This window comes from Lycium barbarum, chromosome 9 (assembly GCF_019175385.1).
Source record: "Lycium barbarum isolate Lr01 chromosome 9, ASM1917538v2, whole genome shotgun sequence".
Taxonomy (NCBI): Eukaryota; Viridiplantae; Streptophyta; class Magnoliopsida; order Solanales; family Solanaceae; genus Lycium; species Lycium barbarum.
The window spans coordinates 18873497-18945585 of NC_083345.1; the positions used below are offsets into that span (position 1 = coordinate 18873497).

General features: G+C 34.7%; 3 protein-coding genes and 1 pseudogene across 3 annotated transcripts; 1 reads left to right on the top strand and 3 right to left on the bottom strand.

Annotated features, from left to right (window-relative positions):
- The first annotated feature begins 26693 nt into the window (after positions 1-26693).
- LOC132610576 (probable indole-3-pyruvate monooxygenase YUCCA10) lies at positions 26694-29823 on the top strand. Its single transcript, XM_060324895.1, has 4 exons — positions 26694-27396; positions 28084-28323; positions 28522-28644; positions 29451-29823. The coding sequence occupies exons 1-4, from the start codon at positions 26761-26763 to the stop codon at positions 29613-29615; spliced, it is 1164 nt and encodes a 387-aa protein (XP_060180878.1). The 5' UTR covers positions 26694-26760; the 3' UTR covers positions 29616-29823.
- Positions 29824-37854: 8031 nt separating this feature from the next.
- On the bottom strand, positions 37855-52616 carry LOC132609259 (protease Do-like 2, chloroplastic). Its single transcript, XM_060323154.1, has 21 exons — positions 52396-52616; positions 51759-51938; positions 51486-51536; positions 50959-51032; positions 50525-50588; positions 49121-49165; positions 47139-47246; positions 46455-46532; positions 45631-45697; positions 45352-45410; positions 44613-44712; positions 42661-42740; positions 41635-41691; positions 40257-40360; positions 39732-39819; positions 39429-39514; positions 39288-39312; positions 39131-39202; positions 38807-38857; positions 38602-38662; positions 37855-38518 (listed from the first exon to the last, which is right to left on the bottom strand). The coding sequence occupies exons 1-21, from the start codon at positions 52546-52548 to the stop codon at positions 38271-38273; spliced, it is 1851 nt and encodes a 616-aa protein (XP_060179137.1). The 5' UTR covers positions 52549-52616; the 3' UTR covers positions 37855-38270.
- Positions 52617-58519: 5903 nt separating this feature from the next.
- On the bottom strand, positions 58520-63461 carry LOC132610955 ((+)-borneol dehydrogenase 1-like). The gene is made up of 4 exons (XM_060325362.1): positions 63087-63461; positions 62340-62414; positions 59642-59901; positions 58520-59163 (listed from the first exon to the last, which is right to left on the bottom strand). Exons 1-4 carry the CDS (start codon positions 63104-63106, stop codon positions 58622-58624), a joined length of 897 nt encoding a protein of 298 aa, XP_060181345.1. The 5' UTR covers positions 63107-63461; the 3' UTR covers positions 58520-58621.
- Positions 63462-70700: 7239 nt separating this feature from the next.
- The window catches only part of LOC132610206 ((+)-borneol dehydrogenase 1-like), an 11230-nt pseudogene continuing 9841 nt past the window's right edge, over positions 70701-72089 (bottom strand).

The window sequence follows — 72089 nt, forward strand, 5'->3', positions numbered from 1 at the left end:
CTTCCTGGTTATAAATGTGGCGGGCAACACACCCTTGAGTAGGACTCTACTAGGCACGACGTAAATTCTTCAAAGATGCCCCAGTGTTGAGTTATGGAGACACTGGGGTGTAGAAAGGAATACGAGATTGTGAAAGGAGTAGATTCAGTAGAGTTTTAGTGGAGGATGTGAAAAGAGAATTTGAACTACGTATCACGTGTTTGTGGACATAGGCGGAATTGAGTTCGAGAGTAGATCTGTGACCTTTGCTTGTGAGTTTGGTATTCCTCTTCAGCAAATTTGCCCCAGTTCACTGCGTAAGATAAAGTTCCACGTTGTGTTGCGTCCCTGCAGGTTGTATTTTCTGCCAAAACTGAACTTCATGTCAAAATTAGTAATAAAGTTGAAAGTATAAAATTATAAAGAGTGTAAAATGATAGTAAATATGAGTGTGGGAGTGAAAATGAAGCCGTGTGGCTAATGTTGTCTCTGGTTGTCTTCAGGGACTTGAATGAATGCGTGATGCGTATGCTGAGGATGTGATAATGTCTCTAGTTGCATTCGAAGATGATAGTGATAAGGTCTCCGGCTGTCTTCCGGGACTCGATGATAAATGATATCTGTGAATTTTAAGGTAAATTCATTAAAGTGGTAAGGTAGATGATGAAATAAAGGAATGAAGTAAGGAGTAAAATAAGTGTATAGCCGTTTGGCTTATGCAGGTGAGGCCGTGTAGCCATGCGATGTCTCCGGTTGTCTTCGGGGACTTGACGATATGTCTCCGGTTGTCTTCGGGGACTTGATGCTATGTCTCCGGTTGTTTTCGGGGACTTGATGCTATGTCTCCGGTTGTTTTCGGAGATTTGATGATGATTCCCGTAAAGTCCAGGATAAAGTTGTAAAGTGGATGATGTCTCCGGTTGTTTTCGGAGGCTCAATGATAATTCCTGTAAAGTTCAGGGTAAAGTTGTTAAAATCAGTAAACTAAATGATGAAGTATGAGGTAAAGTCGTAGTGTAGCCGTCCGGCTCATGCATGTGAGGTTGTATAGCCGAATGATGTCTCCGGTTGTCTTCGGAGACTTGATGCTATGTCTCCGGTTGTTTTCGGGGACTTAATGCTAGGTCTCCGGTTGTCTTCGGGGACTTAATGCTAATTCCTGTAAAGTTCAGGATAAAATAGAGGGTAAAGTCATAGTGTAGCCGTCCGGCTTATGCATGTGAGGCTGTATAGCCATGCAATGTCTCCGGTTGTCTTCGGGACTTGATGTCGTGTCTCCGGTTGTTTTCGGGGACTTGATGCTATGTCTCCGGTTGTTTTCGGAGATTTGATGATGATTCCCGTAAAGTCCAAGATAAAGTTGTAAAGTGGATGATGTCTCCGGTTGTTTTCGGAGGCTCAATGATAATTCCTGTAAAGTTCAGGGTAAAGTTGTTAAAATCGGTAAAGTAAATGATAAAGTATGAGGTAAAGTTGTAGTGTAGCCGTCCGGCTTATGCATGTGAGGCTGTATAGCCGAATGATGTCTCTGGTTGTCTTCGGAGACTTGATGCTATGTCTCTCCGGTTGTCTTCGGAGACTTAATGTTGATTCCTGTAAGGTTCAATGTAAAATCGTTAGCATTGGTAAAGTGAATGAGAAGTAGAGAGTAGATTCATAGTGTAGCCGTATGGCTTATGCATATGAGACTGTATAGCCGAATGATGCCCCCGGTTGTCTTCAGAGACTCGACGCCAATCCTGTAAAATTTAAGATAAATATGTGAATTCTTATTTTAGGGTAGAATGACCCAATATGTCCTATTTTAGGGTGGACGAACCCAAGAGTCCTATTTTAGGGTGGAAGAACCCGATATCCTATTTTAGGGTGGAAAAACCCAATATGTCTTATTTTAGGGTGAACGAACTCAATGTATCCTATTTTAGGGTGGAAGAACCCGATATCCTATTTTAGGGTGGAAGAACCCAATATGTCCTATTTTAGGGCGGACGAACCCAATGTATCCTATTTTAGGGTGGACGAACCCAAGTATCCTATTTTAGGGTGGAAGAACCCGATATGTCCTATTTTAGGGTGGACGAACCCAAGTATCCTATTTTAGGGTGGAAGAACCCGATATGTCCTATTTTAGGGTGGACGAACCCAAGTATGTTATTTTAGGGTGGAAGAACCCGATATGTCCTATTTTAGGGTGGACGAACCCAAGTATGTCTTCGGTTGTTTTCGAGGACATGATGCATATGCCGTGTGAGGTATTTAAAGAAATGATATCCTATTAAAGGCGGACGAGCCTAAAATGTCCTATTTTAGGGTGGACGAACCCAAGCATGTCTCCGGTTGTTTTCGAGGACATGATGCATATGTCGTGTGAGGCATTTAAAGAAATTATATCCTATTAAAGACGGACGAGCCTAAAACGTCCTATTTTAGGGTGGACGAACCCAAGCATGTCTCCGGTTGTTTTCGAGGACATGATGCATATGCCGTGTGAGGCATTTAAAGAAATGATATGCTATTAAAGGCGGACGAGCCTAAAGTGTCCTATTAAAGGCGGACAATCCTAAAGTGTCCTATTAAAGACGGACGAGCCTAAAGTGTCCTATTAAAGGCGGACGAGCCTAAATGTTGTGCGTTTGCGAACAATGATGTTGTACCTTTGTCGGGCATTTGAAAGTAATAATGGAATGCGATGCTTTTGAAGAAATGATGTCCTATTAAAGGCGGACGAGCCTAAAATGTATAGTTATCCTCGGGGTGTGATATTGATGCCTTCAGCGGTCTTGGGAGATGCCTTCAGCTGTCTTTGGAAACTTAACAATGATTCCTGCAAAGTTCAGAGTAAAATGGTTAAAGCTGGTAAAGTATATGATAAAATAATTGATAAAGTATGGAGTAAAGTGGTGGAATAGCCGTCTGGCTCATGATGTTGATGGTATCGTGACAGGCCAAATTTAGGACACGTAATCCTGATTTAATTCGCCTTCAATCTCGTCAACCTACAAAAACAGGTGTGTAAAGTCATAAAATTATTGTGATAAAAAATAAATTAAAAGATAAGGTTGGAAGTAAAGCCGTATGACTTTTTGAGGCGAGGCCACAATGGCCTGATTGATAGACTTGACTGTTGATCTCGCGATTTTAAGTTCCTGCACTCAAAGAAAGATTCTTAGTTTGGGAGGGGGAATTTGATTCGTGTTGACTCGAAGCTTGACGTTGTTGGCTGCTCCATTCGTCTTATTTGTTTTGGATCTTGTGACCTCCGTTCAAACCTCGGTAGATGAACAGTAGTGAAAATGATTGAAAGAAAGTGTTTCAATTAAAAAGTGTATATGTAAGTGTATATATAAGGAAAGATATATATGTAAGTATATGTATATAAAGAAATATATATATGTGTAAATATATGTATGTAAGTTGTAAAATATTTCTGCCAACTTCAGATTGTGACACTTCTAAAGTAATTGGTTTATAATACTTCCTATCTGGTAGCCTCAATCTTGTCGATGTCCAACCGTTCTTTTGTCTATATATTTTCAAAATATGCCCCAGTTTCGGGTTCAGAAGGGTATGTTAAATTTATGTTGTGGTGTGACCGAACCTTGTATAGGTTGCCTACGTATCCCTCCAAGGGAATCAGGTCGGAACGTAGTTCGTAAGGTACATAGAAATGGTTTGAAATTTTCTGATAAAGGGACCGAACCCGATATGGATTGCCTACGTATCCCACCAAGGGAATCAGGTCGGCGTAGTTCTGCTATATCTATGGTAAAGGGTTTGTTGGATTTTATCTGGGTGTGACGGATCTGTATGTTGATAGTCTACGAATCCCGCCGAGGGAATCAGGCCCTATGTAGTTTTCTTTGTACAAAGATTTTTGGATTTTCTGTTATAGCGCAACCGAACCCTAGTTCCAACCACAAACAAAGATACTGAAATAATTTGAAAAAGTGGCCGAACCCGATGTAGGCTGCCTACGTATCCAACAGGAAGTCAGGCCAAACGTAGTTCCAACCACAAACAAAGATACTGAAATAATTTGAAAAGAGTGGCCGAACCCGATGTGGGCTGCCTACGTAACCAACAGGAAGTCAGGCCAAACGTAGTTCGTTAATAAGATATTTTGGATTTTTTTGTTCTAAATGCAACCGTACCCTATGTGGGCTGCCTACGTATCTCACCATGAGAATCAGGTCAGAACGTAGTTCGTACAGTTGTTAAAGGAAAGGTTACAAATTAGGTTGTCTTACCTAATGTCGTCTTTTGATTTCTTCTTGGATTGCTAGCTCTCAGGCTTATGTCATCACCTATTGGATATTCGAGTTCTTTTGAGTGAAATCTTGTCTTGTTCCCTAGTTTCTTTGTATGTCGTCTTATTCGTACATTTTATGTCACAATCGTAGAGTTGACAGTCTTGATAAATAAAGTAGAAAATAGATGATTAAGGAAAATCAGAAATGCATTCATGGTTTTTGCAATTCAAGCTTCCACAAGATGAAGCAAAACAAACAAACTTTGGGTACGGTTCAAACATCAATAAAAGAAAACAAGTTCACTACATGTTCATGCTACCAAGACTCCCGGCGAATCGAGGACGGAGTACAAATCCAATTCTTCAGAATTTCCCTGGTTTGGCACTTCATGCGATAAGTGTCTCGGCGTTGTGAGTAGCTGTAGCAGGAATCTTCATGTGTGTTTGTCTTTGGATTGTTTATGGGAACGACAAAAATTGATGTCATGTCTCTTTTCCACCCTCCAATCGACATACTGGATTCATTTAAATCTTGGTATCTTCGTGAGTAGGCAAAGGATTGTTGACCACATTGGGCTTAGCTTCAGCGAGCTGGATTACTCCTTCTTTAATCAGGGCTTCGATTTTGTTTTTAAACCCATAGCAATCTTCAATGGCGTGCCCAGCAACTCCAGAATGGTATGCACAGCGCTTGGAACCATCAAACCATTTTGGGATAGGATCGGGAATTTTTCCTTCAATCGGTTGTATTATGCCCGCTGCTTTCATTCTTTCAAACAATTGAGCCAAGGGTTCAGCGATCGGAGTGCAGTTACGGGTGTTTTTGGTATCAAGGTTTGGACGAGCTCTAGGTGCAGCATGTGGTCGACTTTGGTAAGTTGGAGCTTGGACGGGTTGATATGGACGTGAGTTCTGATGTGGAGGTGCTCGGGGTTGGTAGTAGTTAGCTTGGGTGTTGTAGACAGGGTGAGGAGATAGTGGAGCTTGGTAGGGTTCGGGGTAGAGGTAAGGGTAGAAAGGTTGTTGTGGGTGGTTAAAGTATGGAATGGCTTGGCTCGGCTCATGTCTTTGGGCGTTCATGACTGCAGCAACATCTTCCTTCTTCTTTTTAATCCCGTTGATAGAACCAGATTGTATAGCTCTGTTCATTGCTTGTAAAGCAATAAGATCCTGAATTTTCCCCGATTTGATTCCTTCTTCCAAGGCTTCTCCCATTCGAACAACTTCTGTGAATTTTTGTCCCATCATACCTATCATTTTTTCGTAAAATATTCCAGCCTGGCATTCAATGAAGGTAGCAGTCATTTCCCTATCATTCATCGGAGGTTGAACCCTGGCCGCCTCTGACCTCCAACGTAACGCATATTCGCGGAATGTCTCAGTTGACTTCCTGGTTAACTTAGTCATGTAAACTCTATCTGGCGTGATATCAGTGTTAAAACTGAACCTGTCCATAAAGTCTTGTGCCATGTCACTCCAACCACGCCATTTACGGACATCCTGTTGTGTATACCAAGTAAGTGCTTCGCCAGATAAGCTTCTTATGAAGAGCTTCATCCTTATGCTCTGGTCTCTGCCCACTCCAACCAGTTTGTTACAATAAGCCCTTAAGTGTGTATGAGGGTCGCCTGTTCCATTGAATGTATCAAATTTTGGCGGTTTGTAGCCTACGGGTAAATCGACGTCAGGTTGAACACAGAGATCTTCATACTCTACACTCTTAGTTCCCCCTAGTAACTTGAAGGTTTCTCATTGCTTCTTTGAGACTGTGGATCTCTTTTAGCAACATGTTATCTGCCCCTGCCTTTGCATCCTTTTTCATTTCTTCGTACTGATCTACTTCGGGTTGGAACCTGACCGTTACTGGATTGGTAAAGGCTTGTGTTTCTGCGGCATATACTGGAGGAACATATTGTGCATTAGGGGTGACAAAGTGTGCCTCGTGTATATGCCGGGTTGGATAAGTTTGGGCGATGGGGGTGTTCTGGACCGGAGGTGGTGTGTTATAAGTAGTGTTTATAGGTGGTTGATTTGGTGGGTTTAGATGAATGGTTGTGGGTAGTGGATTGGCGTTGGTGGGTAAAGGAGCATAGGGAGTGCGAACTGGCGATTGACTTGGTGGGTTGACGGGTGGTGGATTATGAGTAGCATAGGTAGTGTAGGTGGGTGGTTGATTTTGTGGAGGAGTATAGCTAGTGTAAGTGGGTGGTTGACTTTGTGCGAGAGTATAGTTAGTGTAAGTGGGCGGTTGAATTTGCGGGGGAGTATAGGCGGATGATGGATTTGGTGGATTTGCGGGGGTGATCGGAGGTAAGTTGTTGTTGGTAGGTGCATTGTTTTGGGGAGGAAAATGCTCAGGAACTGGGGATTCGAGTGATGGGAAACGAGGTGGTTCTGGTGCAGTATTTGTAGGTTCAGAGGGTGGACTTTGGAGTGTGATGGATAAATTGGTCAAGTCTCTAACCCGATTTAGTTCTCCACGTAGATTCTCAATTTCTTGAGTCAGGCGGGCGATATGTTCATCCCGTTGAATAGTAGTTCCGTGTTCGGAAGTCTCGGGCGGATCGCTTGAGATCACGATGTTTCTACACCAGTTGGAATTGATGAGGCCGGATCAAACATGGTAATTTCATTTCCTTGAACAACCCAACTACGTTCAGGTAACGATGACGTCTTTGACCTTGTGATGTAAGGATGGTCGGCCATCGAGTGTCAACACGAATCAACTCTCTTTTGGGAATAAGATAAAAGAAACATATAGTATAAACGATGTTAGTCTCATGAACATATCTAGGTAAAGTCATGATCACGTAGAGTCAAATAAGTCATGTAGCAAATAATTCATCAAATAAAGTCAAACAAGTTGTCAAACAAATGTAAATGATGCGTCCTAGTATGCATATGACCTCTTTGTGCCAGAGGTAGGCCTAACGTTTGTTTGAAGGGTAAAGTGTGCCATAATACGACATCCCGTTGCTTTGATTAATTAAACAAATTCTATTTCCCCAAAATAAAGTACAAAAGTAGTGTAATATTTTTTTATTTTTTTTACATGTCAAATGAATACAACATGGAGTGTTTCCTAATCTAAATAAAGTAAATACAGTTTCCTATGTCTAAATATCAGCTCCGTTTTGTGATGTCATTGATCTTCGCCATTCATTGTACTCCAATGCAAATCCATACCTGTCATAGAAACGTTAGTTATTCCCTCCCTCCTAAAGTTTAATTAATTAGAGCAAATAGTCAATATTTAGGCACAACTATCCTTCAAACATGCATATAAAGTATGATTGGTGTCACTCAGGGTCGTGAACCCGCTTGGACGTTTGGGTAAAGTCTGTTGACACCCAATTTTGTCCCTCCTTTATTTCATTTTTTTATTCACTCGGGCGTCTAAATTCATTGACGAGCTAAACACTTTATTTTTTTACAATATTTTATTGCTACTACTATTAATATCGCTACTTTTATTTTTAACATTACAAGTATTACTTTACTACAAATTTTAGATGATTCGTCATCATTTCATTTTTTTGGATTTGGATTCGTTAAATTAATTACAAGACAACACTTTTCAAAATATTTATTTTTTACAAATTAATTATTTATTGTCTTTACATAATATATATTACATACCAGTTATTAAATTAGAAGCCCAAAAAATAATTAAATAGCGGAGGAAGGAACAACAATTTATAGCCAAATTCATGGCCCAAAATACCAATACAATATTATTTTCCTACCCAAATAAACAACCCACATTTTCAGCCCAATTAAAATACCCAACAGACCAGCCCAATCCCCATTACCCGTGACCCGACCCGGTCCACTATAATCCCTAAATCCCTAATCCTTTCCCTTTCTTTCCTTTTTCTCCTTCATTCGTTTCTTTTCCCCTTTCCGCCGCTCATCTCCCTCGTCTCTCTCTTCCTCCTCTCCCTTCTCTCCTCCCTCACCTCTCACGCCTCTGCCACCTTCCACTTCCCTTTGTCCCCCACGCCATACGTTCCCTGCCATCTCCGTTCGCCTCTGCCCCCCCACGCTTCACGTTCTCTGTCACCCCAGCATCGCCATCCCTGCCACCTCCACTCACTACTGTCTCCTCACGCTCCCTGCCACCTCCACTCATCACTGTCCCCCCACGCTTGTCCCCCACTCCTAAACTCTATCATACGCTCCTCTCTTTTCTTAAACCAAACGAAGCCCTATAAATTGGGTGAATTGTTCTGTTAAAAAGGGGAATCCGGGATCAGAAGAGGATTTGGAACCCAGAAAATCCCTTACAAAACATCAATTTTGATCAATGATATAGCCACATATTACTCTATTTTTTTACTTTCGAACCCGAAGCCTTAATTACTTTAATCGTTTTTCGAGTTCGAGTAGATTCGACGACATCGACGCCTCAGTTCATTGCGCACAAAACAGGTGAACTTCGACACACTTATTGTTTTAGTCTTTAGTTTTTTTTTTGTTTTAGTTGAAATCTTCGCCTATTCTGCTCTATTTTTTGGTGGCAGTTATGTAGTTTGCTTATCGTCATGTTATTTATTTGATGTTTGAGAGCTGTTTAGGATAGAATACTAATTGCTAAAACGAATTTGAAGGATGTATATTGTAACTTGGAGGTTCAGACTAAATTTCCAAGACTTAGAATCTAGATGAAGTCGAATATACATATGATATACAGTGGATTATCACGATAAGAAAAGATATACATTCGATATACATCCGATATACATCTGATGGTGTGTATAGCTTAGGTATATTACGTATATGATTAGAACAGGCCGACACTGAATCATCCATGCAATTGTCTTCCATCTGCAAGTTCGAGTTTTCTGTTTGTAAATGCTAGTACAAAATAGCAGCAGTGACATTGTTACTGTTAAGGGAGTGCTTAATATGACCAAATCCAGTTCTGTTTTAAGTCGATTAGTCCGCTAGTTGGATCTGAATATGTCTTTAGTTTATGGAGTGTGAGATTAGTATGTCCATTAGTTCATCCTCAGTCAAGTATATGTCTGTCTGTCGCTTGAACACTAGGCTTAGTATTTGAATACCTGTTATATGGTCTAAATAAGATTGAGATGCAGCCTATAATAAAACTTATGCACGAGTTACAGCCCTGCTTTTTTTTTTAAGTTATCTGGATTTATCCGCATGTTTGATTAATCCTAGTAATGTTAATGAACTAAAACATACACAGCTGTTAAGTGTGTGGATTTGTATGTGTACAAGCTCAGAAATGTGTGATTAGCTATCCTAACTGAAATTCTTTCACTGCCTTCATTTAAAACATGTCCCTATGTTCCTTACTTGAATCTGCATTTTGGCTACATTGTTATGTAATTGTAGCTTAAAGAAATCATGGGTTGTCTGTGCAAACTCTGTAAAACTGTGATACATCTTAATGAACCCACTAGTTTTGTGTTTACAGTCCCATGTTTGCTTAAGCTATTACTGCCCTTTGTATGCCCAGTTCTGGAAAAGGTGTATTATTAATGAGACCTCTTTATTTACTAAGCTTAAAACTGCACCTTTTGAGACTAAAAGACCTATCAGTTGGTTTAAAAGTGATAGAGACCTTATATGTTCCCTGTATGCATTTGTTTTCCTAAGTATGAAACTTGTGCTATTGGTTTACTGTTAGTTCAGATGAATCTGAACCCCCCAGAAAATGCTTAGAAGAACTCTAAAAGAATTCTAAGTCCAGTTTCAGTGTCTGAAAACTCTTGTCAGTGTTCTGCTAAACTGGGAAGGCTACTTAATGTGCTTTGTTTGATAAAAATGCAAGTTTTATGCCCCACGATCATTTTCTTGTTGAACTTAATTTTGCTTGTGCATTCAAGGACTTTGTATGAGTTAGAAGGTTATGTAATCTCGCATGATATTCTGCCTTGGTCTTGTGAAGGTTAAGATCATTAGGTCTCACTAGTGTGACTAAAAAAGAATATCAAAGAATGCTGATATGGTTTATTTGCTGTATACTGATCTGGTAGTTTGATCTATTTTTCATTTTTTCTTTATCCTTTGGCAATACCTACATAGGATTCTTTACGTGTCAAATGACTTTTGAAACCTTGTTCTGAACTGCTGTCTATCCACAGTCAGTTGGCATTGTCAAAATTGCTCATTGTTGTACCTTTGTGACCCCGTTGTATCTTTCTGTACACCTGACATATATAAACTTGTATATTCAGTATATACATGAATACCACTCGTAAGGACTCAGAATTTTAAACCTCTATACTGTAAAATCCTTTGATCTGGGCATTATCTCCTCTTTTTTTTTTGCCGTATTGGGCTCCCTTTGCATCTATGTTTCAATTGACTTTATTTGGTTTGTGGTTGGCCATCTGGTACTTCGCCTGGGCATATTTTATTCTCTTTTTACCGCTGTAACATGCTTGGGTTTGGATATGTTTCTATCCTTATAAAGTTTGTTGTTTTAGATGAGCCTTAATAGGGATTTGTCTCATTCCACAAATACACTTAGGTGTACATAACATATATATACAATCTATGGAGTTGCTTTGAAATTTTGTATCTTTATACGTTTAATCTAATTGATCGTATATTAATCCTTTTCCTTTCATTTTATGCATGACCTTCGCATACGAGTCCGAGAGATTCGCCTTCCGCATTTGATGTTGGGCCAAGGCCCAACGAAGCAATCTTCTCCCTCTGTCCAGCCCCTTGTCTGCATCAAAATAGAAAGACATAAATTTTCTGGGCCAAAGCCCAATAAGCAGCAGCAGCCCACAGCAGCAACATATAAAATTTATTGGGCCTTAAGATGGACCAAATCCATTGCATCTTTTCTTTCTCTCTCTTCCTTATTTTTATTATCGTATTTTTATTTGCTTTGTATGACTAACCTTATCTCATTTTTATTAACTTTAGATGATTCCTAATGAATTAATAGATTAGTTTTAGTAACGGGTAATTAGTTTAAGAAAGATTAATAATCAACTCCATAAATTTTATTATCTTCTTTTATGTTAAAACTATTTATAACGTTTAATATTTATATTTATTCGGAATGATTGATTCGCAAAATGGCATGACTATATATTTTAAGTGAAAGGAATCATACTTTCATCATAAACGTTTCCAAACGTCACTAATACGCAAATATAAACTCAAGTATATTTTATAAACATTGTTTTCAAGATTCATCCAATTACACATATTTTAGCCGAAATTGGTTAAACAAAGAGTTATAAAAAATAGAAAGAAACTTATGGACTTTTTCATCTTATTTAAGAATATAAGTCTAGGCATTTTTACATCATAATATTCATATAACATCATTTTTATCTAAAGATCACATTTGACAAATCATTTTTTTTTTTAAAAAGGGCTATTAATCATAAGCAAACCACTCTATTTTTTATGAATCTTATTTTTGGGATAATATTACTATATTTTCATTTTAGGCTTTAGCAATATCTTTAAGGTTCATTTAACATTTAGAATCTTCTATTATACAAATTATTATGTTTTCTACAAGTATTATTTTAAAACAACATTATTATACTTTCGTTTAAAATCTTAATAACATTTATAAAGTCGTATTTCAAAATAGCATTAAAAGTACTCTTTTATACAAATTGTTATTATTTTACAAGTTCTATTTTAAATAGCATTCTTACATATTTATCTATAACTTTAGCCATACTTACAAAATTACTTTCTTTTTCTATAATACTATATTTACACCTAGCCTAATTAAATTTTAGTCCGGTCGGTTAACCATTGTTAATGGGTCTTAAAGGATGCCTAATACCTTCCCTTTAGACTAATTGAACCCTTACCTGGAATCTTAAGTTTCGCAGACCTTAAACAAAGTTAACTTTAAACATAACTTTAATAAACTTTAGGTGTCCTAATTCACCATAAATAATTAGGTGGCGACTCCTTAACAACAAACAAAACAGGAATCTCCAATATGTCGTACTTCTACTTTAATCCCGGTTAAAAAGGGGTATGACAAAGTCGTCTAATGGATTTAATACACCAAGGGTATTAAACCTCCTAGGTCGTAAAATGTATGCTCTTAATAAAGAGTGTTGGTTTAGCTCTATCTTAAGCTGACTAAGAGTTGGCTTCCTATGACACAAGGTTCCCCCAAGCGGACAACTTGGGAGTGGAAAGTCCGTGGCCGTCGACTGCACCGCTGATCGACTAAATCCACAAGATCAATCCAACTAAAGGGGTAATTTAGTAGTGAACGGGCGCGAACCGCGAAACCGTTTTAAGTGTGTGAATACGTGTGAGTTTTCCAGAAGTGGAGGAAATATGAACGGAATGACAGTTTTATCAAAGCAAGTAACACATAAGCAGTTTATATCAAACAAACAGTTTATATCAAACAAACAATTAATAGCATGTAAAAACAGTTAACAAACAAATAAAGTAATTAAAATAAGCACACAAAGCCTATTTAAACTAAGTCCGTTATGGTTAGAACCTAGGTAGAGTTCCCCAGCGGAGTCGCCAAGCTGTCACACCCCATTTTAACCGGGATTAAAATAGAAGTATGACGTATTGGAGATTCCTAAATTGCTTATTTGTTTAAGGAGTCGCCACCTAATTATTTATGGTGAATTAGGACACCTAAAGTTTATTAATGTAGTTATCTAAAGTTGATATTACTGTAAAGTCTATGAAACCAAAAGATTCTAGGTAAGGGTTCAATTAGTCTAAAGAGAAGGTATTAGGCACCCTTTAAGACCCATTAACAATGGTTAACCGACCGGACTTATGATTAGTTAGGCTAAGTGTAAATATTGTATTAGAAGAAAGAAAATAGATTTGTAAATATGACTAAAGTTGTAGATAACCATGTGAGAATGCTATTTAAAATAGAACTTGTATAAAAATAATAATTTGTATAAAAAAAAAAGAGTTTAGTTATGAACTGAAGGAGCATGAGATATGTAGCGTTTTAAAACATAATTGAAAATAACTCTGGGAGGCCTTAACTAATTTTTTGTTTTAAGATCACAGACGAGGTGGAATCTTTCTTCTCCCTTTTTTTTATCATGTTTATTAACTATAGCTAAAAATGTGTGTGTTTGATTTAAACCCGAAGAGTTGTTTATAAAATGTATTCAGGTTCATATTTGTATATCAGTAATACCTTAAGATTCCCAATATAGTAGGAGTATAATTAAAAATACGCGTTCATGGCTTTTCGCTCTTGAAGATCAATTGTTTTGATATAGATAAATATTATAAGTACTATAGATAATTTAATATAAAAGGAGAAAATGACATTATGGAATTAAATATTAGTTCTTCCTACCCATTTACTAAAATCAAACCCATTAATTTCGCTAACTTCCCTACGGTTCATCTAATCTAGTAAGACAAAATAAAATGTTAGTCATACAAAGCAAATAAAATACACAACAAAAAATAAGGAAAACAGTAAAGAGTGAATGGGTTAGGCCCATTTTCTTGGACTGCTGTTGCGGTCTGTTTTGCTATTGGGCTTTGGCCCAGCGAATTTAGTATATTGCTGCGGATTCCATGTGGTAGCGGTGTCGTTGAGTCTCAAAAAATGAAACTCTTCGGCTCCGGTGTTCATGCAAAGGAAAAGAAAAGAAGCTTGTCAGAAAAGACGTATTGGTTTCTTATCTATAAGCAACAATGAAGACCAAACTAACTTGTGAATGAAGTGTACAAATACACCACATGTAGGTACTAACAGTGAGCAAAATAACTGTAAAAAACATTCCTAAAATATCACAGTCTAATTAAAAGGTGTTGCTAGGAAAGTTATCTCCACTACTTGTATATTATCTTTACCAGAGATAGGTTAAACGAGACTCTCTTTTCTTTTTTAGGAATGGGTATTTACGATATATGACTCTTAGCATCCATTTTTCTAAAGGGTATCAGGATTCTTACATCATGGCATCTAGTGGAAATTTATGAGCCACACATAGAGATTTGAATTCAAAACGAGAAAACGAAAATACACAAAGTCATGTTTTTGGGCGCATACAATACTTGAACACAAAAAAAACTAAGAGTGAATTCAGCAACATTCTCCAAATTAAAAAAAAATATTAGACGCAAGTTAACCATTAACCTACAATAAAACAGAAAACCCGAAAGAACACATTCATATGAATACTTGACCGGATATTCGTCATTCTAGCTTGAGAAATACATTATAGACCAACTGAATTTAGAAAAGTAAACGACATGACACAACAAGAGAAAGAGATGCAAACATGCTAGCAAACTCAACATTTTCTCCACGCAGCAACCCGAAGAAGGAAACAGAATTTGGAGAGGGAGGGATGGTAGTTCATGTCCTACACATAAGGACTAAGAGGGAAAAGATTAACCGAGTAATCCAAACAAAACTTGAATCACGTAAAAGTCGAAAACAGGACATAAGTGAGCGTTTAAAGAGAAAGGAGGCTTGTAATTTTTAACAGAAACTTCAGCCAAAGTACTTATCATTTATCGAAGAAAACTCATCCTTAGTTTAATTCATATAGAAGGGAAGAGAAAACAAACTGGGAAACATCTCACTAAACAAACTTAGCTTATATTTCTCGAAAGATAGACAGATTTAGACATTTCAAAATATGGCATGCTGTGGGGCATTGTATTTCTACAAAACTCATCGAACACTTAAAAGGGCATCGCTTTAAGTGGATCTCGTGGTTGTTATGTTTGATCAAAAGAGTAAGGGACATCTGATTTTAAAGCAGTCGAGTCACTGATCAAATTAGATTCTTGATACAAAACCATACATGATTAGAGGGACTGTATATACAAACGTTGTTCAAGCACATTCGAATTACAGTTCTGTTTGAAAAGTAATACTAAATGCCTATGCATTTTAATCACTATTTTTGAAAGTAGCTGCATCACAAGTGACCAACGAATTCCCCAAACACATGGCATACAGGATTAGAAGTACTGCATTCATGGATAAAGCCAAACAGACTTCTAACGATATCATGCTAAAATGAGGATGAATAACTAATGGTGCATATACGGACACATGATTTCATTCAGATGAAGGGTGCACAATATAGTCAAGCAAGATGTAAAGCTGAACATGATTAGTAAATTATTGAATTATAGACTAATCACACATATTAACTGAACATGAGTGAAGATCTCGCATAATCAGACGACACAACAATCAGTCACATGGAAATAAAAAATAAAAAAAAATAAAAAAATAAAAACTGGAATTAAACTACTAAACTAAGACATAAACACACAGATGATATCAACTATTTAACTGCAAAGACAACCAAACTAAACTAGAACATGAACCGGTAAATGTCATTATAGCCGAAACTACATTAATCAATCAGGGGCATGCATAACACTACTAAATTGCCAGCTGAGACTCAACCAACTGAACACCAAACCTTGGTGTACACCTAAACACTTATTGAATTACTAAAACGAAATTAAACTTAATTAAAGAAGGATTGTTTACTTTCTTCGAATACACTAACATCGTAGACTGCCTAAATCAACGAAATTACTACTAAATCAACTCACACAAAAACTGATAAAACAAACTAAACTACTAGAATGAAAATAAACTAAGACGAGGAAGAAATTACCTTTTGTGATACAGTGAACGGGGCTCGGGTCTCGGATCTACGTTCGGAGACGACGAACAGAGGGTGCTCCGATTAAACCCGAAATTTCGATTTTATGAAAATATGGTGATTTAGAGTAACATCCGGATAAAGTTCACCGGAAAAAGTGAAAATCACGGTCGGGAGACGATGAGTGTCTCTAAACAACTGAATCAATTCCCAAAATCTGAAAAATTCCCCTCTCTCAAACCCATTTTTTTTTTCTTCCTCGATTTGTTTTATCTTGTTTCTTGCTAAAAAAAAAGGAATGGGGTGTTTTCGTTTCAGAAATCCCCCTCAGGTCCTCCCCCCTCTCTTCAATTGAGTAATTCTTCATTATTTATAGAATGGGGATGAAGGGGAGTATGAGAGAGACGAAGCGGGGAACAGGGATGAGTGGGTGACAGAGAACGCGGGGGACAGGGGTGAGTGGGAGAGAGCGTGGAAGAAGAGAGAAGAGAGGAGAGGAGAAAGAGAAGGAGCGGCGGCGATGAGGGAAAGAGGGAAAGGGAAAGAGGAAAAGAAGAGAAAGAGAAAGAGGCGGAGAAAAGAAAAGAAAGAGGAAGAGATTTAGGGTAAAAAAAAAAAGTGGGCTGGACTGAAATTAAAATGGTAGTGGACTGGTCCGTTTGGGCTGAAAAAATGTGGGTTGGATATTAAAAATGTGGGTTTTTTTATTTGGGTAGGGAAATAATATTGTGTTCGTATTTCGGGTCATTAATTTGGCTGAAAATTGTTGATCCTTCCTCTGCTATTTAATTATTTTTTGAGATTCTAATTTAATAACTAGTATAATATATATTGTGTAAAGACAATAAATAATAAATATTTAGCAAAGTGTTGTCCTGTAATTAATTTAACGAGTCAAAACCCGAAAAAATGAAATGATGACGAATCATCTAAAATTTGTAGTAAAATAATACTCATAATGTCAAAAATATAAGTAATGATATTAATAGTAGTAGCAAAATAAAATATTGCGAAAATAAAGTATTTAGCTTGTCAATAAATTTAGAAACCCGAGTAAATTAAATAAAGGAGGGACAAAAATTGGGTGTCAACACCGTATACTGAAATAAGGTCACTGTTCATGGGCGTAAACCCCCATCTTACAACTGAACAGGGAAATTTCAATTCCCACATTCTTTATCTGATTTTCTAAGTGTAGGATCATGGTCAAAGCTTAGGTTAAAGGTACGGGGTGTTACAGGGACCGTCGAACAAGTGCCTTAACGCGCCGCAGCTCTCTCTTTTATGGCAGAGATCTCTCCATACCAAGGAAGCGAATCACAATGGATCGAAGCCCTTCGTTTCCTTCCAATTAGTGAGATTCTCTTTCTTACTTGGGAAAAAGTTCAAATCCACTCCTCAAACAGAAAGTGTACACGATCGTCACAATATAAGTTACTCAGCTATAAGTCGGGGTCGAATCCACAGGGAATAATATAAAGACGATTGAGAAAGTAAATGATTTATCACCAACTAAGCTAAGCCAAACACTTTTTCAATATTTAATTTTTGATTTAAAAATTAACAAAGATCAAACTAACCTAGAAAACAAGTAAAATGATCAATGGCCACAAGCATGGATACAAGGTACTCTCAAGTAACGATCCAATATATTTTATGATTTTACAACTAAGAGCGGGTTTATGTTAATAGATAATGATTTCTAAAATCTCGTTGAAAGTCTTCCAACCAAATCAATGAATTTCACTCTAAGATTTTCCAAGCCTTAGAATATGATATTAGACACAATCAATTAAACCGCAAGTAACTATCCTATTCATAGCTCAAGTTATTTGATGGGGTTTAAAGTCCCAAATCCTTGTTAATTATTCTTTCCCAACCTCAATTCTCCTCTTCCAAGCTCAAATCAAAGTAAATGGGGGAGTCTTAGAGTTAGTTAATCCCTTAAAAAACATTAAAGAACAAGATTAATTAAAGAAACAAAGATCCACTCCATTAGAAATAAAAATCATTCAATACATAAGCATAACAAGAGTTTCAATCCAAAAAAATTTCCATAAACAATATTCAAGTAAATGAATGAAATACTACACACTTAAACATTCAATACAAAGCAAGTAGTTGAAGAAAGGACTAAGAAATTTCTCATTAAAGTTCTCCAATCTTCTCCTCCAATGGTGTGGTTGATGATGAACCTTAGCTTCCAAGCTTAAAATGTGCCAAAGATATGGGAAATTTCCCCTAAGTCTTCCTCTTATAATTTCCCAATTTTCCAGAGTCAAAATATGACAAAATAAACCTCTAACTTTCAGTTTTGCAAATCTGACCCGTTTTTGCATTTTTAACCATTTTTTTCGTTTTCTTCAATTTGGCCTCTTTTGACTAATTTTCACTTGTTTTCTCTCCCGATCACTTCTAAATCACATAAATCTGTAAAATATAAGTAAACGACATTAAATGCACTACTTTATCAATCAAACATAGCAAAAATCTTAAATTAAAGAAGGTATAAGTCGGTAAAATACCAGCTTATCAAATAGCCATAATGAGTAAGGTTTGAAGGCTAATGAAGACCCAATTATATGGTCCGTAAAGCAACGGTTATAATTTGATACAAATTGACCAAACCAACTTTAGGAAATCATAATTCTTTTTGTGATATAATAATATTTTTTAACAAACCGTGCCCCATAAATTGGGAAGAAGGGAGTACATGTATTCAGTTCATTCTTGCAGTAATGTAATGTGAAGCACCTGAATCAACAATTCATTCACTGCGTAAATTTGTCATATTAACTAATAGGTTCATAAACTTCAAAAAAGAACTAGGACAAAAATTAGATAAAAAAGTAATTAGAAAAGAAGAGTATCTTTGCATATCAATATATAGATAAAATTTTGGCATATCTCTATTCTTGAAAAGTCTTAAAAGCTAGAGTCGAAACTTTTTGAATAAACATAACCCATGTCTACTAGTTATTCAATTTCAAAGGAGTTTGTATATTTGCTAATGGGCATCTTGAATAAAATTAGGCCAGACCATACATGTATACACGCCGCCATGCAGTTGTAGAGACCAATACAACTTCTACAAACTCTACCTAAATAGGATTGGACTATTCAAATATTGTGTTTACATCAGTAATGGCTATGTCATGCCTTCTTTTCATGACAGTTTTGTCCTTTTCTAGTAGAAGTTCGTATCTAATGGATATTTTGGTCAATCAACATTTATATTCATGCTTTTAAAATAGTGTTATAGAAGATAGATATAGATAGATAGATGACTAATCCCGATGTAAGAATCTCATGTAGAATCCAGTATAAAAAGGCAAAATTTCAATAATGTACAATCTAGCATACAAAATTACATTTGCGTAGCCATATTTTTAAATTACACCCGCATAGCCACTTTGTCAGGGTGTATAACATTATACAATAATATACAACTTTATATACCTGGAGTAGACAATGTATCAAACTTGCATAAAAGTGTATAATAATGTATAAGACGTATTTATACACACTTTTACACTGGGTATACAAGATTATACAAATTTATACAAGAGGTGTAAAGCACTTTTACACTAGTATACAGTATTATATAAATTTATACAAGAGGTGTTTATACATAAGAGGGTTTACACATAATGTATAAGAGGTGTCTATACACACTTCTACACCGTATTAAAGTGTACAATAATGTATAAGAGGTGTTTATACACATTTTACCCTCTCGTTTTTTGGCAACCGCTAAGAAACTTAGTGGGATATTAATTAATAATAAACAAAAGCAAAAACCATAAGTTCAAAACAAATAAAGGAACAAAAAAGTCCAAAAGTACACAACAAAAAAACGAGGTGAAAGCCTAAATTATGAAAGTAAAGACACTAGTGCTCGTCGGCTAAATTACGGCTCACGCGCGTAAAAAATAAAAAGTGGCCTAAAGCGGGTAATTATTTTACCCTAATTTTCATACAGTGTTATTTTTCCTAAAATATAATACTACTAGCATTATGGTACAATATATAATTCGAGTACTGCATATATCCAAAACAAACATTTAATTGAACACGACTTTTATATCGAGGTTAATTTTTTTAAAAGTTCCGCTAACCAAATGGGTCGATATCTAACGCTAGCTAGCTGGGAACAAAGGAATATGACGGGTCGGTAATTAACTTGCCGTTAAACCTCCTATGTGCTGTTAGCAGCAACTTAATTATTGTCCTTCCTTAAGTTTCATGCATTAATTAGATACACCTCAACAATACTTAATTAGTTTCTTCCTCATTTAAGTATTAAAATACCGGGAAGGTTTTTAATTTAGATGGAATCCCAGCCTTAAAATATTTTAGTGTACACTTGGCATTAATTTAGATATGAATTCACAAATACTGGAAAATCCCTTACTGGAGGGGATCCAATCCCTTAAATACCATATACTACGTAACTTAAGAGTGAGTTACTTGTAGAATTGGATAATCCAGCTTGTTTGATAACGACGCCTTAATCAGTGTATCCTTGGAATTGCGTTAAGTGAGGATTATTGAAGGACTTCGAAGAATAAACTTGCTATGTACTAATTTGTCATAATTATGTTTTCGAAGTTTTGTTTCTTAAGAAATTCTAAGTATATGGGATACATAATGAGTAATTGTATTTCCAGAACTATTAAAAATGGTATTTCACCTAAATTCTTCAAATTAATTTTGTGTGCACGACAGTTTCTTTGGATTCACATTAACTCAAGACAACTATTGTGATAACTATATATCACTATCGCTACTCAAAAAAGGAAAAAAAAAGAAAGGAAAAAGAACACTATTAAATAAAATGGTGGAGACTAGACAGAACAGGTACACCGTATACACATACCATGCGTCTTTGATTTCTCTGTGCATATTCTTTGATATAGAGAGGCGGATTAAGGATTTTGAGGTTCCGGTGCCATACTATTTTGAAGAATACGTTGATCTATTTTGAACTTTGATTCGGCTTATACATATAAACCGACTGCCTCATTATTTTGGGTTTCGAATTGATTTTTTTGGCTTCGGTTCGGATTATTCGTCTTTTCCATTTAGATAAACAAATCTACTAAACAAAATAATTTAATAATTGAAATGGTTTTGAACAAAGCACATAACTTCAATAGTATTACTATATCAACAAAAAAATCATTATAATTGTCCTCGACAAATTTTCATATTCTGGAGCTATCGTCTGACTCAAGGTTAGGCGACTAAAACTAGAACTAGAACTCATTATAGATGATGTTGGGATTTCGAGAGTCAAACGAGTTATTCTTTGACTGTAGTTTTTTCATATGCCTTTTAAGTATTTTAAAAATTATTAATTATTGTGACTTATAGTACGTTTTACGTAATTACCAAATATGTAAATTTTATTCAAAAATTCTATATTCAAACGCGCAGTCAAAATTAAAAATTTGAATTTCAAAAAGCGAAAAATGTCACATAAATTGTGACAGAAAAAGTACAAACTGTAAAACAAAAGCAAGAAATAATAAAATTTAATAAGTCAATAATAACTCATAAGGGGGAGCTCATAATAAAAAAAGAATTGGCAACAAATAAAGAAAAAGAAAGAAAAGAAGAAACAAAATAGAAAAAGAAAAGAAAAATAAGGAAAGGTAAGAAGATAAGAAGCAGAATAGGAAAAGAAAAGAAGAAAAAAGGAGATCGAATATCCTGTAATTCTTAAATGTACAAGAAAACACAGCAGTCTTAAAAAATTCTATATTCAAACACACGATCAAACTTAAAAATTTCAATTTCGAAAAGCGAAAAATTGTCATATATATTGAGATAGAAAGAGTATAAACTGTAAAAAAAGCAAGAATTAAAGTCAATAATAACTCATAAGGGGAAGCTCATAAGGAAAAAAGAATTAGCAGCAAATAAAGAAAAAGAAAGAAAAGAAAAGAAGAAATAAGGAAAAGTAAGAAAATAAGAAGCAGAATAAGAAAAGAAAAGAAGAAAAAAGGAGATCGAATATCCAAAGGATTCAATTCCAGGCGCTGCGGAAGGAACATTCAAGCTTGCGCCAATGGCACCAAATATCCATTTGCTATATTACTTCATATATTTATACTAGTTTTCCATATACACACATATACACATATGATTTCGATCGAGGTGTGCGGGTGGCGTGACACTCCCTCCCTCCTTAGTAGATCCACCCTTGTTGATATAAAATAATACCGAAAACAATTTTTGCTTCAATAAGCAAGTAAAGCACCATGATCATCTAACCAATAAAGGAAATAATATTCTATGTCCCCACTTACAATTTAATAGAAAAAAATATATCTTATAAATATTCTTATTTGTTTTATTTAGAATTTTTGTATTACTTTTTATTGGTTTCATCTGAAAAAGTGTGATCGGCACTCGTGAGGACATATATATCACAGAGAAGGGCTTCTAGGCTGGCAAACTTCTAACTAATGGGTGCATATGATATTTTAGGCGTATATCACATCGAAATGGGAGAGAAAAGTGAAGAGTTTCATAAGGCATAACACAAGTTCACACAATACATGCACTTTTGAGCTCAAGGGACAAATTCGTAAGGTCTGTTAGGCTAAATGAACAATACATGTCATGACTTGGGTCGCGTACAATTATGGTATTAGAGGTGAACACTTCCTCAGTCCGATGGCAGGGCAAAACCTCATCGAGTATGTTGAATCCCTGAGGCCTGAGAGAGGAGGTGAATATGATGCCCATGATCGAGGACACAGAGAAGGACTGGAAAACTTCTAGGCTCACAAGCTTCTAGAGAAGGGTGTACATTATACCTCGTGAATTTGACATCGGAATGGGCCGGGAGAGGACAATAAAGAGCTTTATAAGGTATACCACAAGTTCACACGATATGTGCACTTTTGCCTTGACGATGACGTAGTCCAAGAAACAAACCCGTGAAGCCAGTCTATTAGGCTAAAACGGACAATACATGCTATAGACTTGAATTTTGACAAAATGAACTGTATATCTAAAAGGAAGGGGCTTTCTCTAGTGAAAATGCTCCAGTAACCCCCAATGCACCTTTAGATGTGTGACCCATGAAAAAAAAAATCATAAGAAGGTGTTGATGAGAAACCCATTTGAATAAATGAATCTATGATTCTTCGACTTGTAGTACTCATTATTGCACAATCTAACTCCATAATTTTCAATAGTTTAATCGTTATGCCAACTGCCAAGACGTCCAGAATCCAAGTCAATCACCTTCAACAGTTTTAAATCTGATGGGTTTGCTTATTGTGTTTGAAAAATATCGAGTTTGTCTGTTCTAATGGATGGTCTATATTTTCTCTTCAAGTCATGGTATTTATTTCTGACTCATCACCGTCGAAGTTGATATCTTTCTTTGTCTAATTTTGGGTTCTGATTGGTGTGATTCGTTTTGATTAATCGATCACCATCAAAGTTCCTACATTTCTTTGATTTATTGGATTTTCCAAGTATTTCTCAAAAGCTCAGTCAAGTTAGTAAAATTATGGACCAAAGTCACTTTACTTTGATTTATATTAATAGATTTAATCTACTTGTGTGTTATATCTTAGAAAATCACTATCACCCGATTATAAACTAGATTGACCGGAAGTTATTGTTAGCGTTTTAAAATCTATATTCCATGTAAGATCCAACTAGTAGCCTAGTAATAAATTTACTGAAAACATTTACTTGAGATCATTTTTTATCTCATCAAAACTAGTAAGTGCTTATCTACAGCTACTAATAAAAAAAATCACAACACAGATGGAATCGTCTTCCCCGAAGGACAAACATTTTCTAGTTTTGATGAGACCGAAAATGATCCCAACCAAATGTTCTTAGTAAAATACTATTACAAGGCTACTAGTTGGGTCCTACATGGAATATAAACTAGAAATTAAAATGGCAATAATAATTTTTGGTGAGTCTAGGGGTAATACTACTTTTCTATGACATAATACACAAGTTGAGCGACTTTATAGATACAAAACAAAGTAAATTGACTTTGCTCCATAATTTTTCTAACTTGAGTAATCATTTGAGAAATTTACTCTGAAAGCTACATAAATGCCTTGTTCTATGGATCACTATTAAAAACATGAATAAGCCGGCGAGGGATAAATTTTGTAGCTTAATAGCAAAATCCGTTGCTAATTGTATCGAATTAGCGACAAATTATCAAAAAATTATGTTAGCTACGAGCAATTTAGTAATGAAGTAAAGTAACGATGAAATTCATAGTTACTTTCGGTTTTTTTTTTTTTTTTTTTTTTGCAGTGTAGGTTTGTTAATCAATATACGTATTCCTAGTAATCCCGATGGCGAATAGGTTAAAAAAAAATTCACACCAAGTGTTTACACCAAACCAATATATGCATGTCATGTGTTTGGATGTGAAGTTCTTTTACTTAATCATGGTTAATTAACATGTACTTTTACTCTATTAAATTACTTAACCACGATAAGTTGAATTGGTTTGGTGTAAACACCCGATGTGGATAAGTTTTTACCATGGCGAATATGCATGCACATACACCAACATGTTTTTGGGCAGAAATATTGCGAGCGAAAGTAGAAATATTGGTTCGTGTTATCGTAGGTCAGATGCTTGATCTATTCTCAGCACCCACGAAACGACTTTGGCTCTCCCCCAAACATACTTTATAATAATAAGAGTTTATGTTATTGAATTTTAAATTTAAGACATGTTTTATTTAACAGTAGATCGCATACTTCAGTTTTAGGATTAATGGTATTATTTGAAATGATTATGCAAGATTTCTTTCGAACACCTTTCCTTCTTTCTTCTTCTTCTTCTTCTTCTTCTTCTTCTTCTTCTTTTTTTTTTTTTGTTTTTTTTGTTTTTTTTGTTTTTTTTTTTGTTGCTGCTGTTCAATTTCTTTGGTGTCATATTGCCATGATTTCCACTTGATTTGACTGTAACTTCAGAGTGTGGCATGCATAAATAGCATATATTGCTTTAAGTTCTTACTTTGAATGTGCAAGCAATGACAATCAACTACTTGAATATGCTACAGTTATATACTCATATTTAATTTAAATTATCGCATCAACTGATTACTGCTGCAAGAAAAGAACCCAAAATAGTAAGAGAAAAAATAAATGAAAAAGAGGTACTTATAATTTTATATGGGATCAACTTGTTTTGTCGATTGCATTGATTTTAACGTAACTGTCTATTCTATACTTGGCCCTTTATGATAGTAGCAAATCACCCTTTATAAAAACTTTTGTTTGCGAACTTAAGCTAATCTTTTTCATGTTTTAGTGTTTGGTATTCAAGATTTAATGTCGGATAACTTGTGTTCCGTAGAATCTCAATTTCTGGCAAGTTTAAATTAATTTTTCAGAGTACAAAGCTCCATGATATTTTTCTTAACTACCACTGGCATCCACTAAAATGATAATTTCTCTGAAAGTTTGATTAAGACTATGGTTTAAAAGGTTCATAAATTACAAGAGAAATAAAAATAAGATTATGTTCTAAATTATTGTCCTAAGAAGGCACAATCAGGGAAAATTATGGTAATATTTTACGAGAACAACAGAAAACATATCCAACAAGCAAAAGTAATTAACAAATGTAAGAAGAAAAAAGAGGACCGACTTCTTATCTTGAATATTTCTGCTAATCCAGAAATCAATAAAGTTGGAAATGTACCAGATATTGGATAAATTTTATCCTACGTAATCCAAAGGATTTCTTCTACTATACTAATCTGTCCATATTTGGCACAGCTTGCTTATGCAGTTAAAAATCATTAGGATAGAGAGAGACGTGTTTGGCTGACAATACATTCATAATTATACTTCCTTTTTATGGTTCCATTTTGATTAATCTTAGTATATAAGGTAAATTGAATATGAAACTATGAATAAATAAAAGTATCCTGAAATAAATATAACCGTCCAGGATCGCTGGCGGTTGAACTCATAATGGAATTTGTTCTAAATTTGGCTTAACCAAATTCCATAATGGAATGGGAGGAGAAAAATTTCCGTCCATATAAGGTGGAGTTTAAGATTCAAATGTTGAAGCTATCTTTCGAGTTAAAATGAGAGATGAAATTGTGATGGTTTCATAAAAGACTGCTTCAATCGTTCAATGAGACACTCTTCAGTCCTCCATACCATCGTGATACATAAATATACAGAGACGATATCATAGAGGAGTGCTCTAGTCCTACTCTTAGTCCTCCAAGATACCATCATAATATATAAATATATTGCGATGGTATTATGAAGGAAGAGTTTTGGGCGAGGGTGTAATCGGGTAAGCAAAATTAGTCTAAGAGGGGGAATAAGCGGGTAAATATTTTACATTCTAGAGTTATTTTGTGTTGTTTTCCCCTAAGTTTTATGGGTTCAACTTTTAGTGTTAAACTGATTGTATTATTAAAGTTATGAATATATGTATCTACTTATTATATCTGTGAAGTTTTACACATAAATTTATGCTGATGAAAATACTAAATTTAAATGAACTAGCTTCAACACCTCATATTTTATGGATCACCTCTAACAGAGAGAAGGGATAAAAAATAAAAAAACCAATGCCTAAATTATAAAAATTAAGACAAAAATTAGTAACTACTATAGCAGGTTAATGTTACCTTGGTGTAAAAAGATGATACATGGTGGGCCAATCTTAAACTCAATCTACCACATTAAGTAAAGAAACAAATAATAATGCAAAAGAAGAAAAGAAGGATGAAGTCACAGTAAATGAATAGTCAAAAGAAAGCTACTGAGTCCAAAAGTTGTCAGCTAGTACTTAGCAAATTCCTTGCATATATAAACCCCATCACCTTTTCACTCTCAATCCCAACCACTAAATTTTCTTCTTCTTTCTAGTTGATCAAAATTAATTCAACCATGGCAACAACAACTCATCATGATCATCAAGAACCTATAGTGATTATTGTTGGTGCTGGCCCCGCTGGCCTTGCTACATCTGCATGCCTAAAAAAATTTTCTATTCCAAATCTCATTCTTGAAAAAGAAGATTGTTACTCTCCCATGTGGAAAAAATATGCCTATGATAGACTACACCTTCATTTAGCCAAACAATTTTGTCAACTTCCTCATATCCCCTTTCCTTCCTCATCTCCAACTTATATGCCCAAAAAAGAATTCATTCAATACTTGGATAACTATGCTTCCTATTTTGATATCACCCCTCTGTACAAAAGAAAAGTTGAGTTAGCAAATTTTGATGAGTCCACAAGAAAATGGAATGTTAAGGTTAGAAATGGAAATTCTGGTGATGTGGAGGAGTATTTTAGTAAGTTTCTTGTGGTGGCTACTGGAGAAGCAAGTTACCCTTTTATCCCTGAGGTCCCTGGTTTAGAAAGTTTCAAAGGAGAGGCTATTCACACTACTCAATACAAAGATGGTGAGAAGTTTAAGGGAAAGAGTGTTTTGGTTGTTGGTTGTGGAAATTCTGGAATGGAAATAGCACTTGATCTTGCTAACCATGGAGCAAGGACTTCCATTATCGTTCGAAGCCCGGTAATTAATTAATTAATCAATCAATATTATTATAATGTTTATACATTAGTACTTGTTATATCAGATTATTATAATATTTTCTCGTTACCAAGACTTACAATCTGGTGGTACCAGTAGGATTCTTTCACTACATTTAAATCTATTTTCTCGTCATCAAGATTTACAGGTATGATCAATAAGGTTCTTCCACATGATAAGTGTGTATACAATAAGTATGGATACACTTATCGCCGTCCTATTATTTCTCATCTCAAGTGTAATAGATAAGTAACTATTAAGAACTTAATTTTTATTTTGTTTTAGCATATCGATCCGGCTTAATATGAAGAGATAAATAATATCATTGTAGGTCAACTGAACCAAATTTTACATCAAAAATTGCTTTTTAGTCCTTTCCGTTGAGTCGGTCAACTTGTCTCTTTTTAATAAGTCTTGTTTTTTCAAATTAATTTGCACGATTATCGCGGTCCTATTATTTCTCATCTCAAGTGTAATAGATAAGTAACTATTAAAAACTTAATGTTTATTTTGTTTTGCTTAATATGAAGAACTATATGTATCATTTTAGGTCAACTGAACCAAATTTTACATCAAAAATTGCTTTAGTCCTTTCCGTTGAGTCGGTCAACTTGTCTCTTTTTAATAATAAGTCTTTGTTTTTTTAAATTAATTTGCACGCTTGAACAGATACACTTAATATCAAGAGAAATGGGATATTTGGGGCTAATGTTGTTGAAGTATAAGGTTGCACCCACATTGGTGGACTCCATAATGATGATATTAAGCAAGCTAATATATGGAGATGTAAGCAAGTATTATGGGGTGAAAAGGCCAAAAGAGGGACCCTTTGCTTCTAAACTAAAGTATGGTAAGTACCCAATCTTTGACGTGGGGACTCATCAAAAGATCAAGTCTGGTGAAATCCAGGTAACAACTCTAATCATATTATCGATACGTTTCATGCAATGTATATATATATATATATATATATATATATATATTATTTTATTTTATTTTATTCGGTGGTGGAATTCAAAATTGAGTTTTGTTTTTCAAATTCAAACCTTTAGAGAAAAGCAACAAAAAATGTTCATGCAGAAAGTGATAAAAGTATGATGGTGACAGGTGTTACCTGCAATGACACGCATAAGAGGAAATGATGTTGTGTTCGAGAACGGTAACTCTCATCAATTTGATGTTATTGTCTTTGCCACTGGCTTCAAGAGGACTACTCACAATTGGCTTCAGGTGAGTACTTAATTTTAAACCTTCAACTTATTTTCTCTGTTGTGTCCTTTTCTTCTTTGTCTACACTCTCTTTTCTTGTTTTTTCTAAAATGACAATAAGTTGAGATGAAGCAAGCACTTACACAATGTATTCTACTTGAATTTTAAAATACGGCCATGTCATTTGCACCTTTTGCCTGCTTAAAAGTGAATAGGAATGATTGACGACACAAGGATTTTAGGTCCGTTAATTGCCTTATAGTCACTAAATTTTACTGTTCATTATAACTATAAAATCATAAAATTAGTTTTTGTCATATTAAAATAACTGAATTTTTTCATACTAAATGATTTTTTGTTTCATTAGAATAACCGGACTTCACCAATTATAATGGTAAAGTCACCGAACTTTACCTACATACAATAATCGGTGTTAGAACAGGAAATTTCATATAAACAGATTTAAGAAAGTACTGGCATATCACTTTTGAGTTGAGATACAACCTGTGACCTAAAGCAACATTATATTGAACCCCTTTGTCAACCCCTTACGTTAAGGGGATTCAACGATTCATATACAATCAGAAAATCTCGTTTTTGTTCTACTTGCACAATATATTTCGATGAAGGAGATTCAATTAAACCCCTTAGGTCTATATAGCCCCGCCTCTGACTCTAACAATAAAGTCAGAATAATAGGATTTGTCGTACCGCGGTAAAATTTAGTGACACCACTTTTATATTGAGTAAAATTTTGTTATTTTAATGTGAAAAAAACAGTTTTATTATGAGTAATGACATGGAATTGGTGTGTTTATTGTGTGTAGGGAGATGACTATCTACTGAATGAAGATGGATTTCCAAAGCCAGAATTTCCAGATCATTGGAAGGGGAAGAATGGACTCTACTGTGTGGGGCTATCAAGGAGAGGACTTTATGGGATTGCATTTGATGCACAAAACATAGCTACACATATCAACTCTCTTCTCTGAATAAGAAATATTTTCCTTCATTTAGTGCTTTGTCTGAGTGAAAGATTTTAGAGCCTTAATTAGACGTAAACGGAATACTAGTAGTTTGATAATTAGTATGTAGTGATATTAAGGGATGTGAAAGTTGGTTAGTTAAATTAATGTATGAGATCTACTTTCTATGTATTGTGACAACGATTTTGTCTTTACATACAATTTTTTTTTTTTTTGTCAGAGGTCAATATATTTGGTTATGTCCCGTGCTTCACGTCTACGTACATAAGCAATATATTTGAGCAATTTCTAATTTGGTCGAAGCCTTTTTGCAGACGGAATTGTTTCATTTCTCAAAAATTAAAGATGGGAAAATTCTACATCTAATTAGTGATAACAATTAATTTTATTCTAACGTTATACATATGATTGTTAGCTGTCAATATTAATTATTTTGATTTTTATCACTTCTTCCTTTTTGAAAGAAAATAAACTTCTTTTCTCTAAATGGTGGGATAGTCAAGTAGCAAATTGGGTCGACAACGACATGACACATGAGATTTCTAAAATAAAGATAAACTTTTAAAATTTGTAATTTTAAATAAGTTTTGATATTTTTACGGCTATCATGTTATTAAAAATAAAATAAAAAGTTTAAATAAAATTATTTCTAAATATAAAAACAATATCATTCTTTTAAAAATTAATTTAAAAAGAAAAAGATGTCGAATAAAATGAAATAAGGAAATAATAGTATTACACATAGAGTGTTCTACTAATAAGGAAATCAAATTAAGCCCGTCAATTTCTAAATATTTAACTCAAATCATATCAAAACATTGTAAGATCTATCAATGGCGATTTCTCTCCGTTCTGCCTGTCTTTTTTGGCTTCTTCAATCCTCTCTCTCTCTCTCTATTTCTACTATATATAAGCACAGGTTTGGGGAGGCAGGATCGTCGTCCAGAACAAGAAAACCCCTTCACTTTAGTTTAATTACTCCTATACCAGCAGAAAAGTTATTGCATCGGTGGGGCCCAGTTGTTTACCCATTTCAAACCTGCTAGAAGTCTCGGTTGAATCCGAGGGGCCCACTGACATTGCATTGAGCATGTTTGGATGGGCTTATGCCTATAAACTGTTTTCAGCTTATAAGCTGCTTTAGATAAGCTAAAACAAATGGGCCCAATTATTTTTTTAAGCTTATTTTAATCACAAAATGATTTTAAACTGGTCAGCCAAACATTCAAAAAAACTAAAAACAGCTTATAAGCAACTTATAAGTCAATCCAAACGGGCTCATTGTCTTACTTTGATTAACTTATTTGTTAATGGCAGTCATTTTAGTTAATTGATAAGTTTGTTCTCTGTTTATGCTTATTCCACGTTAACTTTATCATTTGCTTGGAGTATCGCATACATGTCTATACATCATCATATCAGGGGACCCACAGATTATTCATGCAGATATCATTAATTAGTCATTATAGATGACTTTATTTTTATATTTTTAGTACTCTAATAAATATACTATTCAAAATTTCAAATGAGCTAATCTAACTATATCAGTATTGGTAACATGGAAAATTATAATATGAATAGATATTCTAAATAGGACAAACTCAAGGAAAATATACATATAATTTTATACTTTTTACCTCATTAAATCTCTTAATCATCGTAGATTAATATTATTTGATATAAACATTTTATGAGCTAAGTTTTTACCTGTAGTTTGTTTAACATAGTATGGCTCAACAGGAAATTTAAGAAAAAAAAAACTTTTAAAAGTTGTATCATTAAACATGTCATAATATTTGTGTAACCATAGAACTTTTGGAAGCTTGTGTTCTTAACTATGGCCTAATATTTTTGTGTCTATTAAACTTCTTAAAAGGATAAAATGAGAAGTGTAAATTTTTTTTTCCTGTTTAAACTTAATTGTTATCAATATAAAAACATATCATTATTTCTAAAATAGATTTTAAGTAAAAATAAACAACAGATATACTCCCTATGTCCCAAAAAATTGTCTTACTTCCGTTATTAGTTTGTCCCAAAAAGATTGACACATTTCTATATTTATATATAATTTAATTTTATGAGATGATTTACCAACCACACAAATATCTAAGCCTTATTTTAGACCACATATTTTAAAAGTATATTTTTTAAATTTCGTGTCAAATCATACTAAGACAATTTTTTCGACACGCAGGAAATAGTAACAAAAAACACATTAATAAGTAAAAGACGATATAATGTTGGGCCCGTGCTAGCACGGACATTTGCATCTAGTATATATATATATATATAACAAATATGAACATGTTCAATCATAGCTTCATTTGTTTGATGAAAAAAAGCCGTCATTCTATCCTCAATATCTTTTTATTTGTACAAAGTAATGTGTTATTCACCTATCAAAAATAAAAGTAATGTGTTATTCTAAGCTAGGTGAAAAGTTTAAAATGAGTAGTATAATGAAGAAAATTAAGTCTATATCAGCATCAACCTTGCAAATTACAATGTTCGAAGGTAGTTACACCTAATATTCATATTTCATGTTCTATCCTATATAAAATGATATATAAATTTATGTATCACATATTATGTTATTAGTGATATCAAAAGGAAAAAATAGGAACAAAATAATGTATTAATAACGAGAAAAGGACCAAAATCATCCATAATGTTTGGGTTTGGATCAAAATCATACATATTCTTTCACATGGTGCACTAATAGTACATTATGTTTGCATAAGTGGTGCACTTTTAGTCACAATCCCAAATAAATTTAACGGAAAAGAACAAAAATGCCCCTGAACTTTTAGAAAAGGTATAGAAATACCCTTTATTCATCTATTTTGCTAAAACTACCCCTCAATTCAACTTTTTGAGAATTTATTCCCCTTGACTAACGGACAACACTAATTTTTTTTAAAAAAAAATAAAAAAAATTGCACATGACATTTTATTACTGAAAAATTGATTTATTCTTTTAAAAAGAAATCTGAAAAATCGTTATTTGTAGAATAAGGAAAAATAATTTTTCAACATCTATTTCTTTAAAAAAACAAATGTAGTAAGCCTTTTATATATATATATAAAAAAAAACATAATTGGATTTTACTTAAAACATGTGGAATTTTTTTAAGTTTGGAAAAAAAAATTTAACGGGTGGAAACCCCATTTTTTTTTTAGAAAATTCAATTTTTAAATCTGAAAAACTGATTGTTTTTTTAAGTAAAATGTGCAAAACTAATACTCCATAATTTTCTTCTAGATTTAAAAAAAGATAGTTTTCTGGTTTTTTTTTTAAACACAGTTTTTCCATAAAAAATTTAATTTTTTCAGATTTTTATAAAAATCCAATTTTTCACATTTTGAAAAGAAAAAAAATTAGTGTTGTCTGTTAGTCAAGGTTTTACTCGTTAAAAAAAAAAATTTCCAAATTTAAAAAAAAAATCCAAGGTTTCAGATTTCTTTTTAAAAGAATAAATCAATTTTTCAGTAATAAAATGTCATGTGCAATTTAATTTAAAAATAAAATAAAATTAGTGTTGTCCGTTAGTCAAGGGGAATAAATTCTCAAATAGTTGAATTGAGGGGTAGTTTTAGCAAAATAGATGAATAAAGGGTATTTTTATACCTTTTCTAAAAGTTCAGGGGCATTTTTGTTCTTTTTCGTTAAATTTATTTGGTATTGTGACTAAAAGTGCACCACTTATGCAAACATAATGTACTATTAGTGCACCATGTGAAAGAATATGTATGATTTTGATCCAAACCCAAACATTATGGATGATTTTGGTCCTTTTCTCTATTAATAACACTAAGTTTTGTGTGGAGATTATTTGTTCGGATGCTATACCATCTATCTTTCGTTACAATTCTGGTGTTTAAATCCAGCATCAAAATAATGAATTATCACATTACCTTACTCTAGATATCGTAGAGTCTAGGCTGCCTAAATCCTAATTATGTATAATGATCCAATTTCAAGTGCGTTTTCATTGATGGTATCTACACATTAAATATAAAGAGTTCCTGAATAAATTAAAGATTAAGATGGAAAAAGGAAATGCGTAAAATGCCCCAAACTTTGATTCTACGTATACAAGATGGCTCCACCTCAAAGCTCAAAAGAAAAATAATGGAAGAAAGGAAATAAATTTCGTAAAATACACACACAGCCACAGATATCAACTCGATCTCTTCTCTGAATTTTTTTTAATTCATTTATTGCTTTTGGTTGAGTGAAGGGTTTTAAAGCCTTATACGTAATTGGCTTTCTTTTTATATAGTAGTTTAATACGTAATATGTAACGACATGAAGGGATGTGAATATTGTTGGTGGATTGAATTAAAATATGAGATCTAATTTCTATGTCTTGTGAGGAAGATTGTCACTTTACATAAGACTTTTTGGTCAGAGGTCATTATGTCAACTCTTTTCTTTGGTTATGTCCAATGCTTCACGTTTACATAAGGAATTTACTATAATTTTTATTTTTATTTTTAAAACCCACTTATAACTGCGTCGTAGGAACAATGGGAAATTAATTAATCGGGGCAGCAATTTGAGCAATTTCTAATTCGGTCGAAGCCTTTTTGTGGACGAAATGTTTCATTTCTCACAAAAGATCGGAAAATCCTACACCTTATGATAAAAAGTTACTTCTAAATGACTAAACTATGAGGTTGTTCAAACCTATAAGATTGTTAATTGTCTATTAACCAATTATTTTGACTTAATCACTTCTTCAAAAAATAAACATCTTGTTCTATTAGAGGGGCAGTGAACAGGATCCACAACATGACACATTAGATGGTAAAAGATACTCCCTGTCCCATATTAGTTGTCTTGTTTTCGAGAGTAAAGTTGACAAATCTTCGGAATTAAATTAGATTAAATCAATTCAACATTTTAAAATTATAATTTAGATATTAAAAAATTACACGAAAAGTATCATAAGTAGCAATTCTTCTCATATTAATATGATAAAAAAAAAATATAAATAGTGATCAAAATTTATATAATTTGACTTTAAAAAAGGAAAGTATCTAAATAATATGAGACTGAGGCAGTACTAGTCTATTTAATGTGAATATGTTTAATTGCGGATTTAGACATTTTATGACATTGTAGGGCTATAAAATCCTATCATTCAGAATAAATCGGTTTATTAAAGCAATTTGATTGGATTGTCTAATCAGAAAAGGGTCAAATATACCGCTGTATTATCCGAAAAGGGCCAAATATACCCCTTGTTATATTCTAGGTCCAAATATACTCCTACCGTTATATTATTGGTTTAAATATATCATTTCACTGTTAAAGTTATCCAAGGTGGACATCTAATCTTACGTGTCACTAACATTTGATGATGGAGATGCCACATGACATGTCACATCATCACTACTAACCAATTTTACCCCTCCCTTTTATATTTGTTCTTCCACCGCTAAAATTACCTTCCCCTCTACCACCATTGCAACTGGTACTACTTACCACCACAAAGTTGGAGACAGAGAAGTATTAGTTCATTATTCTTATTATGCTTAGAATGTACTAACAGTTTCTGGGGTTTTTGCTGTCGGTGGGAACTTTAGCAGCATCTATTTGTAATGCTGGAAGGGCAGCAACTAATTTGCTGACAGTAATATCTACTCCTATCTATATATACTTTCTATTTTCCTTACACACACATACCATCTCCAACTTTTGTGGTGGTAATGGTGGTGGAAGGAAGAAAATTTTAGGAGTGGAAAAATAAATATTCCCTCTGTTTCAATTTATGTGAACCTATTTCTTTTTTAGTCCGTGTCAAAATAAATGACCTATTTTCTAATTTGGAAACAAATTCACTTTATGAAATGATTTACAGCCACACAAATATTCAACACTTATTTTGAACCACAAGTTTCACAAGTCTTCACTCTTTCTTAAATGCCGTGACCAGTCAAATAGGTTCACATAAATTGAAATGGAGGGAGTATAAGGGAGGGGTAAAATGGGTTAGTGGCGATGACGTTACATCCACCTCATCAAATGTTAGTAACACGTAGGATTAGATGTTCACCTTGAATAACTTTAACGGTGAGGGGTATATTTAAATCAATAATATAACGATAAGAGTATATTTGAACCCAAAGTATAATGAGGGGTATATTTCGCCCTTTTCCGTTGTCTAATTGATGTGATTTTACGTGGTCTTTGAACACCCCAATAACCACACAAATGAAAACTGCCCAAAAAAGGTTGAGCATGTTCCGAAAATCAAGTGAAGTGTGAGAATCTATGTACGAAAATAAACTAAAATGTGCGATGGAACAATTCACAACAGCACAGCAACTTTAACAAACCAATCAACTAAAAAATATGTACTGTAATGGAATGCCTTGTTGGGAAACATATATTGAGAGCCGCACATGACGGCTTGACTATTGCATCCAGTGTTCACTTTTAACCCACATGGGCCAGTGGATCAGGTTTTGGCCTCTTTGAGGGTGTGTTTTGTATGTGGAGGAAAATATTTTCTACATTTTCTTTTGGAAAATGTTTTTCAGTTTTTTCCTATTTGGTTGGTCATCGTGTTTTAAACATTTTTTTTTTAGAAAAGAAAAACAAGTCCCTTATAAATGAGAAAAATGACTGCACTAATGAAAATAGAAAAAATAAGTTTCATAAATGACATTCAAAATTCATTTTCTCCTCCACACCCACCCAACTCTTGACCATCCCAACCCCCGCAATCCCCCAACACCCACTCCCCACCCTATCCCACCCCCATCATGTCTGATAGATTACATATACATGTTTTTGAAATGGTATTTTTTGTTACTTACTTACCAAACTCACTGTTTTCCAAAAAAACATTTTCCTTCGAACCAAATACACCCTGAGATTTGCGCATTTTCTGTTCAGGTGAGAATGTCACACGGCCAGCTTCATAGTGGAGAAAAATTTACGTGTTTCAGAAAGTATAGCAACTTTAAAATTTTAGTGACGCGAAGTTCTAATAGAACTGGCTTTACTATTTGGGGCAATTTGCAGGAATGCCCTTATTTTGGGGTGGTCTTTAATTTTTACCCATTAAATTGGTGGTCTTTAATTTTTGTCCTTCATTAGAACCCCTTGATTTCGGGTTCGAACCCCCGCTCAGTCAAAAATTAAAAAAAAAAAATCGCAAAGCAGAGTTTGGATTCACAAGGCAGAATTTTGCATCTTAAGATAAAATTTTGCATGATTCGGGCAGAGTTTCAAACTCTACCTTAAGGTAGATATTCTGTCTTGCGAATCCAAACTTCTGCCTTGCGAAATTTCTTTTTTTTTTTTTTACTGAACTAGAGTTCAAACCCAGAACCTCGGAGTATTAGGCGAAGGCCAAAAATTAAAGACCACCAATTTGAGGGATAAAAATTAAAGACCACCCCAGAAGAAGGACAATCCGCGCAAAAAAAAAAGTATTATTTGTGATGTCAAGAGTTTCAAACTCTACCTTAAGGTAGATATTCTGTCTTGCGAATCCAAACCTCTGCCTTGCGAAATTTTTTTTTTTTTTTTTTACTGAACTGGAGTTCGAACCCAAAACCTCGGAATATTAGGCGAAGGCCAAAAATTAAAGACCACCAATTTGAGGGATAAAAATTAAAGACCACCCCAGAAGGACAATCCGTGCAAAAAAAATGTACTATTTGTGATGTCAAGCAAAAGGGAATTCCATTCCAAGATCTCTCCAAAGCCCTATCTCAATAATAAATAAATAGAAAGATTGTCACACTTCATAGTCTATCTAAATTCACTACATCTCAAATTGTCCGACCTCATGAGTCGGTTGATATAACAACCTTGAACCTAACTCACACCCCAAAAGCTAGCTATTATGATGAGAAAGCTCAAGGCTATTTAAACCCCCTCATGAGCACATATTATACCGATTTGGGACATAACAGTTGAACAGTTCGGAAGTAATAAGACAAGTGAATGAAGGTATTTTCAGCACTTGTGAATATTTTTTCTATGGAGACAAACCCCTCCTCCTACCATCTAGCTGCAGTTCTAAAGCTTTCGAAGGCTTGCATTCGTTCTGCCACAATTGAGAGAATTGCCTCTTCTTTTAGATAAGAACGTGAATAGACCCTAATGCCACCAACCAAGCCCAGTCAAATAAACTGACTAGACCTTAAAAAGTGCATAATGTGAAACTAATGTTACAAAAAGTTTTTTTTTCATTGAATGATGTTTCACATAAATAAACTATTTGTCAAACGACGGGGCATCTCCTTTATAAAATTGTTGTCAAAATTGAATCATGTCAATTACAAAACATAAATAACAAATAAATAAGAAGTAATGAATCATGTTAAGGGTTACGCACCCTCTGGATTACATCAAGTCAGAGATCCACCCCACACGTGAAAAAAATGTGTGTGCCTAACGTACAAACCCCCAAACCTCGAGACATTTTTGTTGTTCACTTCATTTGTGTAGAACGTGATCCACGTTGGAGGCCAATCTTGCAATAGCTTTGACAAAGGAGACAGCAAACTAAACACCTGCCATACAGAGTCTGCATGGTCAATGTTGCCTGATCATCTGTGTTCTTTTTCCTGTTAAAAGTATGAAGGAACAATAGTTCCAAGTGAGAAGCTTAGATTGAACTTCACATGTCATGATCAAGCCCAAAGAAGCCCATCGTAGCCGAATTCTGAATTAGAAACTGGACTATCACCAAACTCATGTTGATCGGTTGCTTCATCTGGTTCAATGGAATCAATATATGGTTCCAAGAGATCAGACGATCTTTCAGCTGGAATGCCATAGTCTTTAAGAATGCTAGATGATGCAGACGAGGCTGCCTCTCTTTCTAAAACAACCAGAAAGTTGTCTTCAAATTCGAGCACTAGATATTTATCCTTGCAAGCTGCGTGATTAGACAAGTATGAGCATTGTAACTGCTGAGGTTAACGTAACAAAGCTCAAATTATTATCTGTACCAACACTTACAATCCACTAGATGAGCCAAATGGTGAATGTTCCTAATTCGAGTTCCATTCACCTTCAAGATCTGCCAAGATATTGCTATTTGAGATTTCACTCAAGATCTATAATAATATAAATGACTGAAAATGGAATTTTGATGCACACACCAATTATTCTTCATGATTCAACTGGAAAGGATTAAAAAATCCAAGTGGAAAAGATAACTTACCTGCTCATTGCTTAAATCCTCGTACCCAATATTCACTTCATTCGCCAAGACCTATAAGTAAAATAACGATTAACAACGTATTGTTCCTTACTTAGACTTAACACGTCAGCATCATAAGAGGTGGCATTGGGTAACTAGTAAATTACGCTAATACTAATTTACCCATTTTTTCCACTTCCATGACATTATACTTTTCCCAAAAGTTCACTTTCCCTAGTTCCTGTGCTCCCAGCTCTGGCTATTTACCTTCTTTTTTTTTTTCCCCTTTTCTTGACAGATAAGCTGAAGATTGATTGTCAGAAGCTGAAATTTTCTCTAACATACCTGTGATAGTACAACAATCTGTTCTCCTTCGAACTTTGCAAAAGAGTATCGAGCCTTTGTCAATAGTTTTAGCTGACAAAATTCAAAGAAACCAGTTAATTTCAATCACAGCGGAATGCTTGTAATCTTGTGAGCAACATCCATTTGTTAGACTCACCCCTATGGTATCTTCACATTCTCCCCTGACAAACAAAGAATGAACAATTGCTTTCAGGGCTGAGAATTGGTACACCAAATATATTCAAAAGATAAGGGAATGCTTCATTAAGAAAATACAAGGATATCTAGTAAAACTTACTCTATTAAGGGTTCGGATAGTGGTGTAAACACCAAGCCGGCAACTATTAAGTATGAAGGTTGACCACCATCTATGTGATAAGGAACCTGCAACAGATTTAAATCAATTATACAGCGATTCAAGCCGTGGAAACAGTCCCTTGCATAAATGCAGGGTAAGGCTGCGTACAATACACCCTTGTGGTCCGGCCCTTCCCCGGATATCGCACAGACTGGGAGCTTAGTGCACCGGGCTGCCCTTTTTCTATACAGCGATTCAAGTGATGGCGTCAACAACAAAGAAACTAAGGGTCCGCTAACATACCAAATGCACACGTGGCTTCAGAATTGCTTGAACTTTCAGGAATTCCCCAGCTCTAATAATACCAAGCTCCGCTACATCACCAGTGAACCTGAAGAAGACGAGGCCTTTGTGTAACACATAAACAGGAATATATGCAAACTATACAAAGAGGGGGTAATATAGGCAGGGAGCGTGAGGAAACTCAAATTTGATGCTAAGGATTCAGTGGATTATGAGCATTAACCAATATTCACTTCAAGGTCCAGAGTAAGTGCAAACAGAATTCAATTTAACCCTGATTGTATTAAAACGATAATGATTCCAGCAGCCAAAGTAAGATCAAATGGAGCAGAAAACAGAGCAACGTCAAGGTAGTGTCTTACAAATTGGTAGTGTCTTACAAATTGGTATTACCACTTAACAAGCAGTTCCAAAAGTTAGCCATTCAAACTGAAAATGAAGTGAATAATTTTTGTCAACATAGAATTGACCCGAGGATTGTGCTTAAATGCAAATCTAATTTCTCTAGAAGCAATTAAGTTTTACTTTTGACTGATGAGATAGCGAAATGCAATGCGTTCACTTGATCGAAATGGCACTGTCCCTTCACTCCCAACACGAACACCGTCAAAGCTAACAATCACGTCTCCCTGAAAAGATGAACCAAGCATTATGAAACTACATGACATCACCAAAATAACATCCTAATGATAATAGAAAAATTAAACATTCCAAAGACAGAGGTATACAGATGCGAAGTGGGTAGGACTAACTACAATGGTCAAATATACACTATACTCTTCGTCTCCAAGTTATTAAGCTGGTCCTGAGACAATGTATCCTTTTGCAACATGATCCCCAAACTCAGAAAGGATACTCCTGTCCAATATCTCATTCTCATAGTGTGACCTTTTTGCCACGAGGAGATCACTTATGACTTATGAGTTGTAGAAACACATCTATAGTGCACCATGCTCCCCAAACTCAGAAAGGATACTCGTGTCCATCACACATTATCATGGACTCCGTCTTCACTTTTACATGAAGAGATTAATTATGAATTTCAGAAATTACATCTGTAGCGCATATTTATCAATATCGTAAAAAAGAATTGCATGAATACAAATGGTACAACTGGATCCCTAATCCATACTAGTTGTTATTGGTGGTAATTATTGTAATACCATGAACAGTGGAATTAGGAAGTCACATCCCATAATAAGTGTATTGTCATAATATATAAGTGTATTTTCATAATAGGTTTGGTCAATTGACCTATATATGAGCAATTCACACCTTAACTCTTTAAGAGTTTATGTTCTCCCCCTAAACAAGACTCTCTTAAGGACTATACTGTGGATGTTGTAAAGTAAGAAGGAAGGATCATCAATTTATAGAGTGCTATACCTTGTCCTCCAAGAAAAGGATTAGCCAAATGAAAAATTTATATTTTCCTCTTAGGAAAACTAAGTCAATTATGCTAAATGTTTTTCCCTTCCTTTCAGGAAAACATAAAATCCAAGTATGGTAAGAAAATCAGGGCAAACACCTAACAGTTAACACATTAAGCTAATTGACAGAAATGAATGTAGAAGCAGCAAAGTAATGTAGACACTGTCATGCTACAGTTTGATGCCAAAATTGATTCAAGACTTCTATTATAAGCAATTACTTTCAGTGAGCTTCTCATGAAAAACAATTCAAATGTTAAGCTTCTCAGCTACACATCAATTGCCCCCTTCCCATTCAAAACATTTCTTATTCTCATGGTCCTTCCATCCATTAATGCTTATAAGTTTTGAGGACATCAATAAGTAAAGCAGAATGCTAGAGTACACTCAAATATCTTAGAACAGAATCAGGTGTAACAGCAAAATATCTAGAAGTCAGAAAAGACTCGTGAACGGTAATAAATGGACGATACCTCTTTCAAGACATTGCTAACATCGGAAGTAGGCTCGATTTTCCGTACGAGTACGCCCTGCAAAACGAATTACCCAGCATGTATTAAACAAGGACTTCTAGAGATTAGTGATTAGCCTCTCCATACAAATTTATCAGTAGACACTATACTTGACTATATCAAACACATGATCTGCCCAGGTATCTTCAGTTGACAAATGCAAAATAGGTTTGCTTTCAGATCAGGCATAAATTAGAAAAATCTGATAAATGCACGCAGTTGACAGGTTATATCACCTAATAATTGACCAACTTGAAGGAGTAGACACAGGCACACAGCTAGAGACTTGAATGCTCATAACAATTCCTTCAACTATTGATGTTACTCAAAGAGGGTATTTTCAAACTTTCCACTCAAGACAGATTAATTATGTGTAGAAAGATGTTGGGCCCGGGATTCATCACCAAGAAGAGCTACCTTTGCTCAGCTCCATCCCTGCCTAGATGAACTCAATTTTCCCAACTTACCAAGCCTAATGACACTCATACTATTTTCTTTGCTAGAGTTTGCTAGTGTTTTAACTGATAACTGCTCTGTGTAACTGGAGATAGCAGTGTTTTATTCAATTATCCACATTTTCTCTCATATATAAGGCCCTAAAAAAAGATTTTTTTTGAATTCTAGCGACAAGAATCCCCTTTCTGTCTCTTTGTAGGAATTTAGCCATTTAGGCACTGGATCCTTCCCCCGCTCTCATGCTATTCATGTTGCTGCAGAACCCATTACCTCTCTTAGTATTTTAAAAAGTTGTTTGAGGACTTGTACAGTTCTAATGGGAAACAGGAACAAACAAACAGCTAAATGAAAAAGAAAAATTGGTTTCATTTGGTCCATACACCCCCCCCCCCCCCCCTCTCTTTTCCGTTCCTCCACAAAAGATAGTTACCGAGAAAAGAATAAGGAACTCCACAAAGAAAGACGTCTGTTATAAAAATAAAGCTTATACAACTAGTGAGGACTTCTTCATATATAGGTACAAATCCAGACCTCGTTCGAAGGAACTCTCAAGCAGGTACGTAGTGCTGGATTTTCCAATTTTTGCAACAATACCCCAAGGCAAGGAAAACCTGAAATCACAAAACCGTTAGATAAGCTGTTGAAAACCTACAGGGAAAAGAAGCTTCCAAATATATGGAGCACTGGTAGTTCTTTCACGCATAAGGATGGACCAAGAAATTAGATAAACTACTGTAATGCACTGCAGCTTTAGAAAAAGAAAAGAAGAAAAATAAAAGAAGCTTTGCGGGGGTGAGGGGGTTGTTATGGCAAATTCTATAAAGATGTATCTGAAATTGGCTCAAGGGATGATTCTTTCTTTTTCTTTTTTTGGTTAACTAGATACTTGGCTGGGAGATAATATTCAAGCTTCCAAACACAACTAAATGCCGAATTCACTATGCAAAAATGCTGTGAATTTACTCCAAATTAATAGTGAACGAAAATAGGCACCCAATAAATGAATGAATGGTGTGCAGTCAACAATAAAAATCAACAAATTAGGGACTAGTACAGACTATACCAATTAAATATTTGAAAGTTACAGGTTAAAAATTCAGCCTATGTTTGACATAATTATTAAAACAGACATGCAATTGGCAGGAAACCATAATAACAAGCAATAATTAGGCAATACTAGTTTACATATAGTTTTGAGGGGTCATACCACTACATAAGAGAAAGATTTACTTTTGTGCTTAAGATTCAAGAGCAGCAACATAATAAATGAAGTCATCTTTTATAATAAAGCATACAGGAACAATAATGGCCCCCTGCCCTCCCACCCCTTCTCTCTCAGAAATTGAATCTCTAATGTGGGGGTCAAATCATGTATTATCAGTGTGCATTCAGACACGACTCTTCTTATCTTTTTAGATGAAAAGATAAACACTAAGAAACTACATAAAAAGGAATTATGAATCAAAATCATTTATAATTGTAAAGATTTAAAAAATAAACATCTTAGTAAAAGATAAGACTCTTTGCTTGCCAAATTATGGCAGTGTTGTCTAGAAAGGGGCACATGAGCACCAAAAAAAAAAAAAAAGAATCATAAACCCACCCTTGATTATATTGCAGAACCAAGAAGCATAAGCGCTTGCTACCAGATAAAGGTCCCTCATTTGCAACCTACCCACTATGGCAGGCTGACAACAAGAACAAAGTACTTGATTCACATAAGAGTAAATCAGCAGCAGCTGCAACCGGCAAGTTGGCTAAGTTTTAAAATAACTTCTATTCAAAGTTCCGAACTGGGCATTTCTGTAATATGCAACTCCAAACGTTCTAAAAATGGATCTTGGGCCTAACCCAGCTCCAAAATCTAGCTCATGAGGTGAAACTGTCCCAAGACTATATAAGGAGACAACAACTCATTTTCTCAATGTGGGACACTATAATACCCTCCCCCACGCCTAGAGCTAGACATTGGGAGCGTAAACAATATAACATAGGGGCCCGACAACTGAGTGAACCTAGACTATAGATAGGTCTTGCTTTGATACAATGTAAAGAAATTAGACCTTGGGTCTAATTAAACCCAAAAGGCTAACCCATAGGCAATGATTGCTCAAAACCTTAGGGATAAAATAACCCATTTCCTCAATCAATGTCAGACACTCCAACAAAAAGTAAGTAAGAAACATTAAGTATAGTCAACATTTGCAGGTTCTGAATAGGTTAGTTTTCTTTCCAAACTTCAATTGAATTTCAGATATTCAGGTGGACGCATGTAAAAACCTAAACAGATGATTCAAACCCAAGCAGGTTGAACTGAAAGTTCTTTCCCCATGATTCACCCAAAGGTCAATAGGTGTCATTCAGGATAACAATTCTTGTATACCAAACTGAATAAGAAATTGGAAACGAATGTGCAGAGTCCTGGACATATAGGTGGTTCCCCAACATAGAATACATACATTCACAAAAGGAGAGGGACTCACCACTGTATTTCCCGTTCCTTTCATAGTCTTCCAGAAAATGAGACACTACCGTAGTTGGGATAACATAACCAATATTTTCAACGTCATCTGACCTGTAAACCTAAAGGACTTGTCTTGTGAAAACATATATATCCTAAAAGAAAGCACAAACTTCCAAAAGAACCTCATATAAAACATAAGAATCCAGAAAACACTCAGCAGTTTGTCGAAGAAGCAGCATGATGATAACCATGTTTTTCAGCGGGGAATGCACAAGGAAAACTGATTCATGCGCTGATCAAAGGGCAGAACATATGATGTTTTGGTTTCAAGAAATTTGAGCTTCTAAAGTAGAACATGTATCAACAAAATATTCAAATAAGCAAAACAAGTAATGTTGATGAGGCATATAGCTTTAGAGGCAATTACCATTCCTCAGTTTCCCCATGGTAGTATTTATGGTTTGCCTTGAGGCAAGATTTCAGGCTACAACAACAGAATACCCAGTGAAATTCCACAATGTGAGGTCTGGGGAGGGTATAGTGTACGCAGACCTTTCCTAACCAATGATTATAGCAGTAGCGTAGAATGAAGAACTAGGGCAATTAAGCAGATAGAAACAAATTGAAACTTGAAAAGCAAAAGCTGCACTCCAATTTTAATAAAGAAATTATATTTTACAAACCAAATGGTAGATCCAAAAAGAAGCCAGAGTTTGGTAACATGAAAATACAATTATCAAATTCTGACAAGAAACTACCTGAAATGCCACCCCTATGCACTCTCCATCGTCATTGAATGCAGGGCCGCCACTGTTACCTAAAATAGTTGCTATTAGTAGCAGAAACTACTGTAAAGCGAGAAACCAAAACCCCGTAATCCTCGTACAAACACATGCAAGAAGTTATAAAACAAGTTAAATTTTCTTCTTCTTTACTTTTTCTATGAAGTATAAAACAAGTTAGATTAATAGGAGCAAATTTATTGGGCATGCTTAGCGTTATAGAGCAACAGTCTCATCATCAATGTCCATATTTACCAGGATTTATTGCTGCATCTATTTGAATGCCCAGAAGCTCGGATGATCCATGAGCATATGATGTGACCTAATGACGAAGACCAATATATGAGTTAGCACAAGCATTCGACATTTAGGAGAACAGAATACTATATTGTCGTATTTATCGCTAGGAGTAAAAGGGAAGATTGTCTTATTTCCTAACAATTTCCTCCATTCACATATCTCAGAACCATGGAGGATGCTAACCTTTTTTTTGTCACAACTCGAATAGGAAAGCCACTATAAGCTTGCAAAACTATAACTGTAACCACAACCTCTAAAAGGTGGGCAATATAAGAAACAAAACATTAAAATGTAAAAGAAAAATCGAAAAGAGAAAAAGTAATTATCACAAAGAAGAATGTCATTTTGCCCACTGACTAGGTAATGCAATAAAAATATTTTGCACATTTTAGTTAAGGCTGAGGAACCTGATCTATGGTCAACAAACTGCCTTAAGCTTATGTTCTAGTTTTGGAAAGAGACGCCACTATTTGCATGTATCTCTTTATTGCTTCTATACCATGTTAGTAATAAATTTTGTGAAAATCATGTATTATTTATGGAGGTTCCAAAGTTAAGATCTCACATTTCTTTAAACTCTAGCAAACCGTTACTCTTCAATATTGATGTGTAAGAGAAATAGCACTCATAACATGCTTATTGAGATGGCGTACCCAGCAAATGACAAATGAGCAGCACTGGTGATTAGAGCAATACAAACTTTTAATGAAGTTAAAAAGATTAAGTCACTGCCTGGTTGTACTGATAAATTGATACAACATTAGACTGAAAACACAAACCTCTACTCTTGATACCACCCCTTTGGTCACAGAAATGGTATCTCCTCCAAGTGGATAACCTACAACAGTTACAGCATCCTGCAAGGCAGAAGTAACTTCCAGCTTAAGAATAATATCTATACAGATTGCAACAGAACCGGACAGATTAAGTTTGGGTATTAGAAAAGAAGTCAAAGAATTCAACTGAGGCAATAGAATACGGCAATTTAGGAAGAAAAGTTCAGCAAACTTCAAATGACATTTTATACACAAACACACACACACACATGAATATGTCACTAAGAGGATTTACACTCTTTATGAGCTAAAATATTAGCTATTCCCAAAAATGCAGCAAGTTCTCTGAGCAAATAATTACCAAATTTCATGTACATTTACTTTTATTGCTTGTTATATAATAATTACATCCAAGGAAAAACTAAGTGTCAACTACTCAATCTTCAATTGAAGCCTAACATAATCCCAAACTGCCGGCATAATTAGACACGCAGAATCATTCATATTACAAAAAATCTCTATCCAACGATAGGACACTGGCAAATCCAAGAAAAATTCCTCCAGAATCAAGTTTGATTGGCAAAACGTTATATGTAACAAAATTAACATACAACAAAGCAAATCTTCCAAAATACATGCATATGTTTGGCACCAGAACTGATCTGTACAGATGAACATGAGATGCACCTGCAGACGAGGCAAGTGTCCAAAGCGGAGGGGCTCAGCTCCTTTCCAGAAATCCTCGCTTTCCACAGATAGCAAGGCTATGTCACACTCCACTCCTTTAGCTAGAACCTGCATTCAATAGATGTTGAAATTAAGCACCAAAACTCAATGGCATTTTAGCACCTATGACATGATTTTCATCTAAGAACACTAATATTTCCAATGGATCTGGCCTATATGTAGTCATCTGTCACTTAGCTTCTGGTTTTTAACAACAACATACCCAATGTAATCTCACAAGTGGGGTCTAGGAAGGGTAGAGTGTACGCAGACCTTAACCCTACCTTGGGGGGTAGAGAGGCTGTTTTTGATAAGACCCTCCGCTCAAGGAACAAACACTTAAATACAGTTTAAAACAAAACTATTTGTAAGGATAAGTACACAATTATGAACAGAGATAATAGGTCAACCATATGTAAGAATCAAGCAGGAAGAAAAACAACGCTAACAAAAAGTTTCCTACCAAAACTTTACATCCCTCTTAGCATTTGCACAAACTTGTAGTGCAGAAACACTATACAATCATACTAGCTAAAAGAAATCTTGTTAAAGATATTCCTGGAACCAAAAGACAAAATTATACAAAGTTAGACACTGTTTTTCATCTATTGAAACTAATTTTCCAATGATCTGGCATATACTCATCTAATCTATGATTCTCAACATCATAAAAGAGATATTGTTAAAAAAGACATGTAGCGTCCTTTTGTTCCATTTATAATCTAACATTTAGCAGGCAGGCCTCACTAGATGCATATCTTAAAGTACTTACTGGTTGTCAAGACTCCAAATTCAATTTATCATTTCCTTACAAAAGGAAAAGAAAATAAAAGGACCTATTTAATTTTTTTTGATAACTAGGACGGACCTATTTAATTAATCTATCAATTGTTTAAAATTGAACAGTTTTCAGGAGCTCCCAGGGTGAATGATTTTTGCATATGCAGAGGGTAAGGAATGGAACCACTGATAACTAGAAGACTGTAGTTCTTTTTTTTTTTTTTTTAAGAATAAAAATAGCACAAGACCCAGATGAAACAGAAACTTCTAAGCAGTAGTCAACATATCTCTTAGACTGGATTGGTGAAGTTAATGTTTTCCAGTCGCACCTAAAGCTAGGGCACGGCCTCTACTCAGACAACTTGACCACACCATAACGTGTACATTAAAACAATACACAAGTAATTTTAGCTTGTGATTAAACCACATTGAAAAGAGTAAAACAAATCCATTTGATACCTATTTTGATAGTACGGCTAATTAAAGAATAAAACTCTGTCGCTTTTTTTTTTTTTTTTGTCAGATTATAACTATATCAAAACCTGGAACTACAGCACTTCATCCAAGCATTGATAAAACAAATCGATTGCTTTGATTAAAGAGCTTAATTGAAGCTCCACAAGTTTGTTTAAGGGAAAAAATAGCCAGTTTTGATTCTTCAGCAACATCTTACTTTCCCATTAGCATAGAATTTCCATCTTATAAATGTAATCATAATACCGAATGTAATTTTGGGAAATTAGCTGGAAGCTCCAAATTTAAGTTCCAACAGACAGGAAATGTACATTATCAACTAACTGAAGTAACTCAATGAGCCCCATGGTAAACCTGTTTGTTGGGTCGGGTCACATTTCCTCTTACCAGACTCCAAGTAGTATGTCTTGGTTTAGATCACCAACTGTTGGTTGGGTAGATTTTGTCTACCTCACCCAAGTTTGCATCCTTATGACTTCTTCAAAAAAACAAAAAAAAAATTGTGTGTGTGTGTGTGTGTGGGGGGGGGGGGGGGGGGGGGGTGTTCCACAGCCCAGTGCACTTAGCTCCCACTATGCGCAGGGTCCGGAGAAGGCCCGGACCACAAGGGTCTATTGTACCCTTGTGGTCCGGTAATATAGGCATACCTTGGCAATTTAGGCACTCACAAGTTATCATGAAAAGTATACCTTGGCAACATATTTAGTGTCATCTCCCCTTCTCTTCACTTTAACCTGCCATGGAAAAGACACTTCAACTAAAATTGCATTTTAAATCTACATATGCTAAAAAAATTAATAATGATGTGGGTAAGGAAAACTTTCAAAACTTGCAAGAGGTCTCCACCATTAATTAGTTATGACTAGCAAGTTAGATGTCATGTAGAGAACAGTGAATAATAAAAGTGGGGCTTGAAAATGGACCTTGATCATTTGTCCAAACTATCCAAAAGGATGGATATTGACGTGGTGATGTGGATTAGATGGGTTATATTTTTCTGCTTAGATAGCTTAAATGTGAACTCTGTAAGTTTTCATAAAGCTATTTCATTTCGTTAGGACTTTGCTAAATGGCTGAATTTTCTATTTTATGTTTAGTTCCTTTTGCATTTGAGTAGTCCCAACACCCCTACCACTGTAATTAGAGACTGCACGGAAATTTTCATTTACCATACTGTTTCTATGCATTTAGATTTCCCTAACAGCATGTTTTTGATAAAAAAACATTGCCTAGGATGAAAAACTACAATACAGTTCAAAACCCTAGAAGAGGAGTGCAATCTTATATTTTGTGGGCACAGTGCAAAGCCAAAAAAGTAAAGAATGCAAATTCTACTTTTCCTTTTCTACACCTTCCAAACTTTTTCTTTTCTATAAGAAAATATTTGTAGAAATATAACAAAAACAGAAAGTTTGCTTCCTTCACGGATTCACCTTTTACAAAAATAAATATTAAAGTGCATGCCAAACGTTTTCCCCAAAAATCCAGTACTAAAAGTAAGCCTTGATATGAGAACTGTGGTTCTGGATGACCTAGGTATGCTCTCAACTCGGAAAAAAAACTGTTAAATCCAACAAAGCCCCCACTTGAGGGTTCACATAACAAAACAGAATACGAAAGCATCGTATTTTGTGAATAACCAAAAAAGTTGCCCTGGGGCTTTGGTCTAGTGGCGAGAGCACAAAGTGTGATGTATGGGTCAGGCGCACGTCATAGGTTCGAACCCTGACACAAACAAAAGCCTAGCATTTAAGTGGAGAAGGGGAGGGTGTGAGCCCATAATCCACCAAACTCTGAAGTCCGAACCTTGCGCCAATGGCCCTCCATTTCTCGGTTATCGAAAAAGAGAACATTATACTTCTGATATTCAATTTCACGACAATGTTTAGTTTAAGGGCTTTGTATTATATAATGAAGAAAAACGTTTTCTAGAGAAAAAAAAAATCTGTTATAATAAAAAGTTATAATTCTATTAAAAGCAGATTGAGAAAACCTCAGGGTTTCTTCATTAAAGAAGAAAGGAGGACACAGAAATAGGCACATAGGAGTCAGTTAATAGGAAAATTGTCAACATAGCAAAGGCAAAACTTTACCTGGGTACCATATTCAACACAATGTGCGTTTGTCAGGAGTTTCCCATCACCAATCATGAAAGCACTGCACAAAGCAAGCAACAGTTAGAATTGTGGACACTGACTAATACTAACATAACAATTAAGTCAAATTAATATCTTAAGCTCTATGTAGAATCAAACACTTAGCATATAAAATGGGATGGAGAGTGAAATTCTTTTTCTTGAGATTATTTGTTATTATAAAGTCAATGCGCAAATCTGTATATGTAGATCTTCCAATAGGCACAATATTTGTATGCACTAATGACCTAGCAATTTCTGTCTTCTTCGTATAATTGGCAATCTATGAGAATCAAACACCTTTAGGCCCAATTGAAAACTACTCTTCGCAGGAAATTTTACTTTTTTTCACAAAAGTAAGTACTAAAGTTAAGGAAGATGGAATTGCATGCCTTCCAGTACTTGCAAATTGTCTTTGTTTCTGCCACGGAAGGGAATAATCTGGAGCAGTGTGCGTACAGAAAACCTACAGATAAACATAATGGAGAAGGAAGTGAGTCCATTACATCACAAGATAATCAAAATCCAACTGCAATGGAGAAGGAAAAAGTGAGTCCATTACATCATAAGATTATCAAATCCAACTGCACGTGCAGATATATGTGATATGACTATTCATATTGTTGATATATCCTTTGATGCAAAAAAGAGAAAATTCGCATTTATTGTTTATGGAGGTCTAGACACTTTACGCAGCATAACAGCAGAAGTATATAGAAGTCAGTAGCTAGTAAAAAAATTGTTCAAGGGCGGCACAGGACCATATGTCTTTAAAGGCTCAGAAACCTATATCCCACCCAAGTATACAGACAATTCAGTAAGAGAATTAGCAAAGTAAAACAGAAATATTGAGCTTCAAAGAAGAGGCCTCAAAAAGAAATGAGCACAATAAAATATTGCCATTTAACCACATATATACCTTCACAACTGCATTAAGAAAAGTTGCATCTTCAATGATACCAGTTTCTACCTGGAAAAGAAAACCAACTTAGATAAAGTAGTACAGAACAACTGAAGACAACATGTAACTTCTTTATGGGACATGATAAATGGAAAGCGCTTACCAGCACCAAAATAATATAATTCAATGATACAACTATTAAGGATAAAAAAACAGGTGAACAGAAGCTAAAATGGAAAGGATGTAGAAGTCAACATCCAAGTGAAGAAGTAATACTACTGTCATTCATACCTGCGGCTCCTTTGACTCAACTGGAGCTCCCTTCCCTGCTCCTTTCCTCTGCAGACCAGGCGGTTTAAATGCAGTTGATTTAGATTGTCCCGTTTCATTATTATTGCTTCTGCCATCTTTATTTGCTAAATGTCTTTCGTCTTTTGATCTCCATAGGAAATTCTGTTTACCAACTGCTTTCTGAATCCATCCTTTGCTTGTTAGATTAAATCTTTGCTCATGAACAAAAAGAAAAATACTTTTTCCTAAATTAGGACACAGTAATGTGACAAGCAGCAGTGACACATGTATTGAAATACACGAACTCATAAGAGCAATTCAGGCTGTATGAGTCATCAAACTTACTCAAAGGAGCCAGCAACAGCAACAAAATTTAAGAAAGTAAAGAAACTTTTGAATCTTGTTCTTAAACATGCCGTGTGGAAAGTTGAAACTAAAGATTTAGCAAAAAGGAAAGAAGCATTCTTTTTTAAACGGACTATAAAAAAAGAAAGTTATACAAACAAATTGAAATGGAGGGAATAGTAATTTAAGACAGATACTAGTAATGGCAATCTCGCAATGAAAAAACCCGATATTAAAATGAAGGACTAAGTGGAAATAAAATAGGACAAGAAACTTGGGATATGTAATGTACCTTTGGGTCTTGAGGAAAAGAAGATGAATTCTTGAGAACCTTTTTGTTTTGATGTAGAGCTTTAGGAATAAATAAAGAAGACGGAGGAGACGTTAGAGAGTAGAGTGAAGTGCCGGCAGAGAAAAAGCAGCAGGTTGCAGCTGCAATTGCCATATTTATGCAATGGAGAGGACTAAAATTGGACTGTTTCCTTATCCGCAATGTCGTCCTGCTAAAGTAAATACCCCTTTTGGCGCCTCCTCTCTTTCTTCTGCCCGCACCCCGGTTAATTTTGAAACGGTAAAGGGTCAAAATTAAATGGGCTAATTTTACCACTCCGTTTGTAAATGGGGTCATTTATACCCCTTCTGTTAATAAATTGGGACATATATACCCTTAATAGACCTCAATGTCATTATTTGACCCATTTTAAACTGGGCAATTCCCTTCTTTTGGGGTGGTCTTTAAATTTTGCCCCTCATATTTGTGATCTTTAAATTTTGCCCCTCATATTGTGCAATATGCCAGCATTTCTGTCTGAGATCACACATATTCTCATGCGATCCTTAATAATGTGTTGTCTTAAGTAGTCTAAAGACATACCCCACATACTAATGCTCTCATTAGCTGCAATCGCAAAAGCTAGAGGGAATATAGCTCCATTTGCATCCATTCCAACTGCAATTAGCCGATTTATGTTGTATACCCCGTACACATGTGTTCCATCTATTGATATTACAGGCCGACAATGAGCAAAATCATCAATGCATGGTTTGAATGCCCAAAACACAAACTCAAAAATATTACCGGGCACACTAGGCTTCGATTTGAGCATCCATTCAACAACAATACCATGATTGAAGTGTTGTAGAGCCGCCATGTATCTCGGCAACTTCTTGAAAGAGCCCTCCCAATTGCCGTAGACTATCTCATGTGCACGCCTACGCCCAAGATACGCCTTTCTCTTACTAACAGTTTTGCTATATACTTTCAGGACGGTTGTAATACAATCTTTAATAGGGAACCTGAATAAGTTGAAATATCAGCATATAGCAACGAGGAACATTATATTAACACCAAAAATAAAATAAACTTAGGCGAAGGGGATACCTTGGGTTTTTTCCAATGTCGTCAACTAACACACGAGCAATCATATTGGTATCTAGATTGCAATGATCATATGGGAGGTCACCCATATCACAAGTGTGCTTTGTGTAGAACTTTGAAATAGTCCGCATCTTTTCAGCAATCTCCTTACCATGGAGCATCCATTCGCAGCCTTGATATTTTCGCTTGCGGACCAATTGCCAAAGTTTTCGTGTGGAATCGTCAACTTTAAACTCCCTCATCCCCTGGATGCAATAAATCTTAATAGCCCTTTGCAATGATTTTTTGAGCTGAAAATCATGTCCTTTTCAATATGAGTCTTTTGTTTTAAAAGATCTACTGACCCTTTCCACAAACTTCGCCGAATATGATCATCATCCCTAGTAAAGACAAAGGCATCTGGGCGATTTTGAAGATGATCAAGATAGGGGATCTCATCGGAATGCCACTGAATCGAGGTCGACTCTTGCTATTGAAATTGGCTTTGCGGATGAACCGGAGTCGACTCTTGCTGTTCAAATGGTTGCTGTGAATTCAGTTCCTCCTGGTGTGCCGAACTGTTCAACCTCAACCTCATCGTCACTTTCCTCCGCATTAGGTATTTCCTCACTATCGCTCGATGAGTTACTATGTCATTTTTTGACCAATTTAGAGATATTAGTCGTGTTATATCGTTCACTCCAGAAAACATATTCGACGCAATGGGTAGGACATGGGAATTGGGTGAAGATTTTGAATACTCAAACAACTCGAACGAGAGATACAACCAACGTTACAACAATATGATGACAGAGGAGTGGAATTGGCGTGTTAGGGAGGCTGCAGCACTGGAGCAAAAGTTAGTGTCAGTAGGGCTTAAACGCCCAAAAAAAAGTGCTATGTCAATGCCTCGTGGAACTCCATAAGAGTTTAATTTTGCTCTTAACCATTTCGCGAAGAGAATAATTGGATGCAAATACGTTACCTTAGGGTAGAATTTGGTGTACATAGTAGCACAAGATTTAGATTCAAGTGGGATTCGGACTGTGTGATGTCTGATGAAGATTAATATTTTTTTATATAAAGTAAGTAGGTGGGGTCATAAAGACCCCCCCCCCCCCCAACGAGTACATGGGGGTTTGCAACTATATAAGTAGCACTTTCTTTTGTTATTAGACTACAAAGTATTCAATGTCGAGTAGTAGAAACTCAGCTTGGTCTTTACTCCTTCCAAAAGAACCAAATAACAGTGATGATGAGAGTTCAAATCATAGCAGTTTTTCGAGCGATGCCAGTGATCTCAAACTAGATGAACTAAATCCCCACCTTCTTATAGAGCGTAATGATGATTTCTGCAGTGTGAAATATTCAGATCCGCGAGAATATTATTGCGGTTTACGCCGAGAATGGTCACATCGGCTTGTCGAATCAGAACGTCTTGTTCATGACTTGGAAAATCTCAACACTCCAATCCCAACAAGGTACTCCATAACCATGTCTCGAGTAGGTCCAGAAACTTGCGAGCTTGCCGTGCAAAGGATTAGAAAAGAAAATAACAGAATGATGGCAAGACGATGTAGATTTTACATGCTAAAGTTGGCTGAAGAACAAACATCATCAACCGGTAGAGAACTAACGTCTACTGAAAAAAGATGTGTCTTAAGAAACCGCCAATATTTTTCAGAGGACGATATTGAAGATTTCTATTCTGATGATGATTAAGAATGTTGTGATTTTTGTTTTAAGTTTAATTTATGATGATGTTGTTATTTTGAAGAATATTAGTATGTTTAGTTTTTCATCAACTCAAGGGCATGAATTGATGAATGTATTTTAAGTTTTTTTTTTTTTTGATGATTGTATTTTTACTACTTTTGGTTTATTATTAATGAATAAGTTTAAGTATTCGTAAAGAACTTAAAGCTAATGACACCAAGCCTTCAAACAAAAATAGCGTTCGAGCACTTTTCAACCATTAAAACGGCAATCCGAAGATTTTCTTATCCTTAATGTATTGAGCCTACCTTATTAATCGCACAAAATAAGTAGGGTTCTATATAAAATATTGAAGTTTCGGGGTCCCGAAGCATGATTAATCTATGGTCAAAGTACGTTAAAAAGTATAATGAAAGAGGAGTTAACCAAAAGGGCAAAAAAAAAAAAAACAAGGAACCCTTTAGCGCAGTAAATTACTGCGCTAAAGACAGTTTTGTAACTTTTTTTTTGTTGGGGTAGTTTGGTTCTAAAACACTTTTTCGAGGTTATTTTGGTTCCGGACTCGGTTTATTCCAACGTGGCAGTCCATGTCACCAAATAAATATGTTTAAAATAAATAATGACACAGAGGTCTGTTAACTTTTAAGGGTATATATGGTTCCATTTATTAACGGCAGAGGTATATTTGACCCCATTTACAAACGGAGGGTAAAATTGGCCCATTTTCGATAGTTCAGGGAAAATTTTGACCCTTTTCCGATTTTGAAATTGCGCCCTGTAGCCAACTTTTACCATAGTGTAGTTTGGTAAATCGCTTTTACCGTAAGATAACTTTCACCTTGTTAGTGAGGGTTACAATCTCCACATTATTATTATATTGTTTTCTATGAAAGTTTATTTTCAGTGTTCTTAAAATTATGTTGTGTAGTGTTGTAATTCCGTGGTTATATCATCATGAAAAAGCCCAGTTTTTATAACTACGAATTTGATAGGTTTTGCGTGATTACGACTTTCATTTTCTAATTATACCCACCACCGTCAACCTCAAACCCAACCACTCCCACCACCCTCTCCATCACACCCAAATCCACCAATCACCACCCACCACCTACTTTATTTTGTAAAGTTTCCATTTTATTCTTTCCCTAGTTATATATATTTTTAATTTTATATATATATATATATATATAAACTAGTTTGTTATTAAGGTTAGGATATTTTAGTAAGCTTATATGTTATTAGACGGTACCATACTGTCAAACCAAACAATAAAAATGTTATTAAATCACAACAAACGATACAGTCTATCCAAACATTATATTCATTAATACAATACAATATGATACTGTACATTATGAACCATGGGTAATGACCATCCAAACAACGTATTATTTAGGATAAAAGGTTAAAGATACCCTTGAATTTTCGAAAATAGGCCCCAAATGCCCTCCATTTGATTTTTGATCCAAAATTCTCCTGAACTTTTAAAAATAGGACAAAAGTACCTTAGTCGTTACAAAAATATGCCAAACGGACCTCCAGGTATGATGTTTCCCCGTTTAAAACTTATGTTTTTTTGCTTAGAGTTGGCTAGCCCACTTATTTCTTCTATAAATTATGTTTTCTACTTCATTGGAAGGATGTACCTTTTTTGTTCACGAGCTTTCTCTATAGAAGGTTTGCCATACATGTGATTGTTACTCCTAATAAAGTGGGGTAAAGATTTATAAGAAAACTATATTCAAATCTCAATAGATAAAAACACAAGGTAATTTTCTTCCATATATCTATCTAGTTTTTGGAGGACAAAGTTATTCGATATCTATACTGATAGAAGATAATAGGTGCTCATGAAATAGTTGGATTGGGCTCCTCTCCATTTCCCTTCTCTCCATTTTTCGCAAGTTCTACCTTAGATTAGAGACACATGGCATGGGTTAGAATTAATGACTAAGAGTTAATTGACTAAAACAAGGCTCTAACCATAGTTTATATAATTAATAACTTATCCATAAATATATTAAAATATTTTCTCTCTCTTCCTATTTTAATATTCGATCTTTTTTTCCAATCATGACAACTCTTTAATGGTGATATTTTTCAGAATATAGATAACTCTTTCAGAAATATAAAATTACCAATTGAATAATGGGGTCTATATTATGTGAATTAGTAAGCATCATAATTGAAAAAATGGAAAATATCACCCATTGAATAATGGGTCTATTAGGGAAAAAAAATTAAGTGGCAAAAAATAATCGGATAAATCAAAAAAGATATTTTACTGGGTAGGAAAAATAAATAGGAAGAGAGAGAAAAATATTCTAATATATTTATGAATAAGTTATTAATTATGTAATCATGGTTAGGGCCTTATTTTAGTCAATTTCTTATTTTAGTCAATTAAATCTTAGCCATTAATTCTAATTCATGCCATGTGTCTCTAATCCAAGATAAAACTTGGGGAAAAAGGAGAGAAGAAAAATGGAAAGCAGCCCAATCCGAAATAGTTGGTGAAAGATAGGAGGTACTCATCAGATCTAGATAATTGGGTCAGATTGCTAACGGTGAGGGCACTTTTGTCCTATTTCTAATTGTCCACAGGCATTTTTTGGACAAATGACCAAAGGGATGGCACTTTTGTTAATTCAAGGGCATTATTGGCTCTTTTCCGTTTTAAGTTTTCAAATTATTTAACTAGTAGTCAATATTGGTAAACTTCATGAAAGTTTATGCATTTCAAGAAAATCTTCTGTGAAACAGAGCTTAGCTTGTACCTCCATGCTTGATAAACTAGCATACCTGTTGTTGCATAATGCGTGATGGCATATTTTGCCCTTAACTTTGTGTATTGGGCCTGGAATATATGCACCTATGTAATCTTTTTGCTACTGGTCTTAGCAGCATGTCAAAAACTGATGGCCACTTTACTCTGGAAAAAACTTACTCGAACACAGTATTTGCACCAAACAAATTAATGCACAACATCTGTCTTGCAGATAAGCTTTTACCTCTTAACCATAATTAAGTGATATTTTCACTTTAATCTGCGAAGTTGATGGTTAAATAATTTGATTTGGTATAAACCAGATGTAAATAAGTATTTTCCCACTTCACTATCTGCTGTTGTAATGGCAAATTTCTGCATACCAGGAGTTGGTCCAGGTTTTTTTTGTCAACTTGCAACAGTTTTTGTGACAATTATCTTTGGTTTAGTAGCACAACTCTATTAAATAATGAATTATAGAGAAAAGAAAGCATTTATTAAACTCATCGTAACGCGCATCTGAATTTGCAAATAAAATGCCAATTTCCTGAATTCCCATTAGAAAAACTGGGTCAATCAGCTGCCAAGTGAAACATTATTGATGATGAATAAGTTGCATTGGCCATTTCAAAATAATCAATAGTCCCTGACTTCTAGTAACACCTATGTAGAGTGTTACTATTCTTGATCAGACATGGGAAAGTTTAAACTTTTATAAGAGGTGAAACCTCCGTCTATGACCAAGTTCTGGCCACTAACATATTTGGCATCATCACTAGCCAAAAACAGTGCAGCATTGGCCACATCAATGGGCTCACAGTAGGCTCCTTTCAACTCACTTGCGCGATATAACATTTTAACAAGACCTTCATGATCCACTCCCGGGTAGTACGCTTTCATCTCATCGATATAAAACGGGGTTGCAATTGCAAAGGGCGATATGCAATTGATTCTGATTCCGTTTTGGCACAGTTCTGCTGTTACGGATCTCATCATTCCGATCACGCAGGATTTGGTTGTAGAATATGTGGGCTGCGCTAGCCCTCCCATCACGCCAGTTACACTAGCGGTGCACAAAATGGAACCTGTCTTCCGCGGGATCATCACCCGAGCAGCGTGCTTAATTCCTGCCACCATCCCTCGGACGTTGATAGCCAAGACCCGATCGAATGCATCAAGGTCAAGGTCAGCTATGTTCCGTGGAGTACGACATGCAATACCTACATGCAGAGAGGGATCCAGAATTTGTTTAATTTTTATGCACAGACATTTAAAAAAGCCTATTCACAACCAAATGATCACTTATAAGGTAGTTATGAGTCATGAGGTGTTTGTCCAAGTTTTTAGGGAAAAAATAAGTCTTTTTAATTAGTAGCAGAAGCTGTTTTTCAGAAGCTAAAAAAAATAATTTTTTTCCGAAAGCACTTTTGGAACTGGCCAAGCATAAATTATTGCTCTATAAGGTGTTTTTTAAATTGATTAGTCAAACACAATCCATTACTCTCCAAAAATATTTTGACAAAAACCACTTTTCAAGATAAGTAGATTTAGGAAGTTTGACCAAACACGTTATTAGTCTGTATGGTAAGCATTTTGGATACATAAGTTGTTGAAAATAGTAGTAGTACTTATACTAATTAACATGCTAGCACATGTTATGAGCATAGTTTATATTCTGAATTCTCCTCTGAGTTATACCTGCATTGTTGTACATTATATCTAGCTGTCCGTGGCTGGAGACGGTGAAATCCACTGCATTGGAGACGTCGGATTCTTTTGTGACATCGCAGACCACAAAGGAGGCATTTGGTCCGAGCTCAGAGGCGGTTTCTTGGCCGAGCTGCTTCTGTACATCTGCTATTATGACCCTGGCACCGTTGTTTATGAATTTTGCGGCAGTTTCTTTTCCAATTCCACTTGCTGCCCCTGTTATCAGCGCTACCTTGCCTTCTAGTTTACTGGATTTACAAAATTGCTTAATTTCAACATTTGATACACAACTCTTTTTAACATAAATAAAGAATTTTGTATACTAAGAAGAAACACTACCGAATTTCCAAAATCACCGTGCTCCGATAGTCTTAACGCACATTGATCTATATATATATATATATATATATATATATATATATATATATATATATATATATGTTATGAACTCAAATGGGATAGAAGAAGTGTAATCAAATTATTTGGACCTCAACCAACTATTTCAAAGGCTAAGTTAAATAATTGAACGCTTTTGTCCCAACTCATCATTTAAAGGATATGCACAGTATAGATCACTTTGATTCGATCATATACACTAGGATCATTTATTTGTTGTGTTCTTTAAAAAAAGGACTCTATTTTATCCTCCTTTAGGAGGGTAACTATTACCCATTAGAGGGTGTGTTTGGTAGGATGGAAAACGTATTCCTAGAAAAAAAATTCCTGAAAAATAAGTAGTTTCCTTATTTAATTTTTCTCCAAAAACTTTTACCAATCAAACATGAGAAAATTAATCTGTTAAATACACTCTCGAAGTCGGAGTGTGAATCAAATTCATATGAGTATGAATTTTAATTAGATACAGATACAAGTTTTGTAGTTGAAAATTTTTAAATAAACGAAGGAATAAATTCATAGAAATCTTTTTGGCAAAATGTAACAAATTTGTTTGAGAAGAGGTTTTAAGTCAGTAAATTCTGCTATTTCATACGTTTTTGCTCAGATTTCATCTGCCTTCCTTTTCTTAATACATATATATCTTTATACTTACTAGATTGAGGATCACATTGAAGTGACATGGTATACTATATTATTTTAGACCTTAATTTAGTAAATGGCGATATCGCATCGCATCTCTAACATTTTATAAAACTTTTAAAGATGTCGGAGATCAGAGAGTCATGCCAAATTTACGCGCATCTTAATGAATCTTAAATTTTATATTCCATATGTATGATAAAAAAATGTCGCGCTCCTTGTCTTTTACTACACAAATTGACATACCTAACAGGCTAACATGGGATTGGGCTCCTCTCCATTTTCCCCAAGTTCTACCTTGAATTAGAGACACATGACATGAATTAAAATTAATGACTAAGATTTAATTGACTAAAACAAGACCCTAACCATGATTTACATAATTAATAATTTATCCATAAATATATTAGAATATTTTCTCTCTCTTCCTATTTTACTTTTCCTACCCAGTAAAATATATTTTTTGATTTACCCGATTATTTTTTGCCACTTTTCCTACGCAGAAATAAACCCCATTATTCAATTGGTGATATTTTCTAAATTTTTTTTCCAATTATGATGCTTACTAATTCACATAATGTAGACCCCATTATTCAATCGGTAATGGTATATTTCTGAAAGAGTTGTCTATATTCTGAAAAATATCTCCATTAAAGAGTTGTCATAATTAAAAAAAATAGAATATTAAAATAGTAAGAGAGAGAAAATATTCTAGTATATTTATGAATAAATTATTAATTATATAAATCATGGTTAGGACTTTGTTTTAGTCAATTAAATCTTAGCCATTAATTTTAATTCATGTCATGTGTCTCTAATCTAAGATAAAACTTGGGGGAAATAAAGAGAAAGGAAATGGAGACTAGCTCAATCCGACTAACATGCAATGTCGTCCATGCTAGTTAAATAAAATTCTTCTTTATTTCTTTTTATACCTATATATAAGTCGTCATTGCATGTGCTCAAGAAACACAAAATCTTGTCAATTTTTGTCGGTCCAAGAAGATCAACAGGCATGTGACATTAATTATATTCCCTCACTCCCATTTTATGTGTTACGTACGGTTGTTATTTTGAGATTCAAAGAAAGGAGATTGATTATTGTTTTTTAAACAGAAAAGGGTCATATTTGTCTTTTTACTATTGGAAATAATTTATATTTGTCCTCTGTTATATTGTTTTTCAACAAATATACTCTTAGGGGTCGTTTGGTAGAAAGTATAAGCTGGGATATCCAACACTAATTTTTATGCCATGTTTGGTAGAAAGTATAAATTAGTCCCGGGATAAATTTATACTTTGTACCAAATATGATACAAAAATTAGTGCTGGGATATCCCAACTTATACCTTCTTATCCCACTTATACTGAGATTATTTTATACCATCTAAAAGATGGTATAAAATAATCCCAATAATTGAGATAAATTAATCCCGAAATTATAATCCCGGAATAATTTCAACTATTTACCAAACGATCCCTTAATGTCATACTTTAGAGTTATATTATCCCTCACCTTTTAAAACTAACTATATTTACCTTTCACCCATTAAAACTTCATTTTTCAGCTTTTAAAACCTCGCGTGTCATGCTCTTAAAGACGAATAAACTAATTAATACTGAAAATTGCGAGTGAGAGTACACACACCTCTCAATGTGAGTAGAGAACTCCTTATTGAAGGGTTGAAGCAGCTGCGAGGATCTAGAAGTGATGCCCCTGAACCTGGAGTTAAGTTAAAAACAAGAAAAAAAAAATGAGATGTAAAGATAAGGCACGCAGTACGAGATAAAATGAAACGGTAATACGTCATTGGCATGGGCAGGGTTTCATGTAATCCTAAATTATTGGACAGTACGAATTAAAGGGCCCAAGTCTTTGATTAATATTTGACCATTTCCAATTACAAGAACAGAGAAGAGAGAAATAACATCTGATATATATCGAAACAATAACATTAATAGATTTCAATTTTCATCTAGCTGTATTAACATTTCAGGTATACAAGACCTCTCTCAATTTTTTGAGAGTGTCTTCTCTTTTGAAAGAAGCGGATTTTGAACTAGTCCTATAAATTCAACTGAATCATTCTTTCATCAGTTTCAACTGTTTAAAAAGTATACCTATAATAATAAGATTATACTTATCCTAAAGTTAATACATACACCGTACTTGTCCTGTTTAGTTAGTCCCAAAATGAATTGATATATTGATGAGACACTTTATAGCCACCTAAATATTTATGACTAATTTTAGAGAATAAGTCTCAAAAGTCTTCCTTTCATTCTTAGATTTTGTGCTCAATCAAACACCTTCACGTAAATCAGGACAAAGGTAATGTTCCGGATTTGGCTCTACGAAGTGTTAGAGGAATTGATGAGAGTGAGAAAGACTAACCTTGAAGCTATTCTCAGCATGTTGGCTTCTTCTTCTTCTTCTTTCAGTAAGATGGAGCTTTCAAAAAAAACTGATAAGAAGAGTCACTCTTAGTACTCACACTGCTAGCAAATTGGGTTTTAGCTGGCTGGACTTTATATAAGGCATGAGCATATGAATATCAACAGCACATGTGAGAGAGTAGCTATAAGCGCTAGGAATTAATATGATTATATTGAATCCATGCCCTTTTAATATGATCTGTCGGTTCATCACTGCATATTCTCTCTCTCTTTAAGCCTTATCATAAGTCCAAAATTAGGTAAATCTACAAATAGTCATTTTTGTAAATTAATCATATTCTGAAATTTAAAGATAAATGTCTGAATTTTTACTTGTGAAATTTAAAACTCAGGATAATAATTACTCCCTCCGTTCAATTTATGTGAATTCATTTGACTGGGTACGACATTTAAGAAAGAGTGAAGACTTTTGAAATTTGTGGTTCAAAATAAGTCTTGAATATTTATGTGACTTTAAATCATTTCATAAAGTGAATTTGTTTCCAAATTAGGAAAAATATCATTCATTTTAACACGAACTAAAAAGAAAATAGGTTCACATAAATTGAAACAGACGGAGTATTTCTTAAAAGCAGGATCATAAAGTAACCAGTAAACGTCAAAACAAGGGTAAAAATCACCTTTTTTTTCTTTTTCTTTTCTTCTCTTTTTCATTTTTATTTTATCTTTTTGCAGAGATAAGAAGGGGTGCGTTTCCGCCAGCAAATGGGAAAAAGTAGAAAACGAGATTTCGATAAAAAATTCTGTCGCTTCTTTACAAGTTGCAATATTAAAATAAAATGTGTAACTCTATTCATTTTTTTTTTTCATTCCCGATTTTTGTTTTCTCGAAGTCTCAATTGATCCTTATTTCTTAATGATGGAATACATGCATACGTAGCGAAAATAAATATTCAGGATCTAACTTGCATGTAATATAGATAACATATAATCGAGATTTTAGTCAAATGCAAAATCAATACTTATCTCTTGAAACGTGACCGCGATCGCAAATTGAACCCTCAAGCATCCACGTGATCTTCTTTCAATTCTACGGTCTGCAGTCTTCTGCTGTGTAACGTAATTAGCCTTTGGACAGTGCTTGTGTGGGCAAACATTACAGCTCAGGAAAGTGTTTTTCTTTTCTTATGAATGAAAAGTATTCTATTTATAATCACGTTTTAGGGTGTCAACGCTAGTCCAAAACGTGTAGACTACTTTTCCTCCTAGAAACTTATTTTCCAAGTCCATTAATTAATTAGGCATAGCAGATACCACAGAATAAATAACGAGGCTTCCAATTGCGGCATTAATTCGAAATATGAATGAATTAGTCCTACCACAATAAATTACAGATTATTCCACTAAAAAACTGTAATTGCACTCCTCAGTTTAATTTCGAAATCTTTCATTAAATCTTATTTAACTCCCAATGTGAAGATTAAAAATACCAATCAATTAAATTAAATTACCAACAATTTAATTCATTGACTAATTAAATCCTTTATACTTTCGCTTAACTTATTTCATGTGACAGATACAAAATTCACCTGCAGGGTTTTCACATGAAAACTTATAAGCATCCATAAAGGGGTATCATCAATCTCAAAGTCGAGACATGAATACTATCAACTAATAATTATTTCACAAATATAGGTTGCCATTTTTCAATTTACTAGGAATACATACCCGCAATTGAGTCGTACCTTTTAATAAATCAAAATAATAAACAAATCACATTGATCATAATAATCCTATCAAGATTAAGAGTATAAGTACTTTTAATGAACTAGAGAGGTTGTTTTATATATTCAGTTAAAAAACACTTGCCTCTACTTAGTCCGTTCAATACACATAAAATGTACTGGCACAAGAAGTTAGAATAAGCTCATTCCCATAATCAAGATAGGTTATATTTTAATCTCGTACTACAATCATTCCGATGACTTTGTCCAATTTCCATCTTAGATTGTGAACATATACTTTGTACTTATAAGAACCGATGATTTAATTTTCCGTGTATAAGCTAAACTCTATACACTAAATCATCTACTATATAAGTAAATGACACACATACTAGTACATGATATATTTAATTCTTTATTAAAATTGAATAAATAATTATTCTATAATAAATGTTATATCCAAACACATGGTTAATAGTATATATCTCAATACTTAATTAGTCAAAGTTTCAATCCTAATCGTCTTCCTCCCATGTAATGCTTTCTTCTTGGACCGGCAAAGGTCAAATTGTAATTAAGGTACCTCATTGGTAACGAGTAAGTCTGTCAACCGGTTGACCCGGAACCGGTTTCAGTTAGCAAACCGACCGGTTACCGATTTTTGAACTGGTAAAGTTGACGGTTACCGGTTAGCTGGTCGGTTTTGCTCTAACCGGCTCGGAACCGGTACCCTTCTACCAAATCGGCTAGCCCGAAAATGTTTTTTTTTTTTTGCTTAATTACGTATTTCACACATAAATTAACACTAAAGTTTATTAGTTTGTGTGTGTGTGTGTATATATATATATGTTTAAGTTATATGTATTACTTAAGTTTATATATTTATTATATTTACTAACAAGTAACAACTTATGAGTATTATAAAATTCAAGATTGTTTTTTTCCAAGTATATAACTTTCTATTTTATAACTTAAGTATATGTATATTATAAGTATGTTCTAATTATATTGTAGGTATATATGTTTAAGTTATATGTATTACTTAAATTTTATATTTACTAATAACTCATGAGTATTATAAAATTCAAGTGTATATTTATAAATATATATAGTTATAACTTTCTATTTTTTAATTTAAGTAGATGTACATTGTAGGTATTTTCTTAAATTAATATAAGTAAGAATATAAATACAAGTAAATAGAAGAAAGCTCAATAAGTCATAATTTTTAATACATTAATGGATAACATTTATTTGCAAGTTTTATTTTTTTTTAACTTGCAAATAATGCATGAGTTACAACTAAGTAGTACAAGAATAAAATTACACTGTAAGCACCATTTCGCTAATTTCATCTATATTATATTCATCCATTGGGATATCTTCCATGTCTTCAAATTGGTCCGCTTCACTTGCTATTAAAAATTCAATCTCTTCCTCTTCGCCTTGCCCCGCCTCTAGCCTTTGGTTGCGCCGCTCCGATCGAATCCAATCGCAAATGCAAACTAATACTTGCAAGCTAAATCCGGATAACGAATATCTATGGTCTCCAATTTGTTGTCTTCCTTGGCTAAATGCACTTTCCGAGGCCACGGTTGATATTTGAACATTAAGTATATCTCGAGCCATTCTGGCAAGTACGAGATAATTCACCTTGAATTTCTTCCACAATCCTAAGACGTACACTTCGGCCACGGTCATTTCCACCAATTGCGACAAATAAAAGTGAAGTTCATCAAAGTTTGCACTAGTTTGAGTAGTAGAAGAAGACATTCTCCAAAAAACACCTAAACTCGTTATGCCTTTTCCTTTATTTCGAGAAGTAGAAGTACTAGGTGGTGGAGCAACGAGAGTAACACTTTATTCCAACTTAGAATAATATTCAAAAACTTTTGTAAGCTCAATTTCTATGGCTCTCTCGGCCTCAAATTGTGATGGTTCCTCGGTGGTAATTTCTAAATATTCATAAATTTGTCTAACCAATTGAATGGTATAAGAAGTTTTAAGACAAGGATTTAAAATAGAACCCAATATGAATAAAGTTGGCATGGGAAAATAATACTTCTTAAATTTTTCCCTCATAGAATGAATAGCCGCTTGACAACCCGATTTTGCCTTATACTCAAATAAAACTCTAGCTATTTCGGCCAAGTATGCTAAAATTCCGGTAACCGCGGAATAAAATTGTCTAGAAAAAGCAAGAGTAGCATTATAAAAATATTTTAAAAGTTCTTTACATTCCAAAACATCTTCCCAATCGCTATCAAACAGCCACTCCGTAACCTCTTTATTGTGATTGTTGTGACTATTTTGTTTGGCAATCCTATATTCATATACTTGTTGCAACATAATGTAAGTGTAGTTCCACCTAGTATCAACTTCAACTTGAATTTTCCTAGGTCTAAGACCAAGACTCTCACATTGATTTTTAAAATCTCTCATTTTAGCCTTACTTGAATTACAAAAAAGAAAAGCAATCGCATCTCCAATCTTTTGAATAGGATCATCAAATAAGGAAAGACCATCTTTAACAATCAAGTTTAAAATGTGACAACTACATCTTACATGAAAAATATCCGCTAGTGGAGGTTTTAATTCCCTTTTTATAAGGCCAACCGCGCTTGTGTTGTTAGTAGCATTATCTAAAGCAATACAAAATGTTTTTTTGTAAATTTGAAAAAATTTCATAATAGTTGTTATTCCGTTCACTAAAAATTTACCGTCATGACGACCCTTCCCTTCATCATATAAATAAGCTATAATTCTTTTTTGCATGACCCAATTATCATCTATCCAACGACATGTAATAGCAAAAAATTCTAACTTACTAAGACTAAGACCAATATCGGCGGTAAGGAAAACATTACAATTTTAAGAATTAAGTGCATGGCGCAAATAAAATCTATATTTGTTTTTTTATATAAATCAATAATATTCACTCTACAAATACTTCTAGGAATACCCTCAAACATCGGATTATAACCACATTGAATATAAGTAACAAAACCCGGCCCCGAAGGAAAGGAAAATGGTAAACAATCACAAGCTACCATTTTAACTATTTCTACACGGTCTTTCTTTTTGTTGTAACTAAAAAATTTTCCGGTATGTGGGTCTGTTGTTCGTTGAGTACCCCCTACGGAACCCGTTCCCTCTACCCAAACGTCCTTATGTATAGTCAATAAAATGAGTCCTTAGTGAACCCATTCCCCCATCCTTATTGTTCCTACACTTGAATTGAAACATTTTTATACATAAATTACATGTGACTATTTCTTTCTCCCTATCTCTAGTCATAAAATTCCAAACTTTAGAGGTTGGCGTATGAATTTTTGTCGGTTTTTGTTGTGTTTGTGATTGTTGTGCATGTTATGTATCTCCTATCGGATTTTTCAGTGATTGCGTTTCGTCATCAATGTCATCATCATCAACAACTTCATTATAGGTTGGGCCAAATCGGTATTCTAATGCTACATGATGTAAAATTGGATTATTTTGAGTAATGTCAACTTGACCTATCATATACGTTTCCGTTTCCGACACAAATGTTTCCTCCATATTTCTCCTCCCCCCACTACTACCGCCACTCCTAACTCTCTTAGACATAATTCAATCGCAAGCAAATAAATCGCAAGAAAATAAATTGCGAAAATTAAAATTAGAGTTGGAACGAAGGTACCAAATTGCCGAAATAAATTCCGCCAAGACAAATATTGAATTGAAGGCAGCTAGACTTGCAAATCCACCAACTCCACCAACACTTTGTTTTTGTATAATTTCAAAATATAAAATAGCTAATAATTGAGAATTTGAGAGAACTTGTAATTTTAAAGTAGCTAATAATTGAGAGAATTTGAGAAGAAAAAATTGGTGTGGATGAAAATAAAATGGAGAGAGATCTATATAGGAGTGGGAAAGGGATTAAAGTATTAAAAATAAAAGTTTGGGGGCCGGGTTGGGGGATGGAGGGGGGCCAAAAATCACAATTTTGGCTGTTGCCAACGACCATTTTATCAATTTGGACTGTTGGGCAACGGCTCAATAACGTCTATATTTGCCAGCAATTAAAAAAAAATTAAAAACTTACCGGTTAACCGGTCGGCCAATCGGCCAGTTCTGATTAATGGTTCAAGAAAAATAAACCGTAACCGGCCCGGTATACTACGATTTTCGCAACCGCTAAACTGGTATACCGGGGCCAGTTCCGGTTACCAGTTTTAATCGGCCCGGTTAACAGGCATAGTAACGAGGAATCAAAATTAAGACAACAGAGCATACGATAGTTATGTTTATACTGGAATTCTCAAAAACTATCGGTAATTTATATGCTGGAGCATTGAACAGTGAAAATTGGATCAATTGGTTTGTGGGTGGCCCATTGCAATTCATTTTAATTTTATGTTAAATCTAGTAAAAGTTCTTTATTTTTATACGTAAGAAATTTGACGTATAGACTATGTATATGCTCTTCTTCTATTTTATGCACGTTGTCTTGCGATAGAGACGTGACTACTCCACTCCATTGCTCTATTTTTCCGAGTTTTCAAATTAAATTTTACTAGGGTCAATTATGTAACCCATTGTGGGAGCAACCCATTCACGTCTAAAGAATGTACATAGTTACCTTATATAAAAGAACATGCCATAATTTTTCTCTTTTAATGGCTAAATTTTCAAAGAGCTAAGCAAGGGTCATGTGGTCCTGTGAGACACAGAAAACTATTTGATCAAATAGTTCTCGCCATATCATATTGTCAACTTGCTTGAAGCATCTTGAAGATAATTAGAATGGAGAAAGCAAAACTGTTCACTAACCAAAGGCCTCCATCATTCTCACAAAAAAAAAAAAAAAAAAAAAAATCTATACTCGGAATCCCGTACGATCACACAGAAATTTCTTGTTCAGATAGCCACGTAGACAAGAAATTAAAATGTGTGTTATACTAAATAATCAATAGTGAACTTTTTTCCACTATTATCACTGCATTCAAATATTCTTAATTGGAACATGTGGAGTCAGAGGCGGAACCAGGATTTGAAACTTGTGGGTTCGGGATTCTAATTCGCTTAAATTACTGGGTTCTAAAGTAACAATATATACATATTCAGTGAATTTTTCAAGATAAATACAGAATTTGAACCAAAGTTATTAGTTCCGCCGAACCCGCAAATCTTATGCTAGCTTCGCCACTGTGTATGAAGGAGACAATAAGTGACACGCTACTAATTATGAAACTTGTCTTCCCTATTTTCACTAAAAGTGTCATTTCTTTTTATTCATAAAGTTTTTTTTTTTTTTTTTTTTTTTTTTTAATTTTGATCAATCAAACATGAAAAAACTGAATAATATTTATCATGCACGCCACCAAACACACCCCTTATTCTGTTAACACCCCTTATAAGTTGGAAAAATCATGATAATTTTTGGAAGATCTTTATGTATTATACCTAAGATGATTTTTTTTTAAAAAAAAAACCACTTTCTTGATTGACCCTGTTATGAATGGGTCTGAGCAGTATTGACAAAGCAACCCAATACCGAATTAAGTGGCTATGTCTAAGATCCAGGTTGGTAAATAACGACTTCTGACAACAAAATAAGCTTATGTGTATTACTATGTTGCAGCTCTGGCTCAGTCTGGTATCCCCTCATCTCCATTCTTTGTTCCAGTATCTCATCTCCTTCCAGTTACCTTCTTGTCTAGGATCCCTTACTATCTTGTTTTCAGTACTTCAATTGTGATTTTGTCATTCAAGTATCAGTTTCATTACTAGCTATTGCAATTGAGTCAGTTCTATCAATACAAATTAGGAGTTTGGTTATCATTGCTGTTTGTTACAGACCATTAATTAGATCAAATTTGAACTTTTAGCTGCCAATTAAAGCATTTTTGGTGAAACAGAGTTGCATTGATATTTGAAAATTGTCAAATGAAAATAATAAAAAATCACACTTCTTGTAGTATATGTAGCATTACTCTACTTGATTAGGCATGGAAAAGTTGAAGCTTTTATAGGAGGTGAATCCACCATCTACCACCAAGTTTTGGCCGCTAACATATTTGGCATCATCACTAGCCAAAAAAAGAGCAGCATTAGCCACATCAATAGGCTCACAGTAGGCTCCTTTCAATTCACTTGCACTGTGTATAATCTTAGCAAAATGCTGATCCTCCATTCCCGGATACATAAATTTCATTTCGTCAACTGATAACGGGGTTGAAATGGCAAAGGGTGATATGCAATTGATTCTGATACCATTCTTGCTTAAATCAGGCGTTACAGATCTCATCATTCCGATAATGCTGGATTTGGATGTTGAATATGTGACCGCGGCTAGACCTCCCATCACACCAGTGACGCTAGCTGTGCACAAAATGGAACCCTTTTGTCGGGGAATCATCACCCTGGCAGCGTGCTTGATTCCAGCCACCACGCCTCCGACGTTGAGAGTCATGACGCGGTTGAATGCACCGATGTCAAGGTCAACGATGCTCGGTGAAGTACTGCATGCGATACCTATATATAGAGAGAGGGGGTTATTCAGAATTTTAAAAAAGAGTTTAAGTTCTATGCGACGAAATGTAATATAGAGTTCATCTAAATTAACTTATTGAAAGCAACTACTCGTAGTAAGCATTAAGTTGAAAATCACTTTGTGTTGTTACTGATTTTATAAATAAGCAGTTTACTATTTCGTAACTTGGATAAAAATTCTAAAACTGATAAAAGTATCTAGTAAAAAAGCATTTGCACAAAAGAATAAAAGGAATAGATAGCGAGTTAGAAATTCTATTGGGAAGAGTATTTTAAGAAATAGTATATATGTTAATTATAAGTTCAGTTGGGGGGACCATCCTATAACTTTTGACTGATTTTGACTTAGACTTTTACCAAACATCAATTGTTATGTGGATTGGAGAGAATAATATATACCTGCATTGTTGTACATTATATCGAGCTGTCCGTGGTTGGAGACAGCGAAATCCACATCGCTGGAAACATTAGATTCTTTCGTAACATCGCATACCACAAATGAGGCATTTGGTCAGAGCTGGGAGGCAGTTTCTTGGCCGAGCTGCTTTTGTACATCTGCTATTACAACTTTGGCACCGTTGTTTATGAATTTTGCGGCAGTTTCTTTTCCTATGCCACTTGCTGCCCCTGTTATCAGCGCCACCTTGCCTTCGAGTTTCCTTATATTCACAAAATTTACTTTCAGCTTATAATTTGGATAACAGAGGTGCCCCTTTAGAACGAAAACAAGGTAACGTTGA

Coding starts and splice junctions, on each gene's coding strand:
- LOC132610576 (XM_060324895.1), top strand. CDS start 26,761: ATGGCAACAACAACTCATCATGATCATCAAGAACCTATAGTGATTATT. Junction 28,324..28,521: donor TCAAGTCTGGTGAAATCCAG/GTAACAACTCTA, acceptor TGATGGTGACAG/GTGTTACCTGCAATGACACG. Junction 28,645..29,450: donor CTACTCACAATTGGCTTCAG/GTGAGTACTTAA, acceptor TATTGTGTGTAG/GGAGATGACTATCTACTGAA.
- LOC132609259 (XM_060323154.1), bottom strand. CDS start 52,548: ATGGCAATTGCAGCTGCAACCTGCTGCTTTTTCTCTGCCGGCACTTCA. Junction 51,033..51,485: donor TTCTTAATGCAGTTGTGAAG/GTATATATGTGG, acceptor GTTTATCTGTAG/GTTTTCTGTACGCACACTGC. Junction 38,858..39,130: donor AGATTGTTGTACTATCACAG/GTATGTTAGAGA, acceptor TTTTACTTATAG/GTCTTGGCGAATGAAGTGAA.
- LOC132610955 (XM_060325362.1), bottom strand. CDS start 63,106: ATGCTGAGAATAGCTTCAAG. Junction 59,902..62,339: donor TTCTCTACTCACATTGAGAG/GTGTGTGTACTC, acceptor TTGTAAATCCAG/TAAACTAGAAGGCAAGGTAG. Junction 59,164..59,641: donor TATAATGTACAACAATGCAG/GTATAACTCAGA, acceptor CTCTGCATGTAG/GTATTGCATGTCGTACTCCA.